At 42.2% G+C, this 72089-nt stretch overlaps 2 protein-coding genes across 2 annotated transcripts; both read right to left on the bottom strand.

Annotated features, from left to right (window-relative positions):
* Positions 1-19536: 19536 nt before the first annotated feature.
* Positions 19537-22685, bottom strand: LOC108666760. Its single transcript, XM_018153685.2, has 5 exons — positions 22405-22685; positions 21405-21517; positions 20985-21079; positions 20242-20370; positions 19537-20010 (listed from the first exon to the last, which is right to left on the bottom strand). Exons 1-5 carry the CDS (start codon positions 22458-22460, stop codon positions 19969-19971), a joined length of 435 nt encoding a protein of 144 aa, XP_018009174.1. The 5' UTR covers positions 22461-22685; the 3' UTR covers positions 19537-19968.
* Positions 22686-62276: 39591 nt separating this feature from the next.
* LOC108666761 lies at positions 62277-66421 on the bottom strand. The gene is made up of 5 exons (XM_018153686.2): positions 66258-66421; positions 64877-64986; positions 64503-64600; positions 62949-63077; positions 62277-62720 (listed from the first exon to the last, which is right to left on the bottom strand). The coding sequence occupies exons 1-5, from the start codon at positions 66311-66313 to the stop codon at positions 62679-62681; spliced, it is 435 nt and encodes a 144-aa protein (XP_018009175.1). The 5' UTR covers positions 66314-66421; the 3' UTR covers positions 62277-62678.
* Between the last annotated feature and the right edge of the window lie 5668 nt (positions 66422-72089).

Below are 72089 nucleotides of genomic sequence, written 5' to 3' on the forward strand. Positions count from 1 at the left end.
AGTTCGTGTGGTGAGATAGGTCAATTGACTACAGCTGCTTAGGTGCCAGGATGACAATATCTATAGCATTTAGATGGTTGATGTTTGCTCCAGGGTTGATTTGAGCGTTAATTTGCTGGTCTACGGCAGCGCACCCGTTTTGAATACTTATAAGAAACTTTGAGTCACAAATTTACCGGTTACTTTAGACGTTTAGAGATCGCAATTCACACACGTGCTACCACGGCAAACGCAACTGACTTTCTCACCAGAGTCGTTGATAACTTGATGTGTATAACACGTCGAATAATAGATCCATTGAATGCGGCGGAGAGTCGGGTGATTCCGTAATTTTGAAAGCTGAAGGTGTAATAATATATTACCACAAAACACTTTATCTATGGCGTTTGCGATAGATATACCTGTTTAGGTTTCAAAGTTCAATGATAATATCTCTTGATATATTTCTTGAAACCTGTCGAACGCGTCAGGTCTCTGAGGTTGAACACTTTCATCTCGAAAAATATCCAAGATTGAGGGCGAAGAGAGCTACAATAATAATATTATAATAGTATAACGGTTTCAGTGTTTGTTATGCCGTAGGCTTGTCGCCGATTCTTAACATTGCAGAATTTCCACTGCATTTTACGATCTTGAACTCACTCACGGCTTCAAAGTTTCTTTGCGTATCCGCCCGGCCTATTTGAAAATTCGGACCAGAAACTGGCGCACAGAGCTGAGATCGAACCCGCACCTCTCTGCTCAAATCTTGGTCCTCTGAACTTTAACCACTGGGCCAGCCACAATAAGGCGAATCAATCACTTATTTAACATAAATCCCTACTCCGAACTCCGCATCAACACATAGCACTCGCTGGTAGCGCTTATGGCTACCGCCAGACTAAAAGTATTGACACCGACGACTCAGCCTGCCGTCAGCAGGTCGCCTGCCGAAGACCACTACTGCCCTAGATGTAATGGACTAATCTTGATTCCTGCCTTCCGGAAAGTAGCCTTCAACACTTCTGGGAAATCATATCTAGGCCGTGCGTCGAACCAGCCCTCGGTCGGACGGCCACTCGTCGAACCAGCCCTCGGTCGAACGGCCACTCGTCGAAGGACGAGAAATTTTGGAACAGAACTATGCTATATGAAACCTAACCTTAAACGCGGTGAACGTAAAATTACGTAATTTAACGATGCCCAGAAGTCATATTCGATCCGCGGCCTGGTGGTGCACAGCAGGTTTTATGCAAAGCCGGAGGAGGACAAAGCCAAGTGGCTCACGGTTGATTGGTGGATGTCCGGAGAGATACAAGGCGTTCGATTCAAGGCTTATTGGTGCACAAAATTGTTGGTGCACGGCTGCGCTCCCCCGTCAGCGATATAAACATCGCCGCGCTGCGCGGCCCTGCAGCCACTGCGCCGCGCGTTCAGAACTTCAGAGCCCTTGATGCAGCCGTCTGGGAAGGATGTCAAGGCAATGCTCTCTTCAATTCCATCTGTTGCTATCTGACTTTTCAGCACAGCACACTATGGCAGCCACAGCCCTAAATGACGACACATCGACAACCTGAATTGCTTAGAATCAAGCATCAGCTACAAGCATATAAAGAATAAATTATTACAATATTTGGAGTGCTAAACCTTGCAGCGAATACTCGCAGCTGATATTAGTCCCGTGTACAAGCACTTTTACCGTGTATGGCCACTATACACGCAGCACGGCGTCGCTCTGCTTGAAGCGTCAACGCTTTTTAAAGTTTGGCCGTGGCCTGTTGTGACTCGAATTTATTTCTCTCACTGCCTTTCCTTGTGAATGTCGTAAATAATTTATTAAACCTTCAAACTCGCGATTATTACAATCTTTAATCTTTACGTGATTATTAAATTAACAAGCTTTGAAAATTGAAATACAAGAAGAAGAGGTTCTCAAGCGCCTTGTCGCTGTAAATCCAAACAAGTCATGTGGACCAGACGGCTTCCACCCCAGATTACTCAAAGAGTTAGCAACTGTCCTAGCCGGCCCTCTGACGTCACTTTTTCGAAAAACTTTGAACGAAGGAATTTTGCCGGCTGACTGGAAAGAAGCTCAAGTGACCCCATTGTTCAAAAAAGGTGACAAAAGCTGCCCGGGCAACTAGCGCCCTGACAGTTTGCCAAGTGTCGTTTGCAAGGTAATGGAATCTGTTGTGAGGGATCGATTGATAGATCATTTGACTGCTAATAATCTCCTAGCAGACTGTCAACATGGCTTTATTGCCGGGAGATCCTGCACCATGATTAAAGATTATGATGCTTCCAAGCCTCAGTTCTCGACGTCTGCGTGGGGACCTTGTAGCGACCATGTTCATGTATTTTCTCCAGTTACCCCCGCAACTCATTTTCTAGGAACGTTGCTAGCCTAGTGGATTCTAGCAGAGTTACCCATCAACTCTAACTCAACATTATTACCAATGTTATTGCCTTAAACATCATTATCAATTGACAACTGCAGTTAATATTCTGTTAATACGATTTAGCTACATATGCATATTATTAGCACTGACCTAAGACGTTGCCATGTTGAGGAACTCCTGTATTCATAATCATTTACAAATCTGTAATACAGCGCGTAACCTGGTCTCCAGACCTAGCTCAAGTTAATGAGGAAAACTACTGTGTTTCATTCCTAAATAGTAAATACGAAACAAAATTGTAATGGCCCGTTCACACTAGGGGCAAAACACGAGAATCAAGTGCCTCAAAGCGCATGCAGAGGCGCTTTCGCCGCTTTGCAGCCTCTGCATGCGCTTCTTGACCGATTGACGAGCTAGCGATTGACAGGGGCCACGGCTCATGCAACACAGGCGCGGCGCTTAGTAGATAGCTATTAAATTTGAGAATTGATATCACTTGTATGCTTAAATCGCAAATTAACTAAGAATTTAAATTAAATTAAAATTTTAAATAAGATTAAAAATCTAAATGAATTAATTAAAGAAATTGAATTCGTTCTATGGTTTCAATGTATTAATTTGTGACTTCTGATTTGTGATTCTAGATTCTACGAACTGACGATGGAGTTGTTCGGTCAAAGGAGTACAAAAATCGAAATGCAAATGATGTAAGTTATTTTTACATGACGTGTTTAGTTTATGTGATTTAAGCAACTCCTGACAATTTATGCATTACCGTGTAGCGATTTCAAAGGATGATATAATATCGGTACAAATATTGGAACTTTTATTTAAGAATAGACTATATTTTTATAAACTGTATCTTTTTGAATGTGCTAGTTCTCTAATTATGATGCCTATGCTAAATTCTCGTTTACAACTGACATGGTGCGAAGAATGGCGGACATAAGCACACCCGAGAACAATGGCCCACAGCTCAAATTCGGTTACATCCATCCTCATTGACGTCTAGGTGGCAACTAGTGTTCAAAGCGCGCGGTCTCGAGCTATCGCTTACAAACGTAGTGTGAACGGTTGTGCGCGGTGAGGCACTGCAGCAAACGACTCAAAGCGCATGTCGTTGCCACTAGTGTAAACGGGCCTTTAGACGCTAGCGCAGTCTGGTCTCTAACTTACACGCCTTAGCCGAACCACAGGGCGTTTGGTAAAACTAAACGTTTGGCGCGAGTCACAGACCTTAAGGGACTTAATACCACGCTGCTAGCATTCCCACGTCTTACAACTGGTGACCCCGAGTTCAAGAGAGTCTCCACTGTCTTCAACTGGTGACCCCAAGCTAAAGAGAGTCTCCACCGTCTGCAACTGGTGACCCCGAGCTCTCGAAAGAGTTCACCCCCACTACTCGCTCCACTCCGCACGGGGGCAACGATCACTTCATCGCGTGAACGGAAGCTGCCTCCCACACGGAGTCCGCCAGTCATGCAAACTGGTGACCCGGAGATCTCACCAGGAGTTCACCTCCCTCCGCACTGGGGCAACGATCACTGCATCGTGTGAACGGAAACTGCCCCTTCCACGGAGCCCGTCTCCCCCTAGCTCTACCTACTGCATCTGACTGCGGAGGTTGTAAAAACCTGTCAACGCTAAGGCTGTTTCATACACGTGGCCTACCTCTACATCATGCCAGGGACTACCGCAGGATCTCCTACCCTGTCACCGGTCAGAGCACAGCTTCAACTGACTCGCATACATCCCTGTCAACCGACAGACCGCCTGTATCTGCAGTTGCACTGAAGCTACCACCAAAGGCACGTGCAACACCACAGCCCAGCAACAAAACAATCCCGCAACTTCAGGTGCAGTGTCATTACCACCAAAGCTTCGGAACGACTGCACGAAAAAGAGTTTTTCCTTGCAACTAAAAGGGAAAAGAGATGTTCGAGTGATGACGCCGACCACCACTCGCAAACGCCCTGCCAAATCTAGTCATAGAGTATCGATCGAACCTATTTCGATCTTGGAGGGGGATATCTGTAGCGACCATGTTCATATATTTCCTCCAGTTACCCTCGCAACTCATTTTTTAGGAACGTTGCTAGCCTAGTGGATTCTAGCAAAGTTACCATCAACTCTAACTCAACATTATTACCAATGTTATTGCCTCAAGCATCATTATCAATTAGCAACTGCAGTTAATATTTTGTTAATACGATTTAGCTACATATGCATATTATTAGCACTGACCTAAGATGTTGCAATATTAAGTAACTCCTGTATTCATAATCATTTACAAATCTGTAATACAGCGCGTAACCTGGTCTCCAGACCTAGTTCCTGTAAATGAGGAGAATTCCTACTGTGTTTCATTCCACAATACGAAACACAATTGTACTCCGACTCTCCACCCTACAGCCATTCTTGAACAGTCAAGTGCGAGAAATGTCGGACGACAACTATGCTGTAAAAGTGAAGGAACCCTCAATCGAAAGCGACAAGAAACCCGCCGCAAGAATCTTGCAAACGACCGTCTCGTCCAACACTAGCCCCCGGCAGACGTGTCCGATTCACCAATCTGCGAGCCACTCGATACTAGACTGCAAGGCTTTCGGCCAGCTCCAGTACTCCGAACGAAGAATCATCGCGATCAACAACGTACTCTGCTATCGCTGCCTAGGGACTCACCGGGCCGCTGACTGCACATCAAACTTCAAATGCGACGTCTGTCACCGACAACACCACACCCTGATGCACCGTCCTACTACCGACCCTACGCCTCTATGTCCATTGTACAGTCATACTCACAAGTTCTGCACTCATTCATTCCTAATAATGCGGTTCATACTCCATAATTGAAGAAAAAAGACACCAACGGTACACGCATAAGGGCATTAAAGAACGTCTTGATATACGGAGAAAGTGTAACGTCAATTGAGAACATCTTGAAAATGAAAGGCGATAAAAAGGTTTCAGTTATAGTCCGCCCTCAGTCAGCCTTGTATGGCTGACTGGAAGGCAGGTAGCGATGTTGATGCCACGACGTCAGCACTCAGGAGGTTGGACATCAACTATGCGATGAAGGAGGTTGGACATCAACTATGCGGTGCAGCATTTTGCACAGCATGCATGCTTTGTCTGCCGTTCTTCTCAGATGGAGCTTTTCCAACTTAAGCCTGGCTGCCATCTCAGTGGCACTAGATGTGGGGCAAAAGTCTCCCAGGATTCTGCGGGCCGCTCTACGTACGTTGTACCATCTCAAGGGAGGTTTTCAGGTACTGCTGATGCGGATCCCAGGAGTCTAACACCGGTCGAACGGGGCCTTTGTAGCAGTGAACTTGGACTTGTGTTGGGCATCCCTTAAGATTTCGTCAGGCGAACGCCACCGGTTGGCGCTGGCTGCAGTTTGCCTCGATGTGTTTCCCCCAGTGCAGAGTTTCTGATATTTCAACGCGAGGTACTTGGCGCTGGGGACTTGTTCCAGCGCCTGCCCATTGAGCGAGGAAGTCGTGGGCACTCTGTTCTCCTTCCTGGTGACTGACAGCAGGTGAAATTTGTCAACGTTGTAGGCCATCTGCCACTTTTGTTTCCACAATTCCAACTTGTCTAGGTCATCTTGTAGTTGTTACGCGTCAAGCCGTTTTCTTATGCAACAGTCTGACTTTGCCGTTGATTCTTTCGCCGAGTTCATTGATGTATATAAGAAACAAGGTCGGTCCGAGCACCGAGCCTTGTGGAACGCCGGAGAGTACGGGGCCCATACTGGACTTTTTTTCCCTCCGCGATCACCTGCTGCATTCGTCCAGGCAGGAAACCGGTGATCCACTGCTTGGTCCTCCCTCGGATGCCTTTGAAGTCCAGCTTCGATAGCAGTCATTGGTGGGGCACTTTGTCGAACGCTTTGGAAAAGCCAAGGGATATAGTATACGTCTGGCAAGCCTGGTCAATCTCGGCAGCAAGGTCTTCAACTGTCAGGATCAGCTGGGTGATGCATGACAGGTTCCTGCGGAAGCCATGCTGGGAGTCAGAGAGGATCGTGTTCCTCCAGGCAGGCCGTAGTCGAAAATCTCACAACGTGCTCCAGCAGCTTACATCAGATGCAAGTGAGAGAGATGGGCGGTAATTGGCGGCTTGGTTCCGGTCTCCCTTCTTGAAGATAGGCTGGACCAGGGCGTGTTTCCAGACATCTGAACCAGGCCAGTGTCCAAGGATTTCACAAACAGGAGAGTCACAGCAGGGGCCAACTCCCCAGCAACCTCTCTCAGCAGCCGGTACGGGATGCCATGTGGACATGTAGCCTTTGTGGGGTCGAGGCTTGCCAGTAGTTTGTGGGCCCCATTTCCTGTGATGTTAATCTCTGGCATAGCAGGGTGTGGGCTGCTATCTAGGACGGGCATGAGGGTCAAGTCCTCCCGAGTGAAGGCAGTGCAGAACTGATCGTTCAGTATGTCGGCATGGTCATGCTGTCACTGAAGGTGGACCCGTTGCGTTTGAGATGAGAGACACCCACTGGGCCAATATGCCTCTGCTTTACTTCTGTACCCTCCATACCACCCTGCCCAGGCTCTGTAGCTATCTGGCTCGTTCTCTTGCTCGTCGACTTGTTCTCCTCGGTACGTGGAGCTGCTCAGGCCACCAGCCGACTCCAAAATGAGAAGTAAAAAGCCAATGCCTCAATCTCTTCGATTCGCAACCTGGAATGTCAGGACCATGTGCCATGGGACCGCTGGGGATCTTGCGCAGTTAGACGAAGCGAGGAAGACCGCTGTCATCGATAGAGAGCTCACGAGACTAAAAGTCGATATCGCCGCTCTCCAGGAAACCCGACTGGCCGACAGCGGCTCTATCAGAGAAGCAAACTACACATTCTATTGGAGTGGGTTGTCTCCGGACGAGCCAAGATTGCGTGGTGTAGGCTTTGCAGTAAGAAACGGCCTGGTCAGCTCTACGGAGCCTCCAGTGGCGGGCTCTGAGAGGCTACTTACACTACTGCTGCAAACGTGCTCCGGACCAGTCAGCATACTCAGCGCATACGCCCCAAAGCTTTACTCCACACGTGAGGAAAAATATCAATTCTATGCAGCACTAGATGAGACAATTTCCAGGATTCCGAAAACCAGCGGACTATATCTCCTTGGTGATTTCAACGCGAGAGTGGGAGCCGACCATCAGTCATAGCCCACCTGCCTCGCGGAAGATTCGGTAGGGAGAAAATAAATGAGAACGGGCAACGCCTGCTGGAGCTCATGTGTCGTCATGGCCTCTGTGTGACCAACACATTCGTCAAATGCAAGGAAATCCACCAGGTGTCATGGAGACACCCGCGGTCTCACCTCTGGCATCAGCTTGACCTCGTTATCACCAGAAGAGCGGAAATTAGAAACGTTCTCCTAACCCGCAGCTATCAGAGCGCGGACCGCGATACGGATCACGCACTCGTGGCCAGCAGGGTGCGCATGGCGCCGAGGAGACTGCATAACTCAAAATGTATGAGTCACCCTCGTATAAATACCAGCTGCACCCACGACCCTGTGAAGACCCGGCAGTTCGTCAGCAGCCTGGAAGCTGCTCTTGGTGAGAATGCACAGGAGGGCGATGACATTGACTGCAGGTGGTCACGCCTTCGTGACGCCATGTGCGACTGCACCGTTAAAGCCTAAGGTAAAAAAATACGGTGGAGCATGGACTGGTTTGAGGCACACTGGGGGGAAACGATGCCGGTGACGGAGAAGAAAAGACGAGCCTTACTGGCCCACAAGGTCAACCCCGCACCCAGCACGCTGCAGGCCCTCCGGACCGCCAGGGGTGAAGCTCAGCAGACAGCTTGACGTTGCGCCAACACGTACTGGAGAAACCTCTGTAGCAGCATTCAGTCAGCTGCCAATGCAGGCAACTTGGGGGGGATGTACGAAGGTATAAAGAGGGCCACAGGACCAACCCCTTCCAAGACCGCTCCACTTAAGTCCAAAACCGGTAAAGTCCTGACAGATCGGGAGGGGCAGATGCGGCACTGGCCCGAGCACTACCTTGAGCTGTACGCAACGTTGAATACAGTAACTGTCACAGCCCTTGACTCAATCCCGGGCCTGCCGATTATGGGGGAATTGGATACCCTCCTGCTGTGGAAGAGCTTAGTAAAGCCTTGGACTGCCTTGCCTGTGGCAAAGCACCTGGGAGCGACAGAATTCCTCCGGATATATTGTAAAGCGGCAAACCAGTTCTGCTCCAGCCACTCCACGACCTTCTTCGCCACTGTTGGGAGCAGGGTTACGTCCCTCAAGACATGCGCGATGCGAAGATCGTTACTCTGTACAAGAATATGGGAGACAGAAGTGACTGTAACAGCTACCGGGGAATCTCTCTCCTCAGCGTTGTTGGCAAAGTGTTCGCCCGGGTCGCTCTCTCTCGCTTGCAGCTCCTCGTCGCTCGCGTCTACCCCGAATCCCAAAGTGGCCGTTCAGGGCTGGTCGATCGACGGTGGACATGATTTTTTCCCTGCGCCAGCTGCAGGAGAAGTGCAATGAGCAGCAGATGCCTCTCCACGTCGCTTATATTGACCTAACGAAGGCTTTTGACTTGGTTAGTCGTGACGGACTTTTCCGCTTGTTGCAGAAGATCGGCTGCCCACCGCGCTTACTCGCGGTGGTCAAGTCCTTCCACGAAAACATGCACGGCACGGTTTGCTTCAACGGTGTGACCTCAGAGGCTTTTCCAGTCAGGCAGCGGAGTGAAGCAGGGCTGCGTGCTCGCGCCCACGCTTTTTGGTATCTTCTTTTCCATGCTTTTTCGGTACGCCTTCGCGGATTGTAACGAAGGCGTTTTCATACACACCAGACACGACGGCAAGCTCTTCAATATAGCCCGTCTTCGGGCCAAAACCAAGGTCACCAGGGTCCTAATCCGCGAGATGCTCTTCACCGACGTTGCAGCCTTGGCATCGCATAAAGAAGGATGACTCCAGCAGCTTATCACCCGCTTTGCTTATGCCTGTAAAGAGTTTGGCCTGAACATCAGCCTGGGAAAGACTAAGGTATTGTCCCAGGGCACTAGGACTCCCCCGAGCATTGTTCTGGATTGTCACACCCTGGAGGTCGTCGAGAACTTTACCTATCTCGGGTCCAGTATCTGAAGTTCACTGTCAATCGACTCCGAGATTAACAGCAGGATTGCCAGGGCTGCCACAGTCATGGCCAAATTAACCCAGTGAGTTTGGAACAACTCGAGCCTGACCGTGAAGACTGAACTGTGCGTCTACAAGGCTTGCGTCCTCGGCACTCTCCTGTATGGTTGCAGGACATGGACCACTTATGCGGGGCACGAAAGGAAACTCGACGGCTTCCACATGAGGTGTCTCCGGCGCATACTGCAGATCAAGTGGCAGGACAGAGTCCCCAATTCTGTGGTACTAGAGCGATCAGATATGATCAGTCTGCTCTCAGTTCTCAGCGAGAGACTTCTCAAGTGGCTGGGGCATGTCAGTAGGATGGGAGCGGGCCGCATACCCAAAGACCTCCTCTACGGCGAGCTCGTGGAAGGCCGACGGAAGACGGGACGCCCGAAACTACGCCTCAAGGACATCTGCATGAGGGATTTGAAACGGTGCCGCATCGACCCATCCTCGTGGTAGACCCAAGCAGCTGACCGCCAGGGTTGGAGACTCGCTATCGGGCAGGCCGTGTCCTGCGCTGAGGTCGAGCGCCGCGATGGCGACTTTCAGAGGAGATTCAGACGGAAACAGCGGGCGACGCAGCAGCGACAGCCATCTGCCTTCACCTGTGATGGCTGTGGATCGGATTGTCACTCCAGGATCGGTCTGCACAGCCACTCTCGGCGATGCAGGCGGCACCGATAGCTAACCCATCGTCTCTCGAGACGGACGGATGCCGATGACGATAACTTTGAGAATAATTTCGGCACGTAGCATGTTGTAGAACTTCTTTAGAATTCTTAAAAACTTGAGAATGTCACGAAGCTGCTTCAAAAACGTCCTGCCACCATGCGCATGCGCACCATTGTCCTTAAGTCGATCCTCAATGTACAGTCACACACACATGTCCCGCACCCGTATACTCAATGTATAGTAATAATTGCAAGTCCTGCACTCGATTCTCAGTATTGTGCTTTACTCACAAGCTTGGCTGCTTTCATCGCGCACTTCATGAAGTTGGCAATAATTGGATCGCACGTAGGCGCGTCGTACGATTGTTCGTACGTATAACAGTCCGGGTCTGGGGAGGAACGAAGCAGTCGTTTATGGCGTGTTGGTGGCATCCCATTGTGAAACAGCGTATATTAGTGAAACAATGCAGGGATTCTATTGATTAATTGAGGTTTGGTAACTCATCCAGAATAATTGAAAAGTCAACACTCATTCATGAAAGAAAAGTTCTTGTCCAGCAATTGTAAATGAGCAAAATGCATTTTTCATTCGTACACTGTAGTATCTACACATTGAAATCTAAATATTTTAGTACTTGATGAGAAGATTTTACAATAACGACGATTTTAAGTGGGAGTAAAATAGTTCGTTTTAATTATTTTAACACTTACTTGACTTATATTTCTCAATATCCGCAGTGTACTGTGACGAGCAAGCAGACAACCCCGTTTTTGACAAAGCATCGAAGGCACCATTCATCGCCAAAATGCAAGCAGAACCGCCGCTGGAATTAACCCACAAATTAAATAGTTACTACAGTTACATAATCGATCATATTCTACTATCTCTTCGTTATCTTCTTCATCAAGTTCTAAATGAGATGTGTTACTGAGAAATTAAGTTTTCCCAAGTAAATCATTCCAAGTTAATGGAGTAGTTGGCAACATCATGAATCATCAGGTTTGTGCTTTCAATGTGAATAAAATTGATTTGATCAAGTAAAAGAAATCTCGCACGGCGAAGAAATTTCCTGAATTTCGGTCTAGAGAGGAGCAAAACCTTTGCTGAAATCACCGTTTCCGAAAAGTTTTTCAGCTGACCACGAGCTGAAAATCTCACTGCCGCATAAAGATGCACGAATGCTTCTCTCCGCGATCGTATGCATGCAGGTGTAAAGTCTCCTCCTCGCTCCATACAATCATTAAAGCTGGTTAGAAATGCAATTATAAAATATGAATAGGAATACAAAGATAGGTCGTCGGGCCTCCAGCTCATGACTTGACTTGTTCTCAGCGAGGGCCAAATTTTGCAGCGGTTCACTAATTAAATTATTCAAATGAATAAGATTCCTTTAAATACTACTCATGCCTGAAGCAAAAAAAATTTATTGTCATTCAACTGCAATAGGACAATGTTCTTCAAATCTATCGTAATTAGCAAACATGTCGCCCACTTATGATTACCAAGTGATTATATATACGTATATACAGTTCAGAATGCCAAAACTGAAGCAGTGAGCTGCACGATTGAGACCCGTAGGAAGCTCTGAATGTTCTGCAATGTTAAGAATCGGCGAAAGGTCTATTTGCCTAACAAACGCTGGCAACGCTTAAACTATTACTTTTTTATCCGATTGTCAGGCAATTAAGCATCGAATGCCGCAAATAACTCTGATTTTATTCCTACAGCGTTTCAAATCATGAATTGTCACTTAATTATTCACACAGAATATTTAGTTTCGTGTTTCATTCTCAAACTCAGGTATTGATGCGTCTTAAAAATATGAGCATCCTATATATAAGAAATAAGTGTCCTGGTAATCATAAGAAACCTGGAAATAAATATCAGTAGCATTTAATACGAAATTTCCTAGCCAAAAACGTGACCATCTTTCCGCTTGGTTAGTGTTACCGCAAACCACTCATGGCCTCTGAAGACGTGTTACTTACGCCTGCGCCGACGCTGCTGCCGCGGCGACGATGAGAAGCACGAGACCTCGCGACATCTTGGGGCTGTGATCAGGGACTGGACGAAAGGGTCTGCGGGCTGTTCAAGGGCTCTTGGTGCTGGGACTGCTGCGGAACGACAGGGTCTGCGGGCAGTTCAGAGACTCTTGGTGCAGAGACTGCTGCGCAACGACTGGGTCTGCGGGCAGTTCAAAGGCTCTTAATTGGTGCTGGGACTGCTGCGGAACGGTAGGGTGTATACGGCTGTTCAAAGGCTCTTGCTGCTCTGTCACGTTGTTTGCATGTGGCTGTAATTTTATAGGCCTTTGACTTGTTGGTGCAGGTGCAGTGAGGACCAAATGTTAGCAGCCGCCCACGCACCTGTTTGATTAATGATTTTCATCCTTCTAGTTCACGAAGGCTGGATGTCTCATGAGTCTTTTCATCATGAAAGTTTCACCATATTACTCTCCCTCTTTTGCAATAGAGTCGTGACAACCACGGTCGGCGAAACATGAAATTTTTTCTTGATTATCCCGCCAAAGGTTTGAGCGTCGCATAGTCGCAAGAGATTCCATGAAGATCCTCAGGCCGAATATTCTAAATATCCGTTTATTTTAATCATTGTGCTCTGTATAATGTTACTCCCGAGGCCATAACGTACTATAACTGTCGTTTTCGCGGCTGTAAAATGTACATGTGATGAATTCACTATTGCCAACTTAGCTATTTCCTGGCTAGATCTGACTAATTAAGGGCTAACATTAATAGAAGAATTGTATTTAGCGTATAGCCTTGAACATTGTACTCGTATAATGTCACGATGTATAATGTTATTTTACTGTACATCTTGTATAAATTTAGATTATAATAATTATTACTTCTTGCGGAATTTATTTCATATTTATTGCGCTTCGAAGAATTTCGTGTAAACAACAAAAAATTAGAGGAAGGTCAAAAGAAATATCAGTATATATCAGTTTAGTTTGAATAATCTGATGTATGCGTATGAATTTTGTTTACCCATGAAATGATTTAGTGAAACTATTTAGTGGCCAGTGGTTGCTTTGTTCTGAATGACAGCCTATAACTGTCAGTATCTGTTAGACCTCAATATATAGTCTAAGAATTTTTAAGAGAAATTCTCCAACGACACCTTGAGATCATATATCGTCGATAAAGATGTATTATTCTGTCAACAGAATAAAAAATGATATTCGAGGTTCGCTCCTACGTTTCTTTATAGTTTTCACCCCTCAGGGGGGACTTCTGACGCGTGTCTGTGCGCGTCAGAAGTCCTATGGGATTTCGCGCTCCTAGGGGGATTGTTCCTGAGCGCCCCACCGCTGAGCTCGCGGTGTCTGACTGCAGGTCTCAGTTGTGGGGTCAAGCTATTATGTAGGTAGGATTCCTTACATTTCCCTTCTCTGTCTCTCTCGTGCGGGCGGCCGACGTCCCGTGTAAGCGACCTCTTGTTCGAGTGTCTTCGTTTCTGTTGCTTTTCACCTGTCCCTCCTTGTCACTTCGTCTCTTTGAGATGCTAACGCTGTTTCTTTCGAGCCAGCTTCAGCGGGCTGGACATCTGAGACCTTCCGCCCCTTGTGGGTGATGAATAATTTGAGACATTGAATAACTGAGACCTTCCGCCTCGCTGGCGATGTTACATTTTGACCTCCGGTGCGACATAGCTTGATAGCTGAAGCGCTAGCAAACCATTCTACTACTACTACTTATAGTTTTCAGGAAACAGATGTTGCTATCTGTACATAGAATGCTACCTTGCATTGCATCTCCCCAATCCTCTAATATATGTGCATCATACACATGATTGCGGTGTAGAACTTCGCATCCATTGCAATCTCTTGACATTATATATTATCATTATTTATGTCTGACTGATTCATCTGCGTTCTACATGGCCATCGTTCAAGTAAATAATATCCTCATTTCTGCTATTGACATTTCCTTCGTTAAAAATTCATGACGATATCCTTGCAATACACTATTAATATATTCAGCGCAGCAAATACGCTGACTAAACTCGAAGATGATTACGCCAAGTGTTGGACCAAGATGTCTTAACTTTCAACATTCTGAACGTTCCCGCCACGAGTTTACGTTGACTGCATTTCCCAACACCCAGAACGTGGCCAAGTGTCAGCGCCGAAAAACTTCATGGGATCATCAATGGGTGAGCACCGCGCATATTCAAGCTGGGTAGCTGGTGCTGGTTTACGTTGTCTGCATTTCCCAACACCCAGAACGTGGCCAAGTGTCAGCGCCGAAAAACTTCATGGGATCATCAATGGGTGAGTACCGCGCATACTCAAGCTGGGTAGCTGGTGCTGGCGTGGGCGTCTGCCGCGACGACACGTGCATCGCTCAACAAGACGAAGAGCTTCGTTGACACAGATGTTCCCAGGCGGTCGTTGGTGCTCGACTTATCAGACCTGAATCTCGTTAATTCATTAGATGAACTGATTAATGATTCTTTGGTCCCTTATGTTAATTTGTCATTTAGTTTATTCAAGTGTTGCGAAGCTTCTGCTGTAAGCCACCTTGTGCGTCATGTGTTGTAAGCCATGTTGTGCGTCATGTGTTGGAAGTTGTGCGTCATGTGTTGTAAGCCATGTTGCGCGTTATTTGTTGTAAGCCATGTTGTGCGTCAAGTATCGTAAGCCATGAAGAGTGTCAAGTAAATGACTAAAAAATTCACTGATTTACATTTTCATGGACGAACAATTCTTCAGATGACGTTGCATAATCAAAATTCAGGTTCAAGTAAGTAATTTTAGTTTAGTTACAACTTTCGAATGTAACAAAATTGATTTTTAAGTTAAAAGAAGCATTAAATACAGAAATTTTGATGGAAATAAGTACATGATATACGTAAATGATCCAACACAAAATTTAGAACCGTGAAAATGACTGGTACAATTTCAAAGTTTAGGAAATCCGGTAGTTGGTAGGCTCCGTGCATGACACCCTTGGCAACGTCAAACTCGAACTATTCGCAGCAACGGCCCCTTCAAAAGAGCAGGAGTTCTTCAAGAATCTGGTGAATGTAATGAAGGCTGTCCTTCATCGGGTTCGTTTCACTCATGCTGGCACTTCAAATATCAATGAACATCAACAATTTCTTTAAATGAGAACAAGAGGCAAAGTTTACATTAATTGATAATGAAATACAAGAAACAATTTGGCACGTTAGACGCCACTTCTAACGCTTCTAACGATGGAACTGTTACGAGTATTACTAGACACATATAGCAGTTAGCGGCTCTTCTCTGATCCACAGAGTGAGAAGTCGGTCCGCCACCTTGCGCATTATAAAAAAAAATAACTCAGTACTCACTGCAGTGAGTGACAGAGAGCGCATTTTCTCGTCGACGAAAACTTGAGGTCATGGACAGACGGACGGACAGACAGACAGACAGACAGACGGACGGACGGACATGGCGAGCACAGTAGTGCATTTTTTCCAGAAATGAGAAAATGCGCTAATAATACTGGTCTAAGGCCCGGTCTGTCTCTCTTGTCGAGTGCTTCCCATCGGGGCCTTTTAGAATTTAATTTACAACCTTACAGTGTGATCTATAAATTTTGCTTCAGAGAAGGTTGCACTTCTTCAATTTTTGGACTACAATGGAGTAACTATGACGACATGGAGCAGCCGTTTATCCTGCCATCTGAGACAAGCTCGCAACCAGACCAGGTCTCAAAGTACTACAATCGATGAACTCCTTCTCAAGATCTTCAATAAAAAAATAGGCTCCGTGATACCCTTGACAACCAGCATCGTAATCTAGCTGTGCCCGACATCATCCGACCGACGATAACTGAAGCCCTCATCTCTGCGCATTTGACTCCAGCCATCCATCTTATATCTACAGCTTTTTCTGAACTTTGATATTGTTTCGGAGTTATTTCCATGGCTCCAAATTTTCGTGTTTTATCATATTTACGTGTATAATGTACTTATTTTCACCAAAAATCTTGTATTTAATGCTTCCTATTACTTGAAAATGAATGTTGTTACATGCGAAACGTCGTTACTAAATTAAAATTACTTCCTCAAATCGGCATTTTATCATCTAACGTCATCTGAAGAATATTATTCGATTCTGAAAATGTAATTCAATGAAATGTCTGGCCATTAACCACCCGTGTTTAGGCATGATTATTTTCATATTTTATACTAATTATATTCATATGCAGGATACCCTGGTACACAGGACACCCTAGTATGCAGGGTATCCTGCATGTGTACCAGGGATGAAGTTGATAGTTGAAAATTTGTTGCTATAGAGTTATATAAGGTATCAACTTCTATTATTACATCTGTCATATTTCTAGCGCATTTTCTCATTTATGTAAAAAGTGACCTATTGTGTTCATGTCCGTCTGACTGACTTTCCGTCTGTCTGTCCATGCGTCTGTCCGTGACTTCACGTTTTCGTCGATTTTGAGAAAACGCGCTCTCTGTCACTCACTGCAGTGAGTACTGAGTTAAATTTTTTAATCCAATAATTGCCCATTTTTTAAAGTGAGTTATTTGATGATGCATCAATAAAATTATATATTATTATTATTATTATTATTCCACGAAGAGATTGTCGTGGCGTCTCGTTCGGATCGAACTTCGAGGGACTTCGACTTCCTTTTCTCGTTCGAACTATGCTAAAACAAAGGACATATGCCAAGACTGACGACGTCTATGCTAGAACAAACAACACCTATGCTAAACCAGTAATATACATGATAGATTAGATGACGGCTAGGTCTAAGATTCAAAGGCTCTACGGAAAAGTTCTGTTTTTAGGCGTCGACGAAACAACGGCAGCGAAGAAGCAGATGTCACCGATGCTGGCAGACCATTCCATGTTCTGGCCGCAGCGACCGGGAACGCTCTGTCGCCGACTGTGGACAGACGTGAGGACGGGACGACGAGGTCAGCCTTCGACGAGGAACGCAGTCGCCTTCTAGAAGGCAGATCCGACACATTTATAAAACATTGACAAATCTGTCGAAAACTACAAATTAATGGGGAAATATGTATTAAAACATCAACCCAGTTCTTTGATGTGTTTTTGTTTCTCGAAACTCAAATAGTGCAAGCTTCTAAAAAAATTCAGTTTCTTCCGCATAATTATTGAATAATCGGACTAAGCACTTTGGAATTTATACCAATCCTTTAGGCTTCTGCTATGCTATTGTATGTGCTCAAAAATTAACGAGATTGCATTGCTAGTTGTTTATTAACTAGGAAGCTAAATTATGCATAATTAAATTAGAAAACTCACATGATCTTGAAAACCTAATATTTAAAAAATAGTAAAATACCCTCATGCAAATAACCCTTATTCCTTTTAATGGACTTTAATATAAAGGAGACATCTGGTGGTCACTCATTTAATTTCATGCCAGTGTGATTGGTCCTGAATGACAGTGAAGCAAGTTAGGGGACCAAGTAATATTCCGGTAACTTCAAAATGGGTGGGTATGTTTTAGGACTCTAATCAGTGGGAAGTTTTTTAGAGGCATGCGCTATTCATGTATGGGATGTATGGGATTCATGTTTGTTCATGAAGGCTTAATATATATAAATATATATATAGAGATTTTTATATATATAGATTTATTTATATATATATAGACCTATATATTAAGGGCTAGTACTTGGGCGAGTGTGGGAGCGGGGGTAGGGGTGGGGCTCAGAGCAGGGGTAAGGTTGGGAGTGGGGAGGAGGCATGGGAGGGGGAATAGGAGGGGGAGGGGATAAGGCTGGCGGGGGGAATGGAGGAGGCCGTACTGGATAAGTCTTTGCCGAACATTCATGGCTGACTGAAGCTTTGTTTTAGTCATATCGTATTTATCTCCGCATTCTTTCATAACGCAGTTTTCGCATTCATATGAAACACTGCTATGGTCAAGTCTCACGAGAACGTAAAGCTGAAGCTCTGTACACTGAAGGTGTATGAACAAACGACATTTGATGCATTGTACGGCTAATGGTGCTTTGCAAGACTTGCGCCAGATTGCACATGAACTACCCTTAGTGGGCTCAATCACAACTTAGTTTGCCATAATGCCGGATTTTTTCTAATTCTAATTCTGTTTTTCAAGATTCACTATTTCAATGAATAGTTAGTTAGAAGGGTTTTACTATTTTATCGGTAGTCTTGTCGTAGCTACACTATCTATTCTCGTTGGGTTCCAGGGTTAGGAATTTTGGCCGCGGTTGACGGCGGTCTGGCGACCGGACAGAAGTTTTAAAATCTAGTTCACACTTAAAATCTGCACACTTCCTGCACGCTTGACACCCTCCTGAGTCACAAATGCATTCACAGTATTTTTCTTTAAGTATCTAATTACATGTGTATAGCACACTTAGCTATCATTGATTCACTTCTTCATCGCAGAATGGTTATCTTGATTTTCAACTTGAATGTTTGATTGCTAAGTTAGATTTGATCTAACTAAATCCGATTTTTTTACATTACTATATTTACGAAATTTGAAAGTACTAGCCTGGCCTGAACACTTTCAACTGACTTCCACACTTCTAGTGGCTTAATGAGTTCCCTGATCTACCACGATCACTTCACTGGATTCATAACACGCGAGCTCAGATTTGAGAATAGCACTCTCAGCTCAAAACTCAAAAACCGACGTAAAATCAGGCCCGTGGCATTAAATGTCACGCAGGCGGTACACGACCTACCAGCACAACGATCAGGAGGGAACCAAAAGATCAGGAGGGATACTCATTAGGTGTTGCAGGTTCCAAGTTAACTAAAGCTTATTTGTGATACAAAATTGTTCAATAAGAACAAAGTCCGAGTTGTAATTGAAAGCAGCTCATGTGTCAGGGATCATTCAATAGAACGTGGCAAAGGGAATAGTGAAAATTCCCATACGGGAACAGGTTGTACTGCATGTGCACGGAATCATTGATATTTTTAATATAGGACCAATATTATTGTGCTTTATTGTGACCTGTAATATATCAGACCTGTATAGCTATATGATGCGTAAAGGTCTTTTTACTATTTGTTATATAGTTTTAGGCATGCACCGTTGTGTACGTTTAGTGTCTGTAATAGTTTTATCTCGTACAGAGAGACCTAGGAAGTCTAGATCCGAAGTCTTGACCTCACTTCAACTCACAAACACTGTTTATCCTATCGTCGTAGAAAGAAAGTTTCGTATTTGATCGTCCGTATTCTGTCGGTGACTGTATTGAAGTGCAAGAGGTGTAACGATCCTTAGCTGGGTTATTGCGGATAGTATATAAAGGCTCTCGTTCGCCCAGTATTACTGGCCAAATAACAACATGAACATTCAAATCATTTATTCTATTCTTATTATATAGATGTAGCTTATACATATGATTATATCCCAGAAACTGCGCGTGGCAGCAAAACTCGGTAACAATGTATGCAGAGGGATAAATGTACCTTAATTTGGGTATAGTAAATGTTTCCTACCAATCTTTTCCCGAATCTTTATTTTATGGGGAAGAGAGGGTGAAACTCGATTGTTAAAAATCCGTAAACCAAAGACTAAACACGCAGCCACAAACATAACCGAAGAAGTCCCGAATTAATAATTGCAACAATTACAATATTCTCGTCAGCAATCCATCTAAGCGGAAATGAATAGGTTACGCAAGAAGAAAAGTTTTCTGATGCTCAGTTCGTCTTCTTCTGGCTCATTTCTATGTACTTCCATGACATCAGCCGTTCATGTTCTTCCGTGATATCACTCGTCAATATACAGCACTCACGAGACAGGCGATTAGTCGGCCGACCTGGAACATGAAACATGAGGCTTCAGAGATGAACATTTACGGGCATTCTGTGATCTCTTCTGTTTGCTGCAGGGTCTGTCATCATTGAATTTCTAAGAAAGAGGTTTTTCCTTTCATTCGAACAATACGCAACAGTTGCTCATTTTTTCTTGTTACTTTAATATGAGCAATAAATGTGGAAAATGTAGCATTTCTTTCTAAATCAATAGATAAGCACATGCTTTTACTTACGTTCATATATTTCATGGTGTAGTTCATGCATTTCGGGTAGGCGGCTATGAACTTTGCGTCAGCGCTGCATTTGTTCTGCAATGTGGTGGCTTTGAAGGCCGCGTCGTCGAACGTGTTGTCTGCCTTCAGCTGCAGAACGGGAGGTGGAGATAAGAAGGATATATGGTAACTGCAGTTTGGTTTTATTCTAATTTTTTTGCTCAGTGTAAAAATTTCTTTAGCATTAAATAAGATCGGAAAGGTATCTCAAGCTGATCCAATCTCACACGTTTCGTTTGAGCTGTTGCGTAGGAATGTAGGAGCATCGTTGACGATGACGTATGGAGACATTTTTTAATATAGAAGCAATACCGAATTGGAAAATGTCTTCCCGCTGTCTCGACACTCTTACCAGGTCTGTGCTCCACCAGTGGTAACGCCCAAAAGTATGTGACTGACATTAAACCCTGAAAAAATTGGCCCTACACACCAGGCATAAATACTGCTGAGTGTGTGTGTTGCGAGTATGAGACCAGAATTTTTGAGCTGTTATGTCCAGTCGTGAACTCGGCGCCCAATGTACAGTCACACCTACAAGTCCTGCACTCCATACTCAATGTCCATTGTACAGTCATACTCACAAGTCCTGCAATCGATACCCAATGTACAGTCACACACACACACACAAGTCCTGTACTCGGTGCTCATGGTACAGTCATAATAACAAGTTCTGTACTCGATGCTCAGTATTGTGCTTTACTCACAAGTCCGACTGCTTTCACCGCGCACTTCATGTAGTTGGCAATAACTGGATCACATTTAGGCGCGTTGTACGATTTAGCGTACAGATTGCAGTCCACTGAGGAGGAAAGAAGCTGTCGTTTATGGTGTGTTGGTGGCATCTTATTGCGAAACAACGTATAGGAGTGAAACAATGCAGGGATTCTATTGGTTAGTTAATGTTCGGTAACTCAACCAGAATCGTTGAAAAAGAAATACGCATTATTGAAAGAAAAGTTCTTTCCCTGCACTGTCAATGAGCAGAATGCATGTTTGATTCGTAAACTATAGCGTATCTACACATCGAAATCTAAATATTTTAGTGCTTGATGAGAAGTTTTTTGACAATAACGATGGTTTATAGTGGGAGTAAAATAGTTCTTGTTAATTATATTGACACTTACTTTTCGTAAATATCCCAAGATCCACAGTGTACTGGGGCGAGCAAGCAGACCACGCCGTTGCAGACACAGCATCGCGGGCATAGTTCAACGTCAAAAAGCAATCCGAATAAGCGCTGGAATTAAACCACAAATTAAATAGGTACGCTACTTACATAATGAATCATATTCTATTATCTCTACAGTTACGTTTTCTGCTTCATCAAATCCGAATTAAGATGCGTTACTGGGAAATTAAATTTTCCCAAGTAAATGCTTTCACGTTAATGGGATAGTTGGGCAACATCAAAAATCAAATTAAGGTTTTGCTTCGAATGTGAAAAAAACTGATCTGATCAATTGATCAATAAAATGTTGCAGGGCGAAGAAAGCTCCAGAATTTTGGTCTGGAGAGAAGCACAAGCTTGGCTGCAATCACCGTTTCCGAAAAGTTTTTCTGTTGACCTCCGCGACCTGAAAATCTCACTGCCGCACTACGATGCACGAACATTTCTCTCCGCGATTGGATGCATGCAGATGTTAAGTCTCCTCCTAGCTCTATACAACAATTGAAGCTGAGTAGGAATGTAATAATAAAATATGATAAGGAATAAACTTATATGGACTGGCAGGTCGTCGGGCCTCCAGCTCATGACTTGACGGGCTCTCAGCGAGACCAAATCGTAAAGCGGTTCACGAAATATATTATTCAACTGAATAAGATTCCCCTAAATGCTAATCATAAATGAAGTAAACAAAATTTGTTGTCATACACCTGCAGGAGGGCAATGTTCTTCAAATCTGTCATGATTAGCAAAGAAGAGCTCACTTAGGGTTACCAAGTGATTACAGTTCAGAATACCAAAACTGAAGCAGTGAGTTGCAAGTATGCAACTCACTTAAACCTTGAAATAAATATCAGTGACATTTAATACGAAAAATCCTCGCAAAAAAACTTGACCATCTTTCCGCTTGGTTAGTGTTACCGCAAATCACTCAAGGCCTCTGAAAACGTGTTACTTACGCCTGCGTCGACGCTGCCGCCGCGACGACGATGAGAAGCACGAGACCTCGCGGCATCTTGGAGCTGTGATCAGGGACTGGACGACAGGGTCTGCGGGCTGTTCAAAGGCTCTTGGTGCTAGCAATGCTGGGAAACGACAGGGTCTGCGGGCAGTTCAAAGGCTCTTGGTGCTGGCACTGCTGGGAAACGACAGGGTCTGCGGGCAGTTCAACGGCTCTTGGTGCACTGTTACGTTGTTTGCGTGTGGCTCTGATTTTATAGGCCTTTGAGTTATTGGTCCAGGTGCAGTGGGATCCAAATGTAAGCAGCCGCCTACGCACTTGTATGATTAATTATTTTCATCCTTCTGGTTCTCGACGACTGGATGTCTCATAAGTTCATTTCATTATGAAAGTTCCACACCATTACTCTACCTCTTTTGCAGTAGAGTCGTGACAACCATGGTCGGCGAAACATGAACTTTTTCCTTGATTATTCCGCCAATGGTTCGAGCGTCGCACAGTCACTGGAGATTCCATGAACATTCTTAGGCCGAATAAGCTAAATGTTCGTTTTTCTGAATCATTGTGCTCTGTATAATGTTAATCCCTGGGCCGTAACGTACTAACTGTCGTTGCCACGGCTGTAAAATGTACACGTGATGAATTCACTATTGCCATCTTAGCTATTTCCGGGCTAGGTTTGACTAATTATGGGCTAACCTTGATAGAAAATTTGTATCTAGCGTATAGCCTTGCACATTGTATACTCGTATAATGTCAGTAATGTTATTAGGTATAATGTCAGTAGGTATAATGTCAGGATAATGTTATTTTACTGCACTTCTTGTATAAATCTAGCTTACAATTATTGCTTCATGCATATTTTCTGTCACCTTTATATTGCTTCGAATAATTTTTTTACATAACAAAAATGAGTGGCAAGTCAAAAGAAAAACAATGAAATTATTTAGTGAAACTATTTAGTGGCCAGTGTTTGTTATGTTCTGAATGAAACCTATAACTGTCAGTACCTGTTAGACCTCTGTAGTTAAAGAATTTTCTAGATAAGTACTACAACGAGACCTTGAGGTCCTATTTCACCTTCTGTCAACAGAATAAAAAAAAGGATGTTCGAGGTTCGCACCTACGTTCCTTAGTTTTCAGGAAACAAACGTTACTATCTTTAAACGGACGTACGTGCACGTCTGTTGCGTTCATGAAGTCTGTACTATCCCCTTTCCTGCTATAGACATTGTATTTTTTTAAAATTCGTGAAATATCCTTGCCAATACACTCTTGAGTGTATTGGGTGGCTATGCAGTGGTTACAGTTCAGAGTACCATAATTGACGCGGGTTCGATTCCAGCACTGCGCGCCTCTTTCTGGTCACAGGGCTGAGAGCTCACAGCGCTGGGTTTTTCCACCCAGATCTGGTTTTTTTGGCCGTTACCTGGGTGTCTGGGTGGATTTTTCTTTTAAATGGCAAAATCTGGGTTTTTTCGTTAAGGAAGTTAATTTTAGCCAATAATATAATTGAATTATTCTCAATGCCTTAAATTGATGCCTTATGCAGTCAATACATAATGAATGGAGCAACGATCTAACCGTCAGACTGTATATTTTCCCTAGCTGAGAGATGGTACTGGTATTGTATGCGTTTATTACCAGTATTGAACGCGTTCATTACCAGTCAAAGCAACGGTTCCCAACTTCTCGGCGCACACTGCACAGTACCGCGCTCGCTATAATCGCTATTGACAAGTGACAAGTTATAGTTGTGTCGTGCGTTACGTTGAGCTTACTGTTGCTTTTGTACCTTTGAAGTTTGAACATTGATCGTTTTGAACATTGAGTTTCAATCAGAAAATTTAACCTTCATGCGTTATATTCTATGGTGTATTCTGAATAAAATGACATTTTGAGTTAATTCATCAGAGAAGAGGCAATTCAATCCACAAGAGCTTCAGATATTGATCCCAGTAATAAATCATTACATGAGCATGTTAACGATTTATATTTGGGTGGAGGTTGCATGAGAGAGTTATACCTGCTTCCAATCGGGGAAAATCACGTTATAGATTTAAAACGGATTGTTTGAAATTCTTAGTTAAGTTCAATGAGTTGTGCTTACAAATAAAAAAAAATTCCCGTTAGAAGATGGCATTGTTGCAAATTTACATATATTAGATCCCGCTGCCTCAAGAGATATTACCAAATCTCCCAGTTCCATAGTGAACGTAGCACAGAATTTTCCCCATCTTGTTCCTGAGGATGTTATTGACAAACTCGACGATGAATGAAGGCTCTTTCGGCAGTTTAGCGATGTATCTTTAAACTACACTTCAGTCCTTGGCTTCTGGCATTCACTGTGTAACATTAAAGACGGGATGAATCAACCAAAGTATGGAACTCATTCTAGTTTTATGATAAATCTAACTATATTGCCTCACTCATCCGCTTGTGTCGAAAGGATTTTTTCGCTCGTTAACCACGTTAAAACGAAGCAAACAAACTCGCTTAAAACTGAGACAGTGACAGAAAGATTATTAGCATGGCAGTTTCTTTCGAGGAAGCAACAGAATTGCTACACATGGAAGCCGAAACAAGAGTTGGTGAAAGACGTTGTAGATGGAACCTGCTTCCATATGATATGATATGAACAGCGTCATAAAAAAAAAACAGAGAGAACATCAATTTAGCAGGCGAATACTTATAATTCCATCAGAAGTAAGTAAAATTACAAGGTTTTTGATGAAATTTGTCTTCTGGGTTTTTTTCCACGAAATCTGCAGAATCTGGGTGTTTTTCAGCAACCATCTAAGTTTTTCTCAAATTGTTGGCTGGGAGCCCTGTGGTCAGAATCGGTGAGGAGGCCGGGCGGTTAAGCGCGGCAGAATTGTAGCAGTGTGTTGCGAGTTCGAGACCGCAAAATGCTGTGAATGTGCTGCGATGTTAAGATTCGGCGACAGGCCTACGGCCTACTAAAAGCTGAAACCGCTGTTAATATTATTATTATTAATACATTCTGTACAGCAAATACGCTGGCTAAAAACGAAGTAGGATGCAGCAAGTGTTGGACCGAGATGTCTTTAGTTCCTAACTTTTTGAACGCTACCGCCATGCACTGGATTCATTTGTCTTTAGCTCTCAACATTACGAACGTGATCGCCACGCATTGGATTAATGTGTCTTTGGTTCCCAACATTCTGAACGTGACCGCCACGCATTGGATTAATGTGTCTTTAGTTCCAAACATTCCGAACGTGACCGCCATATGCATTTGATTAATGTGTCTTTAGTTCTCAACATTCCGAACGTGACCGCCATGCATTAGATTTAAGTAGTCTTAACTTCCAACATTCTGAACGTTCCCGACACGAGTTTACGTTGTCTGCATTTCCCAACACCCAGAACGTGGCCAAGCGGCAGCGCCGAAAAACTTCAAACATAACATAGTGATGTCGGCGCTGAAGTGTAGGCCTGATGTGGCCTGTCGCCAATTCTTTTCCTTTTCGTGCCTTGTTCACAGAAGATCTAATATCGTGTTATTTGCCCGGATCTTTTCATGACTGGCGATAGTTTGAAGTAGCTGCTAGACTTCAACCGGGTTCGATAAGGAGCTAGGCATTTCAAATCTGAACATATATTTTTCCATAGCTTTATCTAGTCTGTTCTTGAACGCGTTCATAGTCATGTGTTGTAAGCCATGTTGTGCGTCATGTGTTGTAAGCCATGTTGAGCGTCATGTGTTGTAAGTAAAATGATGAGCGTCAAGTTAATGGCCAGACAATTTATTGATTTACATTTTCCTGGTCGAACAATTCTTCAGATGATGTTGGTTGATCAAAATGCAGGTTAAAGAAAGTAATTTTAGTTTAGTTACAACTTTTCGAATGTAACAACATTCATTTTCAAGTTATATGAAGCCGTGAATACAGAAATTTTGGCGGAAATAAGTACGATACATGTAAATAAGATCCAACACAAAATTTAGCACCGTGAAAATGACTCCGGTACAATTTCAAAGTTTAGGAAATTCGGTAGTTGGTAGGCTCCGTGCATGACATGATCACATCCTTGGCAACAACGTCAAACCCGAAGTATTCGCAGCAACGGCCCCTTCAAAAGAGCGGGAGTTCTTCAAGAATCTGGTGAATGTAATGAAGGCTGTCCTTTGGGTTCATTTTTAAAAAGTTTTAAAATGTTTTTACACGAACTCAAATTAGGTGAAAATATACTAATATAATCCTCACTTATGAGGCGGGCCTTCTCTTCGACGACGGCAGGGTTGGTCTCCAGTTTGAGGTCCTCACACGCCTGCCAGAAGAGGGTGTTCTCTTCCGAGTACTCGCACTTCAGGAACTCGCTGAACGCTCTGCGACCGCCTGCGCAAAATATAAAGCATTTTTTAAGAACAAATGCAATAGGTAGAGTGAAATTATGCATATATGATAGGGACGAACTTATTAATTACTGCGACGGCCTACGGAAAAAATAAAACATTTCTTGAGAACAAATACAATAGGTGGAGTGAAATTAAGTTTATGTGCTAGGGACGAACTTATTAATTACTGCGACCGCCTTACTGCGAATTAAACTAGACAGATTCAAATTCCGTTTTGAATAAAAAAAGTGAACTGTTAACTGTGATCGTTAACGAGTGCATAGACATTTTTTGATTACAGAGACACTTTCTAAAAATCACGGGGGGAAATTGTGCCTGTTGAATTTCAGTTGCCAGGTTTTGATTGTTTCCATAACTAAATGAAGAGCAGTGCAGCCGAGGTGTAGCACTGTAGCTCTGTGGGTTAGAACCTCCTAAGGGGCCCTGCAAGTTATCTGCAGTGAGTCGTGGACACGGTTATACTTGCTTCAAATTGGTGTAATTAGTGTTCGCTCAACTCGTCTGTTATCGTTCTGTACCCTGATTTAATTGTTGTGTAGATTCTTAGACCTGCTAATTTGCACATGCTCTCCTTTATATCCCTTTACGTCCTGAATTTCTGGGATAAAAATCGTAAAATTCACTTTTTCGGTTTTAAGTCTCACTTCAAAGCTGACATTCTGACCTATCCAACGGTACCAAAATCGTCTCTGTACCTTGATTTATGCCTTGACGACAGTTCGTGAAAGGGTTAGGGGTGGGAGAGTTCTTTAACATTCAATATAGATGAAAATTACTGGTCGGGCACATAAATAGACAACCTGAAGACGCTGCTCTTTAGTTACCCAGCTACTGTCATATGGGATGGTGCTCATGCAGTCGTTCCCACCATCCTTGACTGAATTTCGGCTCCAGTAATGTCTAGTCTTGCATCTATGTCACCTTGAATGCCTATTTCGAGGGGCTCGGGACTTTGTCGCTCCCTACTGAACATTCACACTTATTGTCACTGCAAACCTATCTCCTCCCAGAGTTTTTAAGCTACAGCAATGAGTAATAAACCGTTCTATTCGCAAATAAAAGACCTAGAGATTGGTCGAAGCTTTTTTTCAATTTCGTTATAGTTTTGAAAATATTTTGAAAAAAGGGGAGGGGAAATTCGAAAGAGTTGGGGGGAGAAATCAATTTTTTTTTAAATGCCCACCCCACCCACAAAAATTAGAATTTTGAAAAACAGCAAAAACCAATCGATAGATATGTTCCTTACGCATGGAATAATATGCGTCTCGATGTTGTAGCTCGAAAATCATGGGAGGTGCTAGATTTCTACAGTACCCCCTTTCTGTCAGTTTTCTAAGAATTTCACGTTTTCTTTCACTTTTTTCGAAAAATTCCTACGAACAAAAAAGTCTTAGATTTATCTTTTACATATGTGTACCAAGTTTCAAAGTTATCTGTCGGTAAATAACCGAAATAGAATTTCCATAAGAAATTGGACATTGCCATTGGAAATTGTAAATTCTATTTCGGTTACTTACTGACAGATAACTTTGAAACTTGGTACACATATGTAAAAAATAAATCTAAGACTTTTTTTATTCATGTGAATTTTTTGAAAAAATGACAGAAAACGTGAAATTGTTGGAAAACCGATGATTTTTTCTGTGTCTCGAATTTGTCACGCCAGGGCATAAAGGGATATGATGTCGTCGGAATTGATTGAGCGATTGATCAACTGTTTGTTGAATCTGGAAGCCGTCATAATCGAATTGCGATGTGAAAACGGAACTTCCGACGTGCCTATTCGGCAGAGCCAGCGCGACATCGTGGGCAATCTCGGCAAGGCATTCGCGACGGCCGAAGATATTCGAAAACTTTGGTATTCACCAACTCCAACCGAAAATGGTGTAAACGTGTGAAGAAAGAGGCCACGTCTCGGGGAAGTGCGCGAAATATAGGTGCTTCCTTTGCCACCAGCCCGGTCCTACTATGGAAATTTATCCAGAATTAATGACACCTATGTTATTCGAGGAGGAGCCTGTGCAATGCCGTGAGGCTTGTCGGGGTGGCGAAGTTGCTATTCACAGAACGTAGAGTTCAAATGACGACACTTATTGCTGCTACCGAAATTCCAGTGGCACCGACGATGAAGCGTTATTTAGTGGTTCCTCATATTCCAAACGGAGTGAAGACAGGCATAAAAGTTCTCGACGTCGAAGGCGAAGAGACTGATCGCGGGAATTTACACCATCAAAGACGATGAGCATGCGACGGCACGAGACGTTGGGAGGAGTTTGCGAAGCGCTTGGAAGATGAATTTTGCCTCTATTACCCATACAGCAAACCTGCGCCGAGTTGGGTGCTGCTAGAGAAATTTCTAGTTTCCAATCACCCAAGATATAACGAAGATATGGATGATATTATGAAGGTGAAGCGGATGCAGAAAAGGTGTAATTGGGAAGCTATGAAGAAGTGTATATCGAAAATGTATTGATATCATTTAACCCGTCTGGAATTGTTAGGTGCGTGACTGTTTCCTTATGAACATATGTTGTGTACTAAGTATATGAAGATTTCTGTCATGGTGAAAAAATGCGAGGTTTACCCTGCGTGAACCCTGGTCTGGCGGGGGTGGGGGTATATAGCTGCGCTATATACGTCCGTCTTTTGGTTATCCAGTTTCACGCTGGCAACGAGTAGGATGCGTTGCATTCGCCCTGTCTCTTTTTAATGATAAGGGTGGGGTGGTGACTGCAACCTCGTTTCGCGTGCATTTTTTGGAAATTATTCAGTAATTTTATTAAGATGCAATGCTAAAAATCGTTCCTAGCAGCAGTGATATTCATGATCTCTTTCAGTTGCGGGTCAGCCTATGCATCTTGTGAATACATGGTAGTTTAAGGTATAAGGTATCGATTACCTTAGTTTAAAATTCTATTCTGTTTATTTGCCCATTTATTGCACATGTGGAAATGCATAAAATAAATACTGGCATTCATCCCCCCCATCGATTGCAATTTTATGGAAGAGCTTAGTCTGACTATAATATTAAACCTATTTTGTGTATTTAATGGATATTCCAGGTGGACGTGGGCACCATATTTACCTTCTAGCTAGAGGGTCAGTGCACTTTGAGTAAAGCTTCTCAACCCTTTCCCGGGCCGATATAGAAATACGAAGAAATTTTTAGTTCCAAGTCCAGTTTTATAAAATACGGGCAATCCTAAGATATATTTGCTCCTGAACTTTTTTTTGGATTTTTGTATATATAAGCTGCAAATTGCAAAAAATTAACTGATCATATGTGGGGCCTTGCCGGCATATGGATAGAAATCGTTATCATCGAAATGATCATATACGGGCTTTTGCCGTTTTGAGGATAAAAAATTCAGTGATACGAAAACAAATATTTTTTATTTAGAACGAAAAATGAGCATAAGCAAAGCTTTTCAAGCTTTGTTCCACTTTCAGGCTAGTGTTATAACAGGCTGATACTCGCTATGCTACCTTTTCATGGCAATCACGGAAACTGTTCCGCTCTGCATAGAGGCACCGGTGGACTTGGTACACTTCACAAACAATGTTTGATCGGATTATATGTCCTTGTCGGCTGCAGTTCTTGCATGTTTGACGATTCATGAAGTGAGGAAAGTGTTTCAGTGTGTTATCAAACCTAACGGATTTGTTAGGAACTTGGCTTCGATGTCCGCGGACAGCCTTGGAAGTGAACACCTCGATGCGAAAGTCCTTCAGAGGCAGATCCTTTGTTTCCCCTAGAGCCCTGCAATCACGTTTGTACAATAACCAAACATTAGTAATGCAAAGGTCCAGGCTATAGGCAAAAAGTCTCTTGTATGCACCTGCACGACCTCATTGGAGTGCGGTAGAGGTGAACCAGCATGTCACTCTTATCAATTCCCCCATATTTGCATTGTAGGACTTTGACATTTGGACATTGCACTTCTTCTTTGCGCTTTGTTTCTTTGCAGTAGCGAGAGCAAGTTGAGACTGGGTCAACCCCTAGATCATTCGATAAAATTGTGACTGCCTTGTTGTCCTTCCAACGAAGAGCCAAGATTCCATCATCTGTAGAAGTGTAGTCGAAATGACCTCGAGGAATGCTCTTCTTTTCGAAGTTCTTTGTAGACTTGAGTGGTGGGTTTCCAATTCTATTTTCCCTTGCAGTCCCCGTGTTTCTACACCCATGGGTGTTTTTCAGGTAGCGTGCAATCTGCAGACTAGTGAAAAAGTTATCGGCGAATATTGCCGACTGAGAACATGTCATTGTTTGTGCAAGGACAGAGACAATCTTGCTAGTGTTACTGAGGGCTTCTTGCTCTGGCGTTAGCTTGACGCCATGACCTTGAAGCGTAGTCAAGCTTAGGTAGAGAACCATATCGTGAACAAACCCATCAGCCGACGCTCGCGAGAACAGCTTGAAACCTCACTTGTCAGGCTTGTTCTGGATGCACTGGCGCAGATTTCCAGCTGTCTTCCCTTTGAAACCGACCATCACCTCATCAATTGACTGCTTAGGTGTTTGTGGTTCGCACCGGAAGGCTTGACTGATGAAGTTGAAGATTGGTCTTATTTTGTAGGAACGGTCAACGGTGGCATAGATCTGACTGTTGTCATTGAAATGCATTAGTTGGCGCAGAAGTCTGAAGCGTTTGGAGGTCATTAGTTCTGCGACTTAGAATAGAATAGAAGTGTCGGCGTTGAAGACATAGGCCCATGGCCTGTTGCCGATTCTTGAACTTTTCGTGACTTGATTCACAAGGGATCCGGCCTTTGGAACCCGATCTTTCCATAACTGACGATTGATTGAGATAGCTGCTGGACTTAAATAGCCGTGGCCCCTGGTGTTGGTTCTTGTTTCAAATTCTAGTAATCCTTCTGGGACCTTGTATAAGCCATGAGTATATTTGTATACTTCAATGAGGTCCTTGAGGCACTCTGGTTGTCATTGCCCAATAATCATCAAGTGAGGGGATCTGCACAACTCCCATGAACAGAAGTATGGCAATAAAGGTGCGGATCTCTTCATCAGTTGTTTCGAAGGTGGTAGAAACTTCCTTTTGCGTTGCATAAAGGTTTGTTTGATACGTAATGTGTTGAATGAGCTGTAGATTGAAGAATTATTCAAAGTAACATTCTGAATTTTTGACGTACTGAGGTGGTATGTGTTGATACTCCGGCAGCGGTGGGTTGCTGATGTCGATTTTGCTCCATGTTGTAGGCCTTGACTGCTTGTCATTTTCATTCAACTTGCCCCGTTGCTTCTTTGTCTGACCTTTGTTGGTGGTGCTCCTTTTCTCCTGCGGGGTCGCGGTACCCACGTCCTCTTCAACATCTTCTTCCTCGTGTAGCTCTTCTAAGACTGGCCTTCTGCATCGGCGCTTACTGGTAGGGGGTTGCCCTTTGGTGGTATCAGGAGTATCCTCATTATGCGGGTCAGGGACCGGGGCATATAGTTCGGGTCAGAGATGTCATCATCCAGCGAATCGTCATCGCTGATGCTAGGGTCCAGAGGTACCACAGTTGTGTGGTCTGGTTCTTTTGGTAGAATCTTGAAGTTGAGAACTGAAAATAACAAAGATATTTAGCAAAGTCTCCCATGAAGCAAATTCTTTAGATGTTTGTCATTTCACCATGCAACTATAAACTAAAAATAACTTGCTCATAGGTCCCCCATTCATCTAAATTATTTTACGTTTGTTCACAATTCGTTCTATGTCCATTGCCCTGCGACTTGGGTTAACATGACATGAATATTGAGGAAACTTTAATTGAATGCACAATTTCTTGATTTTCACCTAGAATATTGCAATCCTATTTCAATAAGATAAAGGGTCAATTCATTGCAAGCTCATTAAATACAGCTACAATAGAATAGAGATATCAACAATATTCACCAGCAAGTGCATAGTACAGAATTTATATCACAAAGCAGTAAAGAAATTCGCTTAGATTTAGGGGGCATATGTCCAGGCACAGTCACTTGAACAATATTCTAAATTTGATCATAAAAGGGGGCATGTACACATATGATCACTTTGCCATTGTACCATATTAGAGTGCTGCCGGGCACATGACCATACATATTCACACTGTTTTTATGGTCTAATTTCACCAACTTGCCTTCATATAAAGCAAATGACATTATTACCATTCAATTAGACAAGTTTTCAACTATGATTCAACTGCCTATCATGAACATACCGACATTACTTGTTGAGATTTCACTAGTTGAGTGAAGGCTGGTGGAGCACAAACTGCACATTATCTTGGCGGTGACTAATTTTCAACTGAGCTCACACAAGTGCGAAAGCATGGCAGAGGGCAACGCCATACATGACACAACTTGTGCAAGATCTGTGATTGGCTGGAACACACTGACGGGCTCCCGAACTCATTTGGGGGAGTTGTGGGGGGCCACTTTCTGACCCCCATTTTAGTTAGCATATATGGTAACTTACCCGCGAAAGGGTGAAATCGTTAATGGAAGATTTGAAACGAATTAACCTCACCTGAGGAACCCTAGTTTGTGTGATCTGGAAGTTCTCGCTTGCCGCGATTTGACGTGCAGACCAATTTGTCAAGTGTGGTATTGGTCTTCGTAGTGGTGGTTATTCCTGCTTTTCGTGTAGTTATTTCGCAGTAGGTCATCCTAGCGTATGTATTTTTTGAGTTAGGTCTCCGGTAAGACGGTCTTTTTTTGTCGTACACCTTTCAGTATGTTTAGTATATAGGGACTAACGGTACTCTAGGCAGGCTAGGGTTGAGCTTTTTTTAAAGTTCCCAATAAATCTATGTAGCCTTAATAATTGAAGTTTCTCCTTATCACTATCGCGTCCATAGTATTGACGGGTAGCATATATGTTGTAAGCACTCCCACAACATATAATTTCTATAAAAAAGCGGGAAAAAATATGTAGCGGGAGAACGACGCTCCATACACTAAGTTACTGGGTCTCTGCAAGCGGGCCCTAACGTACGAGGATGAATCAAAATGGATCAGGGAATCTTCGAAGGCCATACGGTATATTTAAATTTCATGGAGAAACCGCAGCCACGACACAAGACTATAAACTAGGTGCATATAGGTTAATAAGAAGACATTATACAGACATTAATTAAAGGAATTAATAGACATTACAAAGGGTAGTAGGTCAGGCAAAGGTAAGCTGCTTACTAGTAATCCGCTGCTTCCCGCGATAACTACCTACGTATACTTTTCCTCTTCAGTCTCCGATAGAGAGATGCGGCGGCTGAAAAAAACTAATAGCGCGGCCAAGGTTGCCCCGCTACATCCCTCCCCCCAAGACGTCGCACCTCATCCAAAAATAATTATTTATCACAAAAATATACAGCTGACAATAGTTTGAAATTTCAAAACAATATCTCTACACAAGAATGATCAATACTAGTAGAAAGAGCCAGTTATCAGCAGGGTAAAACTTGCCACGAAATTAAAGTTAGAGGATTCAATCTTTCTCCGCAAAGGACCAGGTCTACAATTCATTCAGACAATATCAAAATGAATCTTTGCACACTCTTCCAATTGAATTAATTGCGCAGACAGTTCATTTCTAAAACAGCACATACATCATCCTTAAATTTATGACGGGAGGAACTAAAAAACTTGTCAATAAGTCGGTTGCTACTTCGTGCAGGTTATCCAGGATTATCTCGTCGAAAGGCCTCTTCAAGACGTGTCGCATATCCATCCAGTTTCCTGACGGTCTATCTTCATATTCTTGCATGACGTGTTCTTCAGTGAATAGCCACTCCGACGTCGTGCTGTTCTCCCACGGCACTCTGACTCCGAGCTGGAAAATTCACTTTCAGAGCTTGCCACGCTACTCATCTCTGCATAAAAAGGCGAATTTTCAAATAGCAACTGACTGGGCTTCTTGATCACAGAAACAGGAGATACTTCTTCCACAGTTCGGGCCTGAATTGTCTCGATGACTAAGACAGAGGCAGCCTCGCAGCTAGAAGCGGAATCAAAACGACGCTCTGCGATCGGAAGGTCTCCCTCTGGGCCAAACGCCCCGGTCCGTCCACAAAATTCATCGGTTCTCAGTACAGCTGCATGCGCAGGAGCCTTTTCATCGTCATTTCAACTGTTAAGATGAACATCAGACTTCAGGTGATCTGGCCCATCAGACGAAAACAGTCCAGAAGCGAGAGCGGCGGGGTATGTCCGGACCTGCTGGAAAACTTCTACAGACTTGCATAATCATTAGGTTCAAGAGCGACATTTAAACTAGTTGGTTCACGAACGTTTCCAACGCACGTAAAAGGCATTGGTCGTAGAGGACCTTTGTGCTGAATATGTCGCCTAGCAATACAATTCCTACAGAATTTTTTATTCGAATTGCTAAACACTAAAGTGCGCTGTCGGCTTTCCAAAATAAAGAGGTTGGAATTAATTGGTCTGGGTAGCGGTATCTTTGGCAATTGCAAAGCAAATCGGACAAGACAGTGCTCCTCGAAGACCCTAACCATTCCATCCTAAGCACTAACACTTGACAAGGTCACTTTAGGCGCCAACTAGTACCAGGTAGAAACTAATAACATTCACAATATATCAAGTGAAGTTCGTAGACTAAAAAACTAATAATCTAATTCAGTGATTCCCAAAGTGGGCGATATCGCCCCCCTAGGGGCGGTGGAAAGATTTTGGGGGCGGTAAGGAAGAAGAGGGCGGTAGGAGGGCGATAGGGAGGGCGGTAGTCTGAAGTCAGTGTCAGAAGTTCGAGCGTTTGTTTGAAGATTTGTACACGATACGTGCAGCACATGACTCCCAGCGATGGTTTTTTCACCCAGATCTGTCTTTTTAACCTCTCCTGGGTTTACGTCTCGAACAAATTAACGGCCGGATTCGCGGCCGATCTCACGGCCAATTTCCAAATTCAGTTATCAAGGAATATCTCTCAAACTAATGAACTTAACTCGATGAAAGGACCTAACGATAATGTTTTGCTCGTGAAAATTGTTTGAATTTTGCCATCGTTTGTTTTTGCCATATTTATATGGCAATACGGGCCGAAAGGTAAAATCGAAAAAAATTATAAGCTAAAAAAATCACAGTTTGGTAGTTAGGAGTGTTTTCAAAATTTCGTTCAAATCTGTTCAATCGTTTGAAAGGAATTCGTTGACCACTGCGAATTTCGGCCTGTTTCGCAATATACGCGTTACTCGCGAATGAAGGTGAAATTAAAAAAAATTACGTGCTAAACATCACCGTTCTGTTCTGATGAATACGTGTTCAAGTTTCATAGAGCTACGTTCATTAGTTTGGGAGATATTGCTTGATAGTTGAATTTGGAGATTGGTCGTGAAACCTGCCACGAGTCCGGCCGTAAATTCGCTCGCGACGTCCGAGGTTTCTAGTGCTGAAAAAGTTAAAACAGCTGAAAAACATATTGGTCCACTAAATGGGGTTCTATTTGTGAAATACACAATTGTGTTCAACCTTTATCTTTTAAAATTGCGGCGTACTAAATTTCAAGAAAGAGGCATATGTCTGTGGGGGGCGCTAGAAATGCACTAGGGAGTCAAAGGGGGCGCCAGCCTGAAAAAGTTTGGAAACCACTGATCTAATTCATCCATCGTATGACCGTCGCGACAGGCTGAGTCCCCATACTGGCCACCAAATTATATGTTGTGGGAGAGCTTACAACATATATGCTACCCGTCAATATTGTGGACGCGATAGTACCAAGGAGAAACTTCAATTACTGAAGCTACATAATAGCTTTATTGGGAACTTCAAAAAAGCTCAACCCTAGTTTGCCTAGAGTACCATTAGTCCCTATATACAAGACATACTTAAAAGTGTACTACAAAAAAAGCGTGTCGTACAGGAGAAGTAACTCAAAAAATACATAGACGCTAGGATGACATACTGCGAAATAACTACACGAAACGCAGGAATAACCACCACTACAAAGACCAATACCACACTTGACAAATTGGTCTGCACGTCAAATCGCAGCAAGCGAGAACTTCCAGATCACACGAACTAGGGTTCCTCCTCAGGTGAAGTTGATTCGTTTCAAATCTTCCTTTACAGAGGGAATTTCAATTTTGGAGCTTTACTCGAAGTGCACTGACCCTCGAGCTAAAAAGTAAATCTGGTGCCCACGTCCACCTGGAATATCCATTAAATACACAAAATAGGTTTAATATTATAGTCAAACTAAGCTCTTCCACAAAATTACAACCGATCGGGCGATGTATGCCAGTATTTATCCTGTGAATTTCCACATGTTAGAAATGTGCAAATAAACAGAATAGAATTTTAAACTAAGGTAATCGTTAGGTCGTGTACCATATATTCATAAGATGCATAGGCTTACCCGCCACTCGAAGAGATCATGAATATCACTGCTGCTGTGATCTAATAGCAATAGGAACAATTTTTAGCATTGCATCTTAAAAATTACTGAATAATTTCCAAAAAATTAACGCGACACGAGGTTGCAGTCACCACCCCACGCTGATCATTAAAAAGAGACAGGGCGAATGCAACGCATCCTACTCGTTGCCAGCGTGAACCTGGGCAACTAAAAGACGGACGTATACCGCAGCTACGATAGGGCTCGTGTATAGATCACCTAATCCTAACAGCTTCTCTGATAATGATAAAGTACGAAACAGCCTTACCTTTCAGCAGGTCGCATACGTTGATCGTTGGAGACTTTAACCATCCAGAAATAGACTGGGTAGATGAATCCTCTCCAAGAGATGGGAATCACCCAGCATTCCTGTTCTTGGAGCCTGTGCGAGACTCATTTTTAATCGAGAACATCACCAAGCCAACTCATTTTAGGGGTAAACAGACCCCAAATATTTTAGATCTTGTGTTTACCAGTGAAGAATCAATGTTTGATGAGCTTCGCCGCGAGGCTCCGTTGGGCAAAAGCCACCACCAATCATTGTTTTTCAGTATTAAGTGCCATGCAGAAAAGATGCTTAGGAAGCGTGAACGTTTGAACTTTGCGAAAGGCGATTGTGATGAACTCCGTGAAGCAGTGAATGCGGCGAACATTTCGGACTATATTAAAGACATGAATGTGGCTGATTAATGGTCATATTTCAAAGACTCTGTTATGTCTGCAGTTGATCTCTGTGTACCTAAGATTAAGCTCGGAGGAGTCAAAAAGTCCCCGTGCATGAACAGTACAGTTATAGCTCAGCTGAAGACCAAGAAGGAAGCCTCCAAGCGTTATTTGCGAACTCGCAGCGATGCTGATTATAACCTGTATGCAAGAGATCGAAATCAAGCTAGAAAAATCTTTCGCACCGCAGTGGAAAACTATGAAAATATTGCCAAAAATGCAAAGCAGAACCCGAAAGCCTCCTTTTCATACACTAGTTCGAAGTGTAAGACAAACAACGGTATCTCTGATTTGAAAGTAGACCAACGGAAGATATCCTCTGATGAAGGCAAGGCTAACGTTGTCAATCAGTTCCTTAGCAGTGTGTGCGCAGTTGAGGATTTGAACAGTATTCCAGCTATTGAGGGGCGCCCAGTAGGCTCGAAATTACCAAGTTTTGAAATACACGAAGGAGATTTTCAAGCGCCTGGTCGCCCTAAATCCCAACAAGTCATGTGGACAAGACGGCAAAGAATTACATCTGCCCTGGCCAGCCCTTTGTCAGTATTATTTCAAAAACCCTTAAACGATGGAACTTTGCCGACCGATTGGAAAGAAGCTCAAGTAACACCATTGTTCAAGAAAGGTGACAAAAGTAGCCCCGGTAACTATCGCCCTGTCAGCCTGACAAGTGTTGATTGTAAGGTAATGGAATGTGTTGTGAGAGATAGGATTATCAATCACTTGACTGTTCACCATCTCCTATCAGACTGTCAACATGGCTTTATTGCCGGGATATCCTGCTCCAGGAACCTCTTGTCTACGTTGAACGATCGGCTCGCCTGCTGGACGAAAGGGAACCAGTGGATGCAGTGGACCTCGATTTTGCCAAAGCATATGACAGAGTTCCGCATGAGCGGCTGTTGCGTAAAGTGAAGTCTTTGAGGATAGAGGGAAATGTACTCCAATGGATCAGAGATTTTCTAGTAGGTAGACGACAACTTGTCAGTATTAACGGAACTGTATCAGACTGGGCATCAGTGCGCAGTGGCGTGCCACAAGAAGCGTTCTGGGGCCTGTTTTGTTCGTTGCTTTTGTAAACGATCTGCCAGAAGTAGTGTCAAGCTTGTACTCCATGTAACCCGATGACGCAAAATTTTAAAATACAGTGAAGGATGCGTCAAATAAAGTGCAATTGCAAGATGATCTTACAGTTTAGTTAACTGGGCTCGTACGTGGAAGCTGCATTTTAATGCTGACAAGTGCAAAGTACTTCATCTCGGGAAGAACAATGAACAGCAAGATTACAATATGAGAAGACATAGTTACAACGAGAGAGTAATGATTGAGAAGTCTAGTGTGGAAAAAGATTTGGGAGTTTGGCGCTGAAATTTTCCAAGCATATTGCAACGCAAGCTAGAGTCTAACAAACTTCTTGGACTGATCAGACGCTTTTTCGAGTTTATAGATGCAGAAGCGATGAAGCAGTTGTTTATTGCTGTCGTGCGCCCGAACCTATAGAGTCTGGAAACATCGTGTGGTCACCGAAACTTGAAAAAGACAAATTTAGAGGAGAGTTTTCAAAGACGAGCAACAAGGATAATTCCAGGCCATAAAGGCAAGTCATATGAAGAAATATTAAAGATTATGAAGCTTCCAAGCCTCTGTTATCGACGTCTGCGAGAGAACCTCATTGAAGTATACAAGTATGCACATGGCTTTGACAAGGTCCCAGAAAAATTACTAGAATTTTAAACCAGAACCAACAGCAGGGGCCACGGCTATAAACTAAAAAAACTGCGTTGCAACTCATCCACGCGACAACATTTCGCTTCGAATCATCGACAGACATGTGGAACAGCCTCCCCGATTACATCGTTGATGCTCCAAATATAAAGGCGTTCAAGAACATACTAGATAAAGCTATGGAGAAATATATGTTCAGACTTTAAATGCCTAGCACCATATCGAACCTGGTGGAAATTTAGTAAATAGTTCAAACTATCGACAGTTTTGGAAAGATCCGGTAGCAGGATCTGTACTAGATCTCCTATGGACAAATCACGAAAAGTACAAGAATCGACCACAGGCCCCATCATGCCTATTCTTCAGCGCCGACTAAACTATGCTATGCTATGCCTTTTATACTAGACTGGCGGAGCATCAAGAGAAGAGTTCGCGAAAATGATACTTGCACATTCTTTTCATTCAGCTGTACGAGATTATGCTGGATAGTGCAAAGTCCCAGCATTCGAAAGCGAGTTTAAAATTTTAGCTTCCATAACCGGTATATGACTTGCGAATTTTAGAATCCTTAATTTCAAACAGTTGCCTTGTTTGAGTGCGCGATCAGTTTTGATCCTGTTGAACTTGTTAATAAGACTTGTATTTTATTTGTATTTTATAGCTCCCAGTCTGCAATGTGAATATTGGTTACTTATAATTATTTGTACTTGCATTCAACGATGATCAATCTGACGATAGAGCCAAACACCGAAACATTTTATTTTATAAAATAAAGTGAATATTTGGAATTTTATTTGTTTTTAATTTCCTGAATATATAACGTGTTTAGCCATTTTTACTTTCATTCGCAGTATAACTTCTATTATTAACTATCTTCTGTTACGCAGCCGATACTATCATCCTCAATACAGCTGTGCATCGTGTTTTTCTGTTTTGGTTTTGCGTTGAAGCTAGGTCTCGAGCCACAGTGTGCGTCTGGGTTCAAATATTTCGCGCGGCTTTCACTTAAATTTCGAATTTGGGCCATATTGACTCGACCTTTCAATCCCATTTGTTAGCTGGCAGTTCTTATAGCTCGCGTTCAGAGTCCTTTTAGATTTAGGCGAAAAAATGTCTAAAAAATCTCGAATAAAAAATGTCTTAAGTGTATCTGCCCTATCAAAATTTCGAGTTAAGGGCGTTCCTGAATAAGGAACCCCTTAGGACTCTGACCGAACGTAAATCAGCTTCTCTATGTCCGTTCTTTGGTTTAAATTCGGTCCCCGAATCAGACAGCTACAAGAGCCGGGTCCTTATCCTGCCAACCCTTGCCCTACTCTCAGGGAAAGGTGGCAGTAGCTCGCTACATGTATACATGTAGCGCCGCTATAGCGGCTGCTACTAGCGGCCGCTACATTTTCAGTAGCGGAAGCGGCGCTACATTTAAGCAATTGTAGCGGTAGCGGTAGCGCCCGCTACATATATAAGTAGCGATACGAGGTTTTGCCGCTATAGCGCTACCGCTACATTAATGGATTAAGCCATTAGATTTTACTTAATAGTATTAAATATTATTTAAAACCCAGCATGATGCATACATAATATAAATTACAGAATAAAACTCTACGAAAGATTTCGGTGTAATGTTGTCAACCTCAGCCTGTTACTAGTGTCAACATATTAGTTGTTACCAGAGGTGGGCAGTAGCGCGCTACATGTAGCGGCCGCTACATTTTCAGTAGCGGTAGCGGCGCTAAATTTCAAGCAATGTAGCGGTAGCGGTAACGCCCGTTACATTTAGAGCATGTAGCGGTAGCGGCCGCTACATTTTAAAGTAGCGCTGCCCAGCTCTGCTCTCAGGAGACTATAAAGTCGGCAAGGAGGTTCTGACTAGTCTCGGATTGCGATTTGGTGGCCAACTGACCCAGAATAACTAACGCGAACAAAGCAACTCTGGAGCGGAGGCTGAAGCATACTCCGAATTTTGTTAGGGTGGGAGCGGACGCACCATAAGGACGTACTATGACGTGGCCCATAGTATGTAAAGTGGGACGAAAAACGTACAATGACGTACCTGCAAATATCGGCCCTTATAAAACGTTCCCCACGAAAACATAACGCGAAATTAGAACGCAATTAAACCAGACAGGACAGTAAAACATGTGCTTTCAATTCATTTATTGTATTGTTACATTGTAGATGCAGATAATATCCCAGAAACCGCGCGTGGCAGTATAACTCGTGAATATTGAAAGCAAAGAGATAAATGTTCATCAATGTGGACTTCTTAAATTCATCCATGTGTCCTTTTGCTGAATCTTTATTTTATGGGGGCGAGTGAAACTTGATTGTAAAAATGCGTAAACCAAAGATTAAAACACGCAGACACGAAAATAATCGAAGAAATACCGAATTCAAAATTGCAACAATCATAATTCTCTGGTTAACAATCCTTCGAAGCGGAAATGAATGGGTTACGGAAGACGAAATATCTTCTGATGCTCAGTTAGTCTTCTGGCTCACTTCAATGTTCTTCCATGACATCACCCGATGTATATAGCAGTCAAGACACATCTGAATAGTCGGTTGTACTGGAACATGAAACATGAGGCATCAGAGATGAACATTTACATAAATTCTGTGATACCTTCTGTTGGCTGCAGTGGCCTGACATCGTTGAATTTCTATGGAAGAGGTTTTCCTTTCATTCTAATTATCCGCAACCGTTGCTAATTTTTCCTTGCTACTTTAAAATTTTAGCAATACATATGGAAAATGTAGCATTTGTTTCTTAATCAAATACATAAGCAAATGTTTTTACTTACATTCAAATATGTCATGGTGGAGTTCTTGCACGTAGGGTAGGCGGCTATGAACTTTGCGTCAGCGCTGCATTTGTTCTGCAATGTGGTTGCTTTGAAGGCCGCCTCGTCGAACGTGTTGTCTGCCTTCACCTGGAGAACGAGTGGTGGAGATATGGAGTAAATATGGCAACTGAAGTTTGGATTGATACTAATTTTTTGCTAGGTGAAAAATTTCACCCTAACATTAAATAAGATCGGAAAGGGTATCTCAAGCTGATCTAATCTCACAAGTTTCGTGTGAGCTGTTGCGTAAAATGTAAGATCATCGTTAAGGATGATGTAAGGAAAAATTTGTTAACATGGAAGCAATACCGAATTGGAAAATGTCTTTCAGCTGTTTCGACCCACTTGCCAGGGCTTCATGCCCCACCAGTGGGTCACGCTCAATAGTTTGTGACTGACATTATCCCCGAAAAAATCGGCCCTACACACCAGACATAAATACTGTTGAGCGTGTGTTGCGGATATGAGACAGGGTGTTCCATATTCTCAAGAGTTCCATATTCGGATTGCCAAATGAAAGAAGGACTGCAGGTGGACGTTGGTTCTGCAGCGTGGGGCCTGCAGCTTCTGTTGGTGCCACCTTGTTGCGCGTGAGACTGGTTGGCACAATCCTGAAGGAGGTTGGATATTAACTAGGCGATGCAGTATTTTGTACAGCATGCATGCCTGTCAGCCGTTCTCCTCAGCTGAAGCTTTTCCAGCTTAAGCCTGGCTAGGCTATATACGATCTCAGTGGCACTGCATGTGGGGCCTGCCACTAAGCGCATGCCCACCCCTGTCCTCAAATCGATCCGCAATGTACAGTCATACATACAAGTCGTGCACTCTATGCTCCATGTACAGTCATAATCACAAGTCCTGCACTCGATGCTCAGTATTGTGCTTTACTCACAAGTTTGGCTGCTTTCAGCACGCACTTCATGTAGTTGGAAATAATTGGATCACATGTAGCCGCGTCGTACGATGTAGCGGAGATATTGCAGTTCGGAGCTGAGGAGGAACGAAGCAGTCGTTTATGGTGTGTTGGTGGCATCCCATTACGAAAGAACGTATAAGAGTGAAACAATGCAGGGATTCTATTGGTTAGTTAACGTTCGGTAACTCAACCAGAATCGTCGAAAAATCAATACGCATTCATGAAAGTAAAGTTCTTGTCCTGCAATTGTCAATGAGCAAAATGAATGTTTGATTCGTTCACTGTAGTATCTACACATTGAAATCTAAATATTTTAGTGCTTGATGAGATTTTACAATAACCATGACTTTAAGTGGGAGTAAAATAGTTCGTTTTAATTATTTAACACTTACTTGTCTTATATTTCTCAACATCTGAAGTGTACTGTGACGAACAAGCAGACAACCCCGTTTTTGACAAAGCATGGCTGACATCATTTAGCGCCCGCACGCAACCACCCGAATCGACGCTGAAACTAATTCACAAATTAAATAGGTACTCCACTCACATGATCAATCGTGCTCTAATAATTTTCTATCTCAATAGTTACGTCTTCTGCTTCATCAAGTTCGAAATAAGACGTGTTACTGAAAAACTAAATTTTCCCATGTAAATCCTTTCCAAGTCAATGGGGTAGTTGGGCAACATCAAGAATCATCAAGTTTTTGCTTGCTTACTATGTGAATAAAATTTATTTAGTCAAGAAACAGTCGCACGGCGAAGAAATCTCCTGAATTCCGGTCTAGAGAGGAGCAAAACCTTGGCTGAAATCACCGATTCCGAAAAGTTTTTCAGCTGACCGCGGCTCGCAAATCATACTGCCAACGTACGAACACTTTTCCTCCGCAACCTGCAGATCTTACTGTTCAAATAAGTTCAACTACCACGTCCTTCGGCGGCATGCAAATCTCGCTGCCGCAATAAGATGTGCGAACACTTCTCTCCCAGGTGTAAAGTCTCCTCGCCTCATGCAATGATTAAAAGCTGAGTAGGAATGCAAAGATAAAATATGATTAGGAATACAATGATATGGCCAGGCAGGTCGTCGGGCCTCCAACTCTAGACTTGAATTGTTCTCAGCGAGGACCAAATTTTGCAGCGGTTCACGAAAAATATTATTCAAATGAATAAGATTCCTTTAAATGCTACTCATACCTGAAGCAACCAAAATTTGTTGTCATTCACCTGCAGGAGGGCAATGTTCTTCGAATCTATCATGATTAGCAAAGATGTCGCCCACGTAAGGTTACCAAGTGATAACGGTTACAAAACCTGAAGCAGTGAGCTGCATGATAGAGCTGTGAATGTTCTGCAATGTGAAGAATCGGCGAAAGGTCTAAAGGCCTAGCAAACGCTGAAACCGCTTTTACTATTACTTTTTATCCGATTATTGTCAGGCAATCATCAAATGCCGTAATTAATTCTGATTTTATTTTTACAGCGTTTCAAATCATGAATTGTCACTTAGTGGATTTTTCACTTTATCATGCCGCCTTCTACAGAATATTTAGTATCGTGTTTCATTCTCAAACACAAGTATTGGTGCGTCTTAAATACATGAGCGTCTTAAATATAAGAAGTTACTGCCCGGTTATCATTATAAGCCTGAAAATAAGCATCAGTAGCATTTACTACGAAATATCATCGCGGAAAAACATCTTTTAGCTAGTTTAGTGTTACCGCAAACCACTCATGGCCTCTGAAGACGTGTTACTTACGCCTGCGCCGACGCTGCTGCCGCGGCGACGATGAGAAGCACGAGACCTCGCGACATCTTGGGGCTGTGATCAGGGACTGCATGGACGACAGAGTCTGCGGGCTGTTCAAGGGCTCTTGCTGGTAGGACTGCTGGGGAAAGACAGGGTCTGCGGACAATTCAAAGGCTGTTGGTGCTGGGACTGCTGGGAACGACAGGGTCTGCGGGCAGTTCAAAGGCTCTTGCTACTGGGACTGCTGAGGAACGACAGGGTCTGCGGGCAGTTCAAAGGCTCTTGCTGCTCTGTCACGTTGTTTGCGTGTGGCTCTGATTTTATAGGCCTTTGATTTAATAGTCCAGGTGAAGTGAGAACCAAATGTAAGCAGCCGCCTACTCACTTGTGTGATTAATGATTTTCGCCCTTCTAGTTCATGGAGGCTGGATGTCTTATGAGTTTTTTCATTATGAAAGTTTCACACTATTACTCTACCTCTTTTGCAGTAGAGTCGTGGCAACCACGGTCGGTGAAACCTGAAATTTTTACTTGATTATCCCGCCAAAGGATCAAACGTCGCATAGTCACAGGAGGTTCTATAAGAACATCCTCATGCCGAATAAGCTAAATGTCCGTTTTCTGAATCATTGTGCTCTGTATAATATGTTTCTCCCGGGGCTGTAACGTATTAACTGTCGATGCTGTGGCTGTAAAAATGTACATGTGATGAATTCACTATTGCCAACTTAATTATTTCCTGGCTAGATCTGACTAATTATGGGCTAACCTTGATAGAAAAATTGTATCTAGCGTGCAGCCTTGTATATTGTTCCCGTATAATGTCACTTTGTATAATGTTATTTTGCTATACATTTTGCATAAATTCAGCTTATATTATTACATCCTGCATATTTTCTGTCACATTCATATAGATTCGAAGTATTTGTTGTAAGCAACAAAAAATGGGAGGTAAGCCAAAAGAAATTTCAGTATATATCAGTTTTAATAATCGGATGTAACTGCATGTATAGTGTATGAATTTTGTTTACTCATGAAATTATTTGGTGAAACTATTTACTGGTCAGTGGTAGCTATGTTGTTCTGAATGACAGCCTATAAATGTAAGTACCTATTAGGCCTCTAAAGTCTAAGAATATTCTAGTGAAGTTCTACAACGAGACCTTGATCGAGGTCCTATTTCGCCAATAATCATGTATTATTCTGTCAACAAAATAAAAATGATGTTCGAGGTTCGCACCTACGTTCCTTACTTTTCAGGAAACAAATGTTTCTATCTTTATATAAGATACTACATTGCATTGCCACTCTCCAATCCTCGTACAACCCCAGGCAAAAATTATGGAATCACCGGCCTCGGAGGATGTTCATTCAGTTGTTTAACTTAGTAGAAAAAAAGCAGATCACAGACATGACACAAAACTAAAGTCATTTCAAATGGCAACTTTCTGGCTTTAAGAAACACTATAAGAAATCAAGAAAAATAATTGTGCAGTCAGTAACGGTTATTTTTTTAGACTAAGCAGAGGGAAAAAATATGGAATCACTCAATTCTGAGGAAAAAATTATGGAATCACCCTGTAAATTTTCATCCCCAAAACAAACACCTGCATCAAATTAGATCTGCTGGTTAGTCTGCATCTACAAAGGAGTGATCACACCTTGGAGAGCTGCTGCATCAAGTGGACTGACATGAATCATGGCTCCAAAACGAGAGATGTCAATTGAAACAAAGGAGAGGATTATCAATCTCTTAAAAGAGGGTAAATCATCACGCAATGTTGCAAAAAGATGTTGGTTGTTCACAGTCAGCTGTGTCTAAAATCCGGACCAAATACCAACAACATGGGGAGGTTGTTAAAAGGAAACATACTGGTAGACCAAGGAAGACATCAAAGCGTCAAGACCGAAAACTTAAAGCAATATGTCTCAAAAACCGAAAATGCACTGCAAAACAAATGAGGAACGAATGGGAGGAAACTGGAGTTAACATCTGCGACCGAACTTTAAGAAACCGCCTAAAGGAAATGGAATTTACATACAGAAAAGCTGAACGAAAGCCATCATTAACACCAAAATAGAAAAAAAAAACAAGATTATAATGGGCTAAGGAAAAGCAATCGTGGACTGTGGATGACTGGATGAAAGTCATATTCAGTGTTGAATCTCGAATCTGCATTGGGCAAGGTGATGATGCTGGAACTTTTGCTTGGTGCTGTTTCAATGAGATTTACAAAGATGACTGCCTTAAGAGAACATGCAAATTTCCACAGTCATTGATGATATGGGGCTGCAGGTCAGGTAAAGGTACTGGGGAGTTGGCTGTCATTACATCTTCCATAAATGCACAAGTTTACGTTGATATTTTGGACACTTTTCTTATCCCATCGATTGCAAAGATGTTTGGGGATGCTGAAATCATTTTTCAAGATGATAATGCATCTTGCCATAGAGCAAAAACTGTGAAAACATTCCTTGAAATAAAATACTTAGAAAAAACTTAAAAAAAAAACACGTTTTTCCTGTGGACTAAAAAGTAGAAAATAAATTATGGCTCGCCTCAAAAAACGTGTGTCGGGCAGATTACGATTAAAAACGAAAAGCACACAACACACGAATTTGGGAAATTTGATGGTGAACGTACAGCCCGACCGACGTTTTTTTGGGGCGAGCCATAATTTATTTTCTACTTTTTAGTCCACAAGAAAAGCGTGGTTTCTTAAAAAGATTTCTAGGTATTTTATTTTCTACTTTTTAGTCCCCAAGAAAAACGATTAAGACTTGATTAAGTATGACTTGACGTACGTATCGATGATACGCAGCGTCAGCGCCTGTTCGTCTAAACGTCAGCGCCCGCACGTTATACTATATATATATATATATGTATATACTTTACTCAATTAAGCTAATTTAGGTCTCTAGTTGCTAGTTTTTATGATTGTATCTGAAATTATTAGGCAAAAATAGCCTGCCATGCCGAATTTCAGATCTCTAGAGTAATCAGAAGTGGGCTAATTTTTGTTGTCTATGTTAACAACAAACAAACAAACGCGAAGCTGAGTAAAGAAAAACGTGTTAAAAAGACAGATAAGGTCAATGTCATGGCCTGCAAATAGTCCGGATCTTAATCCAATTCAAAATCTTTGGTGGAAGTTGAAGAAAATGATCCCTGTCAAGGCTCCAACCTGCAAAGCTGATCTGGCAAGCGCAATCAGAGAGAGTTGGAGGCAGATTTATGAAGAGTACTGTTTGTCACTCATTAAGACCATGCCTCAGAGTCTCAGAGACTGCAAGCTGTTATAAAAAGCAGAGGTGGTGCAACAAAATACTAGTGATGTGTTGGAGCGTTATTTTGTTTTTCACGATTCCATAATTTTTTCCTCAGAATTGAGTGATTCCATATTTTTTTCCCTCTGCTTGGTCTAAAAAAATAACCGTTGCTGACTGCACAATTTGTTTTTCTTAATTTCTTATAGTGTTTCTTAAAGCCAGAAAGTTGCCATTTGAAATGACTAGTTTTGTGTCATGTCTGTGTTCTGCTTTTTTTCTACAAAGTTAAACAACTGAATGAACATCCTCCGAGGCCGGTGATTCCATAATTTTTGCCGGGGGTTGTATTTATTCATGTGCAGCATACAACTGAACGCGGTGTAGAACTTAATATAATTGGAATGTCTTGACATTATCCATAAAGTCTCACTGATTCATCTGCGTTCTACGTGGCCATAATTCAGCACGTTGCTCTTCATGAAGTAAGTACCATCTCCTTTTCTGCTATTGACATTTCCTTTGCCAAAAATTCATGACAGTATTATTGCCAATACACACCTAATACATTCTGTACAACAAATACGCTGGCTAAAATCGAAGATGGATACGCCAAGTGTTGGACCAAGATGTCTTTAGTTCCCAACATTCCGAACGTGACCGCTACGCATTGGATTACTGTGTTTTTAGTTCCCAACATTCTGAACGTGACCGCTATGCATTGGATTACTGTGTCTTTAGTTCCCAAATGTGTTGTAAGCCATGTTGTGCGTCATGTGTTGTAAGCCATGTTGTGCATCATGTGTTATAAGCCATGTTGTGCGTCATGTGTTGTAAGCCATGTTGTGCGTCATGTGTTGTAAGCCATGTTGTGCGTCATGTGTTGTAAGCCATGTTGTGCGTCATGTGTTGTAAACCATGATGTGCGTCAAGGTAATGACCAGAAAATTTATTGATTTTTATTTTCAGTAAATCCTGTACTTGGTAGGCTCCGTGACACCCTTGGCAACAACGTTAAACCCCGAACTATTTGCAGCAACGACTCCTTCAGAATAGAGGTAGTTCTTCAAGAATCTGGTGTGTGTAATGAAGGCTGTCTTTCGTCGGGTTCGTTTCACTCAAGCGGATACTTCGAACATTAATGAACACCAGTAATTTATTTAAATGAGAACAAGAGGCAAAGTTCACATTAATAGATAATTAAATACAAGAAATAATTTGGCATGTTAACTGACACTTCTAACGCTTCTCACGATGGATCTGTTACGAGTATTACTAGACACACATAACAGTTAGCGGCTCTTCTCTGATCCACAGAGTGAGAAGTCGGTCCGCGTGGTGAACACTTGAGTAGGAAAACTTCAAGGACGAGCCAGAATAATACCACGTCCAGGGCATGGCGAGATCCACAACCTTGCACATTATAAATAATAATACTGGTCTAAGGCCCGGTCTATCGCTCTTGTCGAATGTTTCCAATCGGAGCCTTTTATAATTCAATTTACAACCGTACAGTGTGATCTATAAATTTTACTTCAAAGAAATGTAGACTTCTTCATTTTGTGGAATACATTGGAGTAATTGAAGCAACTACTACGACATTCAGCAGCCGTTTACCCTGCCAGCTGAGACAAGCTCGCAACCAGAACAGATCTCAAAGTATTACAATCGATAAACTTCATCTCAAGATCCTCGATGAATTAAATAGGCTCCGTGACACCCTTGACAACCAGCATCATCATATTGCAGTGACCCGTCATCATGCGACCGACGATAACTGAAGCCCTCATCTCTGCGCATTTGACTCCAGCTATCCATCTCATAACTACAGCATTTTCTGAACTTTGAGATTATTTCGGAATTATTTTCGCGGTTCCAAATTTTCGTGTTGTATCATATTTACGTGTATCATGTACTTATTTCCGCCAAAATTTCTGTATTCTTCCTATAACATGAAAATGAATGTTGTTACATTCGAAACGTCGTTAATAAATTAAAATTTCTTCCTCAAACCTTTATTTGATCAACTATAACGTCAACTGAAGAATATTATTCGATCCTGAAAATGTAAATAAATTAATTCTCTGGCCATTAACCACCCGTGTTTAGACAAGATTATTCTGATATCTTATACTAATTATATTCATATGCAGGATACTCGATCTGGTATGCAGGATACCCTGCATGGTAAGGTAACATGGGGCAGCGAGCCCACTGTGGGTCATGGGCCAATAGCGGGTTGCCCGCTAAGTATGGCAGATATTGGTCCGTGTTCTCTACCGCCGGTCGACAGTTTCACTGGGATGAAGTGTACGGCTCTATGTTTTGCTAAGAGTTTGCGTTGGTAAGTTACTCGCAAATAACTGTTTTAGCCCACATCAAAGTTTTTTGGCTGCTAAATAAAACTGTTTCCGATTTCTGTACGTGAAGCTTTTGAAATTACTGTAAATTATATTTTGAAAGTATATTTACAGGGATAATTTTGAGTTCAAGTTTAGACTATTAGCTTTTAAAATAAAATTTTAACACGATATAAATAGAAATGATACCTATAGTGGGGCAACGGGCCCATGCGTGTCACGGGCAAAGCGCCCATGCACTGAGAGAAATTTTCGCCTCCAGAAGTGAGTCATCCACAGAAGTGGGTCATAGTGACCCACTTGCTTTACTTCCCGCAGCAAAAGCCGCAGCTATTCAAGAATCGGCAACAGGCCATGGGCCTATTTCTTCAGCGCCGACACTTCTATTCTATTCTTATTCTATTCTATTCTATATCAGCGTTGTGTATTCTCCGCTACGAAGAACGCTGCCGCATCGAAATTTACCAACTCTCGAACTCTTGCATTGGAAAATGGACGAAAAATTAAACCATGATGCTATTAATTTTCGCTTGTATTGAATTAACTGATAACGGCTTTCCACTCTACTGTATTATTAAGCATTTATTGGTACAAGATATACCATATTGATAAGCTCTATCATCGGTAAGCATTTACAGCCATGGAGAACATACAATTGCCTACATACCCAGCATAGCAGTGTAATCGATATCGATAAACAGTGAAGAGTTATTGTGATTTATGAGATTATATTACACTTGGCTCTCCTGCAGTCCGATGAAAGAACGGGCCGCTGCTCCCAATTCTCGGACGAGGGCCAGACGATGTGCAGCTTGAGCCTCTCGCAGCACGCTACGACGACGCTGGTACTCCACATAATTTTTGAAACTATCTGATAACGGCTATGGACAATAAATACATTTTCCTTTCTTGACTATACAGAAGATAATTGTTCAGTTTTTCAAATAAATACTATAGTTTATGAAAATAAACACTTAAAAGTAAATACTTGCCTGGTATTAATGAGCTACACACATCTTCAACTCTAGTTTTTCGTTGCTGAGAAAGATTTGCAGGCATTTCCATTAATCGGGAAAACTGTAGATAATTGCGATTTTTCCTAAGCTTTTCAAAAAGCAATTTGTAAAATAGTGGTTCCCAAACTGTGGTATGCACATGTCGTATCTTACATATCAAATCCTATCATAGCGATGTCAACGCTGAAAAATAGGTGTGATGTGACCTGTCGCCGATGCATGTAATTTTTGTGACTTATTCACAGGAAATCTGAAAACAGGTTCTTTGACCGGATCTTTTCAAAACTTAAGATAGATTGAAATAGCTACTAGACTTCCACCAAATTCGATATGGTGTTACGTGTTAGGCATTTCAAGTATGACCATGTATTTGTCCATAGCTTCATCTAGTCTGTTCTTGAACGCGTTCATACACGTTCATGTTCGACATATCGGTGACTCGAAGCGAGGAGTTTTGTCGCGTCGATTAGTTGCAACGCAGTTTATTTAGTTTCTAGCTGTGGTCCTGGGGTTGGTTCTTGTTTTAAATTCTAGTAATCCTTCTTAGACCTTGTTGCCTGCCTAAGACATCATAGTGTTTCTTATCTAACACGATATACATACCTGGCAATGATACAAAGTTGCCATACGCCGCCATTATAGTACCAGTGACACATCAATAATAAAATTCGAATTGAACGTTAACTTGGTTCCCTTACATTAGAGTATTAAAAAGAAAGAAATACAAATATGAAGTTCATGTGACTGTTTAAATCATAAATTCACTCAATAAATCATAAAGCAAAACAAACACCTACGTACGCCCGCACGAATGCACGCGAACGGACGCCGCCTGAGAATGGATTTTAGTCTAAATATATCATATATGTCGCGCCGAAATCGCGGCATTGCCCATTCCATGGAATCGTCAGCCAGTTGCTGAATCTGTAGAATACAGCATTTTGTTGCTGATTTTGAAAATCGGACGTCAGATTTTTACTTAGAACATAAATCGACAGTTAGAGTTAGAAAAGGTTAGATCAAGTTCGGTCAAGTTCCTTCATATTTAAATATTAAAAAAACTCGGCTGACTGACCTAACCCCAGATTACTATAATATAGAGATGCTGGCAACTGGCTGTCGATTCCATGAAATCGGCAATTCCGCGATTTCGGCACGACATATGCATGCATTTAGTTAAGCAAGTGCAGGCAAGCTCGCCCATGCACCTCCGGCAGGATTCTGCCCACTGCCCTCCGATGTGGGCTTGACGGGCAGCCTTTTGGGCAGTTTATAGGCTGGATAGGTTCGGCTAATGCTTAGCGTGGGCTTAGCCGCTAAACCCACACTTGCCCCACTCTCAGGAGACTATAAAGTTGGCAAGGCGACTCTGACTAGTCGCTGATTGCGGTCGAGCGGCCGAGCAGACCCAGAATAACCTAACCACACCATAGCGAGCCTCTCGCAGACGCTCTATCATGCCCTAATTTTTGTTAGGGTAACCAGTTATTCACCACCTCACCCCCCCTTCTTCTTTTTCTTCATTCATTTTACACTTTTTTCCTTTATAATACATACATCTCACAACAATGTCTCTCATTCGCTTTAGATTACAAAGTTATCTAAAGCGAAATTTATCTTTTATTTACACTCCACCAAAAAAAGTCAATGACCAGCAACGCCTCAAGGAAACTTGGCCTCTTCTTCCTCACTTGACGCAATACGGGGGGAGGGGTGAAACACACTAACCGAACCTGTACCTGACTCGACCTAACCCCAGTGTGGTGGGCATAGGCAATCACTTTCCGCTAACATAACCTGTACGGCTGTACCTGACTCGACATAACCCCAATGGGCACAAGCAATCAGCTATCACTAACAGAACCTGTTCCTGACTCGACCCAACCCCAGTGGGGGGGAATCACACTAACCATGTGGCAGGCGAGTCAGGTTGCATGCGTGACAGGTGAATGAGTTTGCATGCATGATCGACAGACGAGGCAGTTTACATGTTTGACAGGCGAGACAGTTTGCATGCGTGACAGACAAGACAGTTAACATGTATGACTGGTAACTTCGGTCACAGGCGAGAATTTGCAAGAATGGCAGGCGAGACTGGCTGCCACTTTTACCAGAACTAAGTGTACCAGAACTTTTACCAGAACTTGCTGCGTGGCAGCGGTTAGCAAGTAGAGGTAACAGACTGAAAAAAATATGCGTCATTTTTTTATGTAAGAGCTATTGCCCAATAAACAATGTTTTCTTATTGTTTGCGTTTGGTTCTTCCACCTTTATTCCACTTTCATAGTGCGTATGGTGCACGAAAATTCGGTCCAAGTGCAGGAGGAGAGTAAGCAGAAGTGAGTCATGGCAAATAGTTAAAGGTCCAGAAGTAGGTCAGCATGACCCACAAAAGCCCAAAGTGGGTCAAACAAGTAGATCAGATTTGGGACGGGCCATGACTCACCTAAGTGGGTCATCCAGACCCACCCATTTCTCTCAGTGCATGGTGGGCTCAATATTCCTCTGTAAAGTCTTGTAATATACATCATTAGATTTGTCTCAATGAGCTTTTCAAAACTATGAGTAGCTTTTTGAATTACAAATTACAATTCATATTGTATGATTTTTTTATTTGCCGCCTCAAGGCAGCAGGTTCTAGTTTCTAGTTATACGTATTGGACCCCTTAGCGAGTTATTGACTCTTGCCAAGGCATGAGTCAACAAAAGTTGATGAGGGCACCAATGAGCCAAAAGTTGATGAGTTTTTATGGTGTTGGCTGAAATCACGATTAAGTACGAATTCCGTGCACATAATATCTGGATTATGGACGAAACTGGAACGAAGTTTTTTCTGATCAAGTAAATATATATTTTTTATAGTCAAGTATACATTTTTCAAGTCAAGGATGAATTTTCTATGGCGAGGATATATTTTTCAAGTCAAGGATATATATTTTTATCTCAAGGAAATATTTCTTTCACGTCAGTGATAGATTTTTCAAGCCAAGAATGTATTTTTTTCAAGTTAAGGATATAATTTTTTAAGTTGTTGAGAAATGAACGAATTCAATTTTTTATTCCATATTTACTGTTTTGAACTGTAAAGTGCTGTTTTATCATTTTTAAGTAAAAAATATGCAATTGTGTTAATTAAAGGGACCAGGGCTGGGCGCCTTGTCTCAAACCCATATGTGCCCGTTGCCCCAAGGGTAGGGCAATGAGCCCATTTTGACACTTTCTACAAAATAGTGTTTCATTAAAAATTGAATAAATCTATAGGCCTCTAATTCACATCATACATTCCTCATTAGTTGCAACTTTAAACAAAACAAAGAACCACCTCGTATGAATTGAAATTTCATAAAAAAATTAGTTTGAAAATAGGGGGAGGGCCGCTGCCCGGCCCATGTTACCCTACGCAGGATACCGTGGTATGCAGGATACCCTGGTACACAGGATACCCTGGTATTCAGAATACCCTTGTATGCAGGATACCCTGGTATGCAGGGTATCCTGCGTACCAAGGATGACGTTGATTATTGAATTAATTTTGCGAATTATGCAAAATTAAAAAAAACACTTGTTAAAAAACCTAGTATTCTAAAAAATAGTAAGATAATCTCTTGCAAAATAAACCTTATTCCCCTTCATGGACTTTGATATAAAGGAGACATCTGGGTGTAACTTATTTTATTTCATGCCATTGTGATAGGTCTTGAATGACTGTGATGCAATATATAGGGGACTAAGTAATATTTCGGTAACTTTAAAATGGATGGGTATGTTTTAGGACTCTAATCAAAGTGAGTTTTTCATAGGCTTGCACTATTCATATATGCAATGTAGGTATGGGATTCATGTCTGTTCATGAAGGCTTAATAGATGTATTTTTTGAAGCATCTACCCTAATATATTAAATCAAATTTAGAGCCGAGGGCGGCTGTGGATTAGGGAACGCCTAGGGCTCGGAGAGCGTAGTCCATCAGCTTCCCTATGTTCGCCTTTTGGTCTACATTCCGGTCCCTGAACCAGACATAGCTACGAGAGCCTGGTCCTTATTCTGGCGGCCGTTGAGCGTGACGTATATTAGAGTCGTCCCCGTATCCGGGGAAGCTCTGGCCGAGTCTGACTACTTGATTAAAAAAATCGTCCCCCCTCCCTCTGCAGTGAGAGGAAGGGAGGGGCAGTTGAATTTATATGTGATTTAATATCAATACCTGTTTCTGTAACTCGCTGAATACAAAGAGCATACTAACGAAATTCAGAATCGTGGGTAATAATGTTCGTGGAAAAACATTTTTCCTTCACATCCGAAGAAACAATGCAGAAAGTTATCGATAATCAACTAATGGTAACAATATTTGAGTCTCCATTAAGCCGTGGTCGAGAGCGGACGCTTGTGCTCGTGGTCCCAAATTTCTAAATTTTTAACCTTTTACTGTGCCGTTTTCGGAACTCTTTTCGCATTTTTTTATGATCCGTGCCAGAGAATAACCGAATTTCAGTTCAGTTCAGTGAAGTCAGGCGCGGGGTAAAACCGGGGGGCTTTGCGCCCCCCAAATCAGGGGTTTTCCGTCATTGGCAACCAGTATTATTGTATTCTGAAATTCAAACATGGGATCATTTTAATCCATTCTTAAGGTTTTTTTTATTAGAGCCCACTTTTTACTCTGTGTGTTATTTTAAGCCTGTTTTTTACGATAAAAAACCAAGCCCGGGTGGGTAGGTGGGCAATAATGTTGTCAGCATTAATACGCAGCTGCCACGTATCAGCCCAGCCAACTAACCTGTCTAGGTAACCTTGCAACTGTACTTTTTGCGACGTATTCTTCACAGTATTATAGACTTTTGTGTCGTCAGCATATATCGAGCACACGCTAGACACTACTTCTGGCAGATCGTTTATAAACGCAACGAATAAAACAGGCCAAAGAACGCTTGCTTGGGGCACGCCGCTGCTCACTGAAGACCAGTCTGATATGGTCCCATTAATACTGACACGTTATCGTCTACTTCCTAGAAAATTACTGGTCCATTGGAGTAAATTTCCCTTTATTCCCAAAGACTTCACTTTACGCAACGGCCGCTCTTCTGGGACACTGTCAAATGCCTCGGCAAAATCGAGGGACACTGCATCCAATGGCTCCTTTTCGATGCAATGATGCTGGATGCAATGCTGTCTTCTGAAGAGTGGGAATTCATCACTGCTGGAGAAATGTTACATCGTGAGTAAGAGGCCAGAAATGATTAGGCTGAAGTAGGTTACTTACTTACTTACTATATAGAATATAAATATTAAAATAATCAGTTGATTTAGTTACTAATATACCATTCGAACTATTTAAATCTGCCTCAATTTTTGTTCAAAAGTCCAATGATCTTGTCATGAGTTTGTCCAGTAACTTGTTGACACTTCTTCTTGAAGTATCAGCTATACGCTATTTTTTTTTAATTTTCTGACGAGTTTTACGGATGTTTGATGGCTTTGGTATTTGTTTCCCTTCGGATCCGATTCTTGGGGATTTTTTTCGGAGTTTTCTCGAGGTTGCTTAGCTGGTCAATTTTCCTCTGCATTTTTAACCAGTATTCTATAATCTATATGTCGGAGACACCATTTTTTATTTTCTAGCATCACTCTCATGTAGGCCTCTTTCGATCATCGTATAGCCAGCAACACAAGTCTATCGAATTCAACATCATGGAGTTTGAATCCAGCTACATATATTCGTTGCTCGATTGCTATGTTGAGACTCTGCATGAACGCGCTCAGCTGCGTTAGTCGCTTACGGAGTTTCTTAACTATTACTAGGTTCAATAACTCCCCTCGTAAATAAGATCCAAGTCTGAAATTTGGAATGCTATCTTGGCTAATTATTTTAAATACGTAGACATTAAAATAAATTATGTAAACTTTTTATTTCAACTGTTATCAGGGAGGATGAAATTTTGCACCCCGGTAATTGTAAAGTGTGTGACTTTTCTCGATATACGTCAGTTTAAGTATTTTTTCTTCATTTATCGCTACCCCAAACATTTCCGAATTATTATTCTAGTATTAGATATAAGCACTTGAAGCCGAAAGGTAGGTGAAACTTCCGTAGATTAAAGCAGGACCAGACCTTTGCTTGTCATGCTATCCGGCAGGCAATAAATATTCTCTTCAAGGTAAACATGCACTCTTCTTTCCCTGCCCACTGGTCTGGTTAATAAATTAATCATTGAATTAAATGAGCTGGAATATAGCATTTTAAATTCTATACGTACATGATCTGTGCAGTAATTAGAACATTCATGTAAATGTGTAAATTTTTATCAGAAGTTCATCAAATATGGTTAAGACATGCATTTAAATTTATATTCTATTTCTTTATACATTTTTAAAGTCTAAAAATTAGCGTGTAACAACACATTGCACATTGCTCAATAATCTGTAATATTTATATCAGCCCGCTGAGTTATTATCATACTGAATTACTGATTTAAATTATTATTACTGTGATTGTAAATATTATGATTTATATGATAATAAAAAGGCAAAAATAAATACTAAATTTAAAGCAAATAACAGGAGCGAAAACCATAATGATGCGAAGTACCGTGGTACGGATTACCATTGTAAAAAAATTTGCAGCTATATTTGCGCAACTGCTACATTAGTATTACATGAGACTACACTTTCAAATAGAGTTTGTATCCTAAATTGTTGAAATCAAAACATGCCCTGTGGTTTATGAGGGAACCGCAAGCTCATAAATTTCACTCTCGGCGCTGTCAAGTGCCCCTTCAGTGCCTTCTCTCCTTCCCGGACCGTGGGTGGCCAGCGGTCGGCCAGAGCAGGTTAGCTGCGGCCGCCCGCTGGCGATTCACCGGCCACCTAAAGCCGCCCCTTGCCTAAAACAATATCCTTGAGGCCTGGGGTGGGTTAGCCACAACTATGTGGCTAAAGTGATAACGAGACCAAGGGCTGGTGACGGCCGAACATACACGCGAGTGCAGATTTTACAAAGATCTGCTGGTCTCAGGGAACTCAATGTTATAAATTATTAAAAATTTATAATTATAATATAATAATTATATAATCTAATATATTATAACTATTCTCGTGCACCCTCGGCCACGTCACTACGCAGCCAGACACTGCCGCTGAAATTTACCCTCAGTTCGCCCAGTGTGCCGAGCTTGGAGTTGGAGCGTCCGTGAACGGCCCTCTTAATATTGCCCGTTTCCAGTTAGACTACTCAAATAAATTCTAGTTGCGGCGCGACTCCAAAATAGTTGCCGCCTAGGATTGTAGAGCACGCAAATCAGCCGCCACATGTTCGATTCGGCTTGAAAGTAGGGTAACATGGGGCAGCGGGCCCCCTCCCCTTATTTTAAACCAAATTTTTTATGAAGCATTAATTGATACGAGGTGGTTCTATGTTTTGTTTAAATTTACAACTGATGAGGAATGTATGATGAGAATGACACGCCTTTATTCAATTACTAATGAAACGCTGTTTTGTAAAAAGTGTCAAAATGGGCCCATTGCCCCACCCTTAGGGCAATGGGTCCATATTTTTCGTTCAAAAATGATAAAACAGCACTTTACAGTTAAAAATAAGAAAAATGCAATAAAGAATATTACATTCATTCATTTATTAACAACTTAAAAAATCATTTCCTTAAATTAAAAAAATATATATTCGTGGCTAAAAAATCTATTACTAACGTAGAAAAATCTTTCCTTAACATAAAAATGTATATCCTTGACTTGAAAAATATATCCTTGCCATAAAATATTCATCCTTGATATGAAAAAATTTATCCTTGACTAGAAAAAATATATTTAGTTGATCAGAAAAAAAACTTCGTTCCAGTTTCGTCCATAATCAGGGAAGCAAGGAATTCTTACTTAATCGTGATTTCAGCCAACACCATAAAAACTCATCAACTTTTGGCTTATTGGTGTTGACTGAAATCAACTTTTGGCAAGGCAAGAGTCAAGAGCAAGGCAAGGGGTCAAATACGTATAACTAGAAACTAGAACCTGCATGCTGCCTTGAGGCGGCAAATAAAAAAATCATAAAATATGAAGTGTAATTCGTAATTCAAAACGCTTGCCATAGTTTTGAAGAGCTCATTGAGACAAATCTAATAATGTATAACACAAGACTTCACCATGGGCCCTTTGCCCCGTGACACGCATGGTCCCGTTGCCCCACTACACTGAAACAAATCGGTACGTTAGTTGCACACATCTCCACTAGCTAAACGCTCAATGTAGCAAAACGAATCATTCCGAAACTTCGTTCGCTGTTTTCTCAACAGTTCGTTCGCCGTTTTCTCTAATTTTCGCTCAGCCACAGACAGCCACTGCTGCTATAGGCTGATGACATCATGGCAGGACCAATAATGAAAACCGAAAATTTACATGCAAATTCGAATTTAATAGTTAACAAAAATTGATAATAGCTTAAATCAACTTAATAATAGTGATAATATAACTAGTTGAATATGTCATGCAATAGTGAGTAAACAGACGTACGACATTCACATGCTTTATACTTTTCATCGTTGGTGTTTTGTTTCCTCGAATACAGAGGCGGTTTAGAAGTCATATTGGTTATGAAACATACCGCAGTTTGATTACAGTCTGTGTTACTGATGAGCCAGGTAGAAGATCATTGACAGTTAATTCAAACTTATTCATTATTTCTAATAATGTATATGAAAAGTGTGACAAAAGATTAACCTGGAGCTTATATCATAGACATGATTTTAGCAAAATAAGTTACATAACAATTCTATTTCTACGTATCCCAAATAAAGTAAAGTATTAATTATTGGCGGTGCGAGGAATGCTTAATTAAACACCAACACCTCGTACAACGTCGATCAATTTTTCATGCTACCAGTAATGCAACCCTGCGATAGCACGCGACCTGCAAGTTGTGATAGCAGATGATGGAGATTCTAAACATTCCACAAGTTTAATTATTCTTCTCGAAAGAAAGAAGCCTATATAGTCACATATAGGCTTCTTGGGAGGAGGGTAAGGTTGGAAAAGATGATGGCAAACCGATTTCCAAATCCAGAAGGTTCATGGTAGGGTTGGGAGCAATGTGGGAATGTGGGGTTTGAGCCGGAGGGGAGAGTGGGGTCAGAAGTAATTGTGGGGGTGGGGTAGGACTAAGGGTCTGATTAAGGGTAGGGGTAGGGTTAGTACTGGGGGCGAGGGTGGGAGCGGGAGTAGGGGTGGGGCTCAGAGCAGGGGTAAGGGTGGGAGTGGGGTGTGGCTTATGGCAGGATTAGGGTAGGGGGAGAGGAGTAGGGAGGTGGATGGGGAATGGGAGGGGGTAAGGCTGGTAGGGGGGGAAAGTAGGAGGCCGTACTGGATAAGTCTTTGCCCGAAAATTCAAGGCTGACTGAAGCGTTGTGTTACTCACATTGTATTTATCTTCGCATTCTTTCATAACGCAGTGTTCACATTCATATGAAACTCTAATCTGGTCAAGTCTCACGAGAACGTAAAGCGGAAGCTCTGTACACTGAAGGTGTATGAACAAACGGCATTTGTTGCATTGTACGGCTAATGGTGCTTTGCAAGACTTGCGGCAGATTGTACATGAACTACCCTTAGTGGGCTCAATCACAACACATTTTGCCGTAATGCCGTATTTTTTTCTAATTTGTTTGTCTAGCTGCACTAATTCTAATTCTGTTTTTCAAGATTGCCTATTTCAATGGATAGTTAGTTAGAAGGGTTTTACTATTTTATCGGTAGTCTTGCCGTAGCTACACTATCTCTCCTCGTTGGGTTCCAGGGTATGGAATTTTGGCCGCGGTTGGCGGCGGTCTGGCGACCGGATAAAAGTAATAAAATTTAGTTCAGGCCTGGGCTCGAATGCACACTCCCTGCACGCTTGACACCTTCCTGAGTCACATATGCATTCACAGTATTTGTTTTTTAAGTATCTAATTATTTGTGTATGTCACACTTTGCTATCATTGATTCACTTCTCCACCGCAGAAAGGCTATTTTGATTTTCAAGTTGAATGCTTGATTGCTAAATTGCAATTAATCTAGCTAAATCCGAATTTTTTTTAATTACGATATTTACGAAATTTGAAAGTATTAGACTGGCCTGAACACTTTCAACTGACTTCCACACTTCTAATGGCTTAATGAGTTCCCTGATCTACCACGATCACTTCACTAGATTCATAACACGTGAGCTCAGATTTGAGAATAGCACTCTCAGCTCAAACTCAAAAACCGACGTAAAATCAGGCCCGCGGCATTAAATGTCACACGGGCGGTACACGACCTACCAGCACAACGATCAGGAGGGAACCCATTAAGGGATCAGGAGGGATACTCGTCGTAGAATGAAAGTTTAGTATTTGATCGTCCTTATTCTCCTGTCAGTGACTGTATTGAAGTGCAAGACGTGTAACGATCCTTGACTAGGTTATTGCGGATAGTATTAAGGGCTCACGTTCACTCTGTGGTACAGGCCCAATAACAACATGAACATTCAAATCATTTATTCTATTCTTATTATATAGATGTAGCTTATATCCCAGAAACTCGGTAAAAATGTATGCAAACGGATAAAGTACCCTAATGGTTGTATAGTAAATGTATCCTACCGATCTTTTCCCCAATCTTTATTTTATGGGGAAGAGGGTGAAACTCGATTGTAAGAAAATCCGTAAACCAACGATTAAAACACGCAGCCATAAACATAACCGATGAAATCCCGAATTCAAAATTGCAACAATAACAATATTCTCGTCATCAATCCATCTAAGCGGAAATGAATGGGTTACGCAAGAAGAAAAGTCTTCTGCTGCTGCAGTTCGTCTTCTTCTGGCTCATTTCCATGTACTTCCATGACATCACCCGTTCATGTTCTTCCGTGATATCACTCGTCAATATACAGCACTCAGGAGACAGGCGATTAGTCGGGCGACCTGGAACATGAGGCTTCAGAGGTGAACATTTACGAACATTCTGTAATATCTTCTGTTTGCAGCAGTGGTCTGTCATCATTGAATTTCTATGAAAGAGGTTTTTCCCTTCATTCGAACTATACGCAACCGTTGCTCATTTTTCCTTGTTATTTTAAAATTTGAGAAATACATTTGGAAAATATAGCATTTATTTCTAAATCAAATAGATAAGCACATGCTCTTACTTACGTTCAAATATTTCATGGTGGAGTTCTTGCACGTAGGGTAGGCGGCTATGAACTTGGCGTCAGCGCTGCATTTGTTCTGCAATGTGGTTGCTTTGAAGGCCGCGTCGTCGAACGTGTTGTCTGCCTTCAGCTGGAGAACAGGAGGTGGAGATAAGAAGGATATATGGTAACTGGAGTTTGGATTTACACTAAGGTTTTTGCTCGGTGAAAAAATTCATTTACCATTAAATAAGATCGGAAAGGGTATCTCAAGCTGATCTAATCTCACACGTTTCGTGTGAGCTATTGCGTAGAAATGTAGGAGCATTGTCGACGATAATGTATGTAGAAACTTTTTAATATGGAAGCAATATCGAATTGGAAAATGTCTTCCCGCTGTCTCGACACACAATTGCCAGGTCTGTGTGCCCCACCAGTGGGTCACGCCCAATAGTTTGTGACTGACATTAACCCCGAAAAATTAGCCCTACACACCAGACATAAATAGTGCTGTGCGTGAGTGTTGCGAGTGTGAGACCAGTTTTGAGCTGTTATGTCCAGTCGTGAACTCGGCGCCCAATGTACAGTCACACTCACAAGTCCTCAGTGGTGGGCACAGTTCCGCTAACCGCTAATTAGCGAAGCTAACTTTTTCCTTACCGGATTAACTGGTCTGCTAACTTTGAAAACCTTTAAACGGACCAATTAGCTTCCGCTAACTGGCATTTAGTTCCGCTAACTGGCAGTCCGCTAAAAATGTTTAAAAATCTCTGATTTAATGCTAAGTATCGTAAGCCGTGTGCCACGCCCACACTGACGGCTGAGTACGTCTTTTCGTTAAGTACAACACAGCCATCCCATCCAGTGCCACCCTGTCAGATGCCAACTTTGAGAGGCTGATGTTCATGAGGGGCAACAATCATCACCTCGAGGAGATGAAGGCGAAGGGCAAGCCAGAGTAAAAGTGTGTAACCCTGGTGTAACCTTAATATTTCTTATTCGTTTAATAAACTGTATGTTGAATGTCTACTACTGCCTAATTTCATTTGTTCATTTAATTATTTATGTTACGTAATCTTGATCATCATCTGCTCTTGGCATGCAACATCTTTTGGGGAAGCTCCTTTTCAAGGCTGAAAGTTCAGCTCGCTAGGCCTGTTTTTCAGAGTTCCCCCCCCCCAAAAAAAAATTAAGCCAAATCTAAATTTATATATTAAAAGTTATCGGTTAGCGGCAAATTCCGCTACATTTTTTGGTGATTTATCGGTTTAGCGTTATCAAAGCTAACTTTTCAGTTGGCGGATTAGCGGTTATCGAAGCTAACTTTTAGGTTAGCTGTGCCCACCACTGCAAGTCCTGCACTCGATACTCAATTTACATTGTACAGATACTCACAAGTCCTGCACTCTATAATCAATGACCATTGTACAGTCACACCCACAAATCCTGCACTCTATACTCAATGACCATTGTACAGTCACACCCATGCACAAGTTCTGCACTCTATACTCAATGACCATTGTACAGTTACCCGCACAAGTCCTACACTCGATGCTCAGTATTGTGCTTTACTCACAAGTTTGGCTGCTTTCAGCACGCACTTCATAAAGTTGGCAACAATTGGATCGCATGTAGGCGCGTCGTACGATTCAGCGTAGAAAGAGCAGTTCGGAGCTGAGGAGGAACGAATCTGTCGTTTATGGTGTGTTGGTGGCATATTGGTTAGCTAACGTTCGGTAACGCAACAAGAATCATTGGAAACTCAATACGCATCAATGAAAGAAAAGTTATTGTCCTGCATTTATCAATGAGCAAAATGCATGTTTGATTCGCACGCTAGAGTATCTACACATCGAAATCTAAATATTTTAGAGCTGTGTGAGAAGTTTACTCAATGAGGATGGTTTTAAGTGCGGGTAAAATAGTTTGTATAATTATTTGAACACTTACCTGCATTTAATTTCATAATGTCCGCATTGTACTGCGTCATGCAAGCAGACCAGCCCGGTGACAGAGCGATTTGGGCATCAAGCAACGCCAAAAAGCAAGCCGAATCGGCTCTAGAATTAAACCACAAATTAATAGGTACGCCACTTACATAATCAATCATATTCTATTATCCCTGCAGTCAAGTTTTCTGCTTCATCAAGTTCGAATTAAGATGTATTACTCAGAAATTTAGTTTTCACAAATTAATCCTTTCAAGTTAATGGGGTAGTTGGGCAACATCAATATTCAAATTATGTTTTTGCTTACAGTGTGAATAAAATTGATCTGATCAAGAAAAAATCGCAGGTCGAAGGTATCTCCTGAATTTGGGTCTGGAGGAGCACAACCTTTGTCTGAAATCACAGTTTCCGAAAAGTTTTTCCGCTGCCCTAAGCGGCATGCAAATCTTACTGCTGCATTAAGACGTACGAAAACTTTTTCCTCCACAACCTGCAAATCGCAGTGTTACAATAAGTTTAACGGACATGTCCTTCCGCGAGCTGAAAATGTCACTGCTGCATTAAGATGTACGAACACCTCTCCGCGATTGGATGCATATGCTGGTGTAAAGTCTCCTCCTCACTCCATACAATGATTAAAGCTGAGTAGGAATGTAATGATAAAATATGATTAGGAAAACAATGATAGGTCGTCGGGCCTCCAGCTCATGACTTGACTTGTTCTCAGCGAGGACCAAATCTTACAGCGGTTCACGAATTATATTATTCAAATGAATATGATCCCCTTAAATGCAACTCATGCCTGAAGCAAAGATAATTTGTTGTCATTCACCTGCAGGAGGGCAATGTTATGCGACATATTAGCAAATATGTCGCCCACGTAGGGTTGCCAAGTGATTACAGATCGGAATACCAAACCGGAAAAAGTGAGTTACATGTTTGAGACCCGTAGCAAACTGAATGTTCTGCAATGCTAAGAATCGGTGAAAGGACTTACGGCCTAAGAACCGCTGACACCACCTTTACTATTATTTTTTATCCCATTATTGTCAGGCAAGCATCGAATACCGTGAATAACTCTGATTTTATTCCTACATCGTTTCAAATCATGAATTGTCACTTAATTAATTCACATTTTCACGTTGCCTTCTTCAGAATATTTATTATCATGTTTCTTCCTCAAATTCAAGTATTGATGCCGATATCGTATGAAGCCAAACGCCTTAAGTATAAGAAGTTACTGCCCTATTAATCATAAGAAACCTAGTAATAAATATCAGTAGCATTTAATGCGAAATATCCTAGCCAAAAACTTGTACATATTTCCGCTTGGTTAGTGTTACAGGAAACCACTCATGGCTCTCTGAAGACGCGTTACTTACGCCTGCGTCGACGCTGCCGCCGCGGCGACGATGAGAAGCACGAGACCTCGCGACATCTTGGGGCTGTGATCACTGACTGGACGACAGAGTCTGCGGGCTGTTCAAGGGCTCTTGCTACTGGGACTGTTGGGGAACGACAGGGTCTGCGGGCAGTTCAAAGGCTGTTGCTGCTCTGTCACGTTGTTGGCGTGTGGCTCTGATTTTATAGGCCTTTGATTTGTTGGTCCAGGTGCAGTAATAAACAAATGCAAGCAGCCGCCAACGCACCTGTATGATAAATGACTTAGATTTTTCTAGTCCACGAAGGCTGGATGTCTCATGAATTTTTTCATTATGAAAGTTTCACCTTATTACTCTACGCCTTTTTATATAGTAGAGTCGTGATAACCGTGGTCGGCGAAACATGAATTTTTTCCTTGATAATCCCGCCAAAGGTTCGAGCGTCGCATTGTCACAGGAGATTCCATGAAGATCCTCAGGCCGAATATTCTAAATACCCGTTCTTCTGAATCATTGTGCTCTGTATAATGTTACTCCCGAGGCTGTAACAAACTAACTATCGATGCCATGGCTCTAAAATGAATACATGATGAATTCACTATGACCAACTTAGCTATTTCCTGGCTAGATCTGACTAATTATGGGCTTACCTTGATAGAAAAATAGTATCTAGCGTATAGCCTTGTTAATTTGCACTCGTATAATTTCACGTTGTTTAATGTTATTCTACTGTTCACCTTGTATAAATCTAGCTTATAATTATTACTTCTTGCATAATTTCTGTTAGATTCATATGACTTCGACGAATTTGTTGTTCACAACCAAAAATGAGAGGCAAGTCAAAAGAAATATCAATATACATCAGTTCGAATAATCTGATGTATGTGTTTTTGTTTACTCACGAGATGTTTCACTAAATACTTAAACTATTTAGTGGTCAGCGGTTGCTATGTTGTTCTGAATGACAGCCTATAACTGTCAGTACCTGTTAGACCTCTATATATAGCAGTGGTTCCCAAAGTGAGCGATATCGCCCCCTGTGGGCGGTGGGAAGATCTGGGGGGGGGGCCGGTGAGGAAGAAAGGGGCAGGAGGGGGCCGGCAGTCCGCGAAGTCGAAGTCAGAAGTTCGTACGTTTGTCAAGACAATTTGTACACAACACGTGTAGAACATGACTCCGACTCGAGTAAATTTTCACGAGCTAAAAATCAGCGTTTGGTAGCTAGGAATTTATATTAAAAATTTCGTTCGAATCTGTTCAGTACCGTAGTTTGGAAGAAATTCTTTGATCACTGCGAATTTAGGTCCGTATCGCCATAAAACTCACGAATAAAGGTGAAATTTAAAAATTTTCACGAGCTAAACATCACCGTAAGGTCCTAATGAATATGTGTTCCAAGTTTTATCGAGCTTCGTTCATTAGTTTAGGAAATATTCCTTGGTCGCTAAATTTGGAGATTGGCCGTGAGACCGGCTGCAAGGCCGGCCACGAGTCCGGCCGTAAATTTGTCCGAGCCGTCTTGAATTTCTAGTGCTGAAACAGTTAAAACTAAAAAAATATATATTGGTTTACTAAATGGGGCTCTATTTGTAAAATACACATTTGTGTTTAACCTTTCTCTTTTAAAATCGCAGCACACTAAATATCAAGAAAGAGGCGTTTGTTTTTATAGGTATCTGTCGGGGGGGAGGGGCGCTAGAGATTCACAGGGGAGACAAGGGGGCGCCAGGCTGAAAAAGTTTGGAAAACACTGATATATAGTTTAAGAATTTACTAGTGAAGTTCTACAACGAGACCTTGAGGTCCTATTTCGCCAATAAACATGTGTTATTCTGTCAACAGAATGAAAAAGGATATTCGAGCTTCGCACCAAAGTTCATTACTTTTCAGGAAACAAATGCTGCTATCTTTAAATAGAATGCTGCATTGCATTGCAACTCCCCAATCCTCTAATTTATGTGCAGCATACAACTGAACGTGGTGTAAAACTTCCGCATCCATTGCAATCTCTTGACATTATCTATAATGTCTGACTGATTCATCTGCGTTCTACGTGGCCATCATTCAGCACGTTGCTGTTGATGAATAAGTATTATCTCCTTTTCTACTAACATTTCCTTTGTTGTAAATTTATGACAATATTCTTGTCAACAAACTCTTGAAACATTCTTCACAGCAAATACGCTGGCTAAAATCGAAGAAGATTACGCCAAGTGTTGAACCAAGATGTCATTAGTTCCCAACATTCTGAATGCGACCGCCACGCATTGGATTAATGTGTCTTTAGTTCTCAACATTCCGACGCGACCGCCAGGCATTGGATTTAAGATGTCTTAACTTCCAACATTCAGAATGTTCCCGACACGAGTTTACGTTGTCTGCATTTCCCAACACCCAGAACGTGGCAAAGTGTCAGCGCCGAAAAACTTCATGGGATCATCAATGGGTGAGCACCGCGCATATTCAAGCTGGGTAGCTGGTGCTGGCGTGGGCGTCTGTCGCGACGACACGTGCATCGCTCAACAAGACCAAGAGCTTCGTTGACACAGATGTTCGCTTATTCGTTATTCATTAGATGAAATGATTAATGATCCTTTGGTCGCTTATGAATATTTGTCATTTAGTTTATTCAAGTGCTGCGCAGCTTCTGCTGAAGGCCACCTTGTGAGTCATGTGTTGAAAGCCATGTGCTTCATGTGTAGTAAGCCATGATGTGCGTCATGTGTCGTAACTCGTGAGCCATGTTGAGCGTCATGTGTCGTAAACTATGTTGAGCGTCAAGTTAATAGGAGCGCTGCCGTGGGTAACAAAATTGACTCGTAAACAGGCCCTGGGCCCAACGCCAACCATCAGCATGCAATATCTACACATAGCGTCAGATCAATGAGCTGTGGGTAACTCTGGCCAACAGTAAATCCGCTTTGCACAACACAGCCACTGCTCCACAGCGCCGGAGCACAACTGGCCGGAGCGCAACAGGCCCTACCGCAACAGGCACAGGTTAGGTTAGGTTACGTTAGGAGTAGCCTGTTGCGGTAGGGCCTGTTGCGCTCCGGCCAGTTGTGCTCCGGCGCTGTTGAACAGTGCCTGTGACTGAACGGCGCTGTTGTGGTGGGCGCTCTGTGTCGAAAGCCGTGAAGATGCCCGGCTGCGTTACGCTCGGGAAGGTATCTGAATCGCACTGTGGACTTGGGCTATGCTGACCTCTAGCTATCCACCCAAGTTAATGACCAAAAATTCATTGATTTACATTTTCAGGATCAAACAATATTCTTCATATGACGCTGGTTGATCAAAATTCAGGTTCAAGGAAATAATTCGAACTTAGGAACGACGTTTCGATTGTAACAACTTTCATTTTCAATTTATAGGAAGCATTGAATACAGAAATTTTGGCGGAAATATGTCCATGATACATGTAAATATGATCCAACAAAAAAATTCGAACAGTGAAAATAACTCCGGAACAATCTCAAATTTGAGAAAATGCGGTAGTTTGTAGGCTCCGTAAAACCCTTGGCAACAATACGTCACACTCGAACTATACGCAGCAACGGCCCTTTCAAAAGAGCGGGACTTCTTCAAGAATCTGGTGTGTGTAATGAAGGCTGTCCTTCATCGGGTTCGTTTCACTCACGCTGGCACTTCAAATATTAATGAACACTAACAATTTCTTTAAATCAGAACAAGAGGCAAAAGTTTAGATTAATATATAATGCAATACAAGAAACTATTCGGCACATTAACTGCCAACTCTATCGCTTCTCACGATAGATCTGTGGATCTGTGATAACTTGACACATATAACGGTTAGTGGCGCTTCTCTGATCCACAGAGTGTGAAGTAGGCCCTCGTGTTGAACACTTTGTAGGAAAACTTCAATGGCGAGCCTGAAGAATACCACCTCCACGTCCAGCCCAAGCGAGATCCGCAACCCTACACATTATAAATAATAATACTTAAAAACTGAAACTAATCATTTAAGCACGTTAACAATGAAGCACATTACCGAGCAGACCGATAATAAGGGAGGAAAAAAAGAGGTGTTATGGTCTACCTCAGAAACTCTCTCGAGGCAAAACCAGTTCCCCTGCACTTAGGCTCCAATTAATGGATATGTGGAACATGTTATACTAATAATACTATATATCTCCCATCTCCAACTGTGCATAGCTGTCATAAACCGACCGCCTGACTGCCCGCCGGAAAAATTCAATGAAACTCTCGAGAGAAGAGAAACAGAGGTGGCCAACTTAGGTGAACGTTCCCCAAATATTGTGGTTGCGGGAGATTTTAACCTACAACACATGCGATGGCCACGCTTCGACTGTATAGGACGGCGCAGAGATCAGGCCAGAAACCAGGCAACACAACTGTCAGGAAACGTCGGTTCGAAATTATATTTAGGGGTAAGCAAATCAATTCAAGTAGGCAGGTTGGGTTTATAAACTACAGTTAACGTTACAGGCTTAAAGTATATAGGACACAAGGGAATATTATTGACAATAGTACAAAGTGAATATAAAAAGGTAAGTCGATACGAGTGCATACGTGAATATAAATTAGTATTTGAACTCGTGGGACAAGGTTCAGTCCTAAAGATCTGACCTGCTCAAGAAAAAAGCCTAAATTAATAACTATGCAATTTTATTGATCTGTCTTCACTTAGTTAAAATTTATCAAGCATAAATGCCAACATCCACAGTTTTATCCTAAGCTACACAAATACACAAATATTGCCCTACGCTTATATGCTCACCTGCTCAGTGTGGGAGAATAAGGTCGACAATTTTATTCAGGATACCCAGCACTGAGCAAAGTGACGGTATTGAAGAAAAAGTCTATGACAGTAATGTGGATGGACCCCTCACAACAACTACTTCGATTCGCTAGGGAGCACTTGCTAAGTCAACAGGTTCTGGTGCCAACAAGAGAACAGTGTTGAGGAGACAGCACTGTCAGACCATTGACTAATGGTGGTCGAGACTACAATTTAGAGGGGAATCCATCCCAGACCTACACCTCGAGAGGGGCTAGCTGGGCTAAATTTTCATCATCGAAGAACAGACTGGGAGGCCATTAGGAACGAAATCCTCGAAATTGACTGGAGATCTGAGTTCCTGGAGTTAAACGAGGAAGCAATGTACAAGAAACTGTGTGAAGTAGTACTGCAGGTATGCGTGCGTCACACGCCAGGAAAAAACGACCCCCAAATGGCACATAATTCCGAGGGACAGACGGATCCTCGTAAGAGGAGCGAACTTGAACAACAAGATAACGGCCGCCTCCAGGAATATGGGGAGGCGGAGGCTGGAACATCTAAAGGAGAAAATTGAGGAAACTGAACGACAGTTGCAGGACTCACTCGAGGCTGAGCAACAAGTTGCGGAGGCGCAAGCGGTGTCTGCCATTTGAGACAATCCCAAATATTTCTACAAATATGCCCAGTCAAACGCCAAAATCAGAACCTCAGTGGGGCCTCTTAAAAATAACGATGTCCTTGTTGGAAATGTACATGTGCGAATTTATAGGAGCGCAGTTTGAAAAAGTATTCAGCTAACCCCGATACTCAAGACAGAAGAACGAAATTGGAGTCATTCAAGAACTTCTAGGGGGATGGAAGCTGATGAACATTGAGTTTAAACACCGGATCTAGAGAGGAGTATCCAAGAATTATCGACTTATTCGGCTCCCGGGCCAAATGGGATCCCTGCAGTGCTACTAAAAAATGTGTCGGTACACTGAAGGTCCCTCTGACTTGGCTCTGGAAAACATCATTGAGAGAAGGAAACGTTCCTAGTGACCTAAAATTAGGGCTAATAACCACTATCT

Source organism: Hyalella azteca, unplaced genomic scaffold, assembly GCF_000764305.2.
Source record: "Hyalella azteca isolate HAZT.00-mixed unplaced genomic scaffold, Hazt_2.0.2 contig7637, whole genome shotgun sequence".
NCBI lineage: Eukaryota > Metazoa > Arthropoda > Malacostraca > Amphipoda > Hyalellidae > Hyalella > Hyalella azteca.

Coding starts and splice junctions, on each gene's coding strand:
- LOC108666760 (XM_018153685.2), bottom strand. CDS start 22,460: ATGCCGCGAGGTCTCGTGCTTCTCATCGTCGTCGCGGCGGCAGCGTCG. Junction 21,080..21,404: donor TCTTGGGATATTTACGAAAA/GTAAGTGTCAAT, acceptor TTTCCTCCTCAG/TGGACTGCAATCTGTACGCT. Junction 20,371..20,984: donor CGGTGAAAGCAGTCGGACTT/GTGAGTAAAGCA, acceptor CCCGTTCTGCAG/CTGAAGGCAGACAACACGTT.
- LOC108666761 (XM_018153686.2), bottom strand. CDS start 66,313: ATGTCGCGAGGTCTCGTGCTTCTCATCGTCGCCGCGGCGGCAGCGTCG. Junction 63,078..64,502: donor TGCTGAAAGCAGCCAAACTT/GTGAGTAAAGCA, acceptor CCTGTTCTCCAG/CTGAAGGCAGACAACACGTT. Junction 62,721..62,948: donor CCACCATGAAATATTTGAAC/GTAAGTAAGAGC, acceptor CTCATGTTCCAG/GTCGCCCGACTAATCGCCTG.